We start from the raw sequence: 72,089 nt of genomic DNA, 5'->3' as shown, positions 1-72,089 counted from the left end.
AACTAATGAAATAAGTTTTTTTTATTATATCACTTGTAAACTGATTATATATAAAATTGAAATTTTATTTAACTAAATTTTTTTGCAAAAAATTTAGTAAAAGAAATTTTGTAAAAGAAATTTAAAAGACAAACCTAATTTTACATAAAGATATAAAATTAGGTTTGTCTGTTAATTTTTTGTCAGCCTTTTTTTTTGGTTTGTTGATATTACATAAATATAATCTCCAACATAAGATGCCAAGGTAATCCTTTCTACGTAAATCTCATATGACAATTTCATTCATTAAAAATTTATTATTTTACATACTGATTGTAAATTTCTTTAATTTTTTTATATTAATTCAAAGAACAAATATCAAAAAATAAAATTCCTTTTTTCTTTTTGTAGAGTATAGACCAATAGAAATGATTAAGACTATATTTTCAATATTGCAAACGACGACCTAAAAAGCGACGTTTGTCTAAACAACGTCTTTAGTTTTGACGTGCTTGAAAGGTTATACTAGTGTATTGTCAGTGTAATAATTTAAACAATAGTTTAAACTAACAATACAATAGTATATACTATATTGTATATTATTGAAAAATTTCTATCTTTTGATAAATAATGTTATTTTTATTTATCAAGAGGTTAAAAATGAAAAAATAAATAAATAAAAATTATTTTTAATGAAATAAAATCATAATTTCCTTTTCTTTTTTAAAGTTTTCATTTTAGACTCTTTTTAACTACATATATACTTATAACGTATGAAACGTACAAAAATTAGTTTATATATCTTTGGATTGATATACATTTTTTAAACTTCTTTTGTAATGAAATATATTTCTTTATTTGAGTTTGGCTGTTTTGTACGATTCTAAAGACACTTTTAAGTATTTCACATTTATTTCGATTCAATTTTTACACTCGAATATTTTTACATTTGAATATCTAAAAATTACCTTTTTTCTCTCCCTATGAAAAATTTATTACTTTAATACCAAATTAAAAAATAATAACAAAACTAACTTAATGAAAAATGACACGCGTGATAATTGGAGTGAAATAGTTTAAATAGCATGTAATTATCTATAAGAATACCAAAATGAGTCCAGTAAGTTTGCGAAAAACAAAATTTGCGTATTTTTTTTAAGCGATACAACGACAAAAGATTTTATAGATTTTAAGATCTTAAATTATTGCGAATTTGCTTAATTGATAAATGGTTTATACTTTTCAGACAGTATTTTTATCTTCTTTTAGAATCTGGTTTAAAAAAATATTTGGAATTAAACTTTTTGAATAGTATTGTTTTCAGTAAAACGATTTTTGTGGGGCATATCTGAATATATTATTACCATTTTGTGATGCTGTTTACAGTTTGATGATTTTTTTTTAATCTAAAATATAATTTTTCTTATTTAGAAAAATAATTTTAGTAGTAAATTCAAAGAAATTATTATTTTTATAACTTAATTTCGATTATTAATAGTGTTTAATGTAAACAATGATGGTTAGAAATTATATAAAAAATATAATCATCCAAAATGGCATGAAATGCAGTTTTAGCTGTGAGTAGTAAGGAACTTAGAACTAGAAAAGCTGCTGATACATATGGCATATTTAAGTTTGCCCTACATTGGCATATTGCTAATAAGCCAGCTCATCAAAAATGTTGCCAAATAGTTTCAGGATACTTTTTGTGTGATTTATGTAATCCATAATATTTTTTGCTTAATTTCAAATTTCGTATTAGTTATCAATTTAAAAATATATATGTTCGAGTAGAGCGGAGGTATTTTATAATAAGACACAAAGAAAAAAAAAAATTATTTTAGCTGTTATTATTTTTTTTTTGGTGTAGGGTGTAAGGGGGTATAGTTTCTATGGGTATGTTACTTTTTTGAAGATTTAATGTCTGAACATATTTAGACGATAGATAGCTATCATTTTTCATCATTTTTAAAGCTTTAAAATTGACGAGTAACTGCTGCTTTTTAACTGTCTCGGTTTGCCCCACCCACTTGAAAAATGTAAAATTTTGCTTGTCTAGAGTTTCGTTACTTTAACTGTTGTAACTTATTTTTAGAAATTTTTTTTTGTTTTTTCATTTTCTTATATCAATGAATTTTAGGAAATTTATAAAAAGCAGTGTTAACTATGATTAATTTATCCGCAACTAGCATTTGTTTCTAAACTGTCCCTATATGCCCCGTTCTACCCTGTGGTGTCAAAAGTTCTATTCTTGCTTCTCTTTTGTTTCTAATATATATAAACAACCTTCCAATTGTTTTTCTAAACAACTTGATGATATGATGCTATTATAAAGCACAAACTTATTCTACTCTTCAACAAGCAACAAGGATCTGTTTGAAAGTGTAAAAGAAAAACTTCAAAAACTAAATAAATGATTTGTGTGTGTGCGCGTATGTGCGTGCGTGCGTGTGTGTGTGTGTGTGTGTGTGTGTGTGTGTGTGTGTGTGTGTGTGTGATTATTATTGTGCTCCTAGAAGTCCTAACGATCTTTTCACAGATCATTAGAAAGTTTATGCCTCCTTCCTTGCCAATGTTACTTATTGGATTGGAGCTGGCGTTGAACCTTGAACCTCTTGGTTCTGAGCCAAAACCCTGCGCAACATACTAATTTTAACATAAACAAGTTATCATTAAACATAGAAACGAAAATAATACACATTGTTTTGTTTAAAGCAGCAGAAAAGTGCACTACCAACAATTTTACCTTTGTCAAAAATAGAAAATGAAACCATTAAAAGATCGTTAGAAACAAAGTTTTTCGGAGTTGCTATTGATAAAAATATTCCTTGATAAGCTCATCAAAATATATTAAACAATAAAATACCAAAAAAATAGGTCTACTTTATAAGGTAAGACCGATGTCATCTCAAAAAACTTAAAATTCATATATTTCTTTTTATACATTAACTCGTGTACGCGAACACAGCTTGGCAGCGAAAGATCCAGGGGTGGGGAGGGGATGGGGGTATGCACCCCCACCACTACAACCAAAAACTCCTGTTTTTATCATTGCAGCTACTCATAAATAAAAGTTAAAAGTTTCATATTGACGTCAAAAACCCGCTTTGAGATTAATTTACCATAAAGACAAATTTACGCATGCTGAACCCCTGTTCAAAGCAATGAATACTCAATAAGTATTGAGTACATTCATTGTACTCAATATTTATCCAATTAACTTATACCAAAGTATGTTATATACTAAATAAACAGTGTTTATGCTAAAATATAAAGTAGGTCAGGGACCGCATCATTTTCTAATTAACGTTTTTAAAAAAAAATTAATAAATATAACACAAAATAAATATAAAACTTTACTTTACAAACTTTACTACTTTTTTCAAAAAACTAAATTGCTGATAACAGGCTAAAAAAAAGAAAACAATACAAACAAAATTTAGATATAAGGTACTTGATGTCGAACGTATATTTATTCGCTTTATATATATCTATATGTATTAAATATATATAATAATTAAGCAAATAATAATCATTAAAAAAAGTTGGTATTTAAAGACGTTACCTATTTTTTTGCCATTAGAATCAAGGGAGTGTTTATAAGTGATCAATCGCTTGTAGATAATCGAAGACGTAAGCAAGGTGTTGTTGAGGACCATCCTTTGTTTATTATAGACACTGAGCAGCAATGCAAGCTAAAGAGACTCAGCTGGCTTAAAAGATGCAACAAAGGTATTTATTTAATTAACTTGATAGTTTAAATAATTAAAAAATATGACTCTTGTTTTGAACTTTGGTTGTCAATTACACTTAGAATTGTACCATTGGTAATCTTGTTGTTACTGTTAAACTTGTTTGTTTCAGTTTCCTGATTACCAATTTCAGTTTTGCCTGATTACCGCTCATGTTAGTGTTTTTAATAGAACGTATTCAATTTCAAAAAAAGATTAATGAAAAAGTTAACAAACACAACATACCATATATTATTATAAATATTAGGAGCAGTCTCATAGTCAAAACAGAGTCTACTTTTTTACATTGTACTAAGTCATTACAGACATTAAATGTCATTGGTCAAAATTTTTAATTCTGTAAATCATAATAAAATAAAAAAATCTGAGCAGTATGCAATAAAAAAAAAAGAAGCTTATTTTGTTTTAAAAGTTATTTGACCAATAGAATTATGACGTATTCGTATGCCGTAACTTATGTGGTTCCCTAAGGCTCTATTTTATGATTGTTGTTGTTTCTAGTATACATTAATGATTTAAATTCAGCAATAAACTTAATAACTTATATTCTTTTTGCAGATGTCTCTTTTTTATTCCCAAAGGGATATTAAAACTCTTTTTAAATTAACTAACAATCAATTGAGTAAAAATAATGAGTTGTTTTAAGTAAACAAATTTTCACTAAATGCAGATAAAACCCAACTTATCCTATTTCATTAAATAAGTAATTTGGAAAATATTTTCATTAAATTTTCAGACCTAATAAACAATAACATTTATATTAAAAGAGAAACGTCAGTAAACTTTTTAGGTGTATTCTTATTTTAACATTTACGTCGAAGTGTACATAAATAATATTGAAAGTTTTATATAAAAAAATATTGGAATGGTATGTGACACTAAAGGGGCGGATGCAGCGTTTTTTGATGTTTGATTCAGCTAAGTTCCAGTCTCCAAATATTTGTATGTCTATACTTATATTAAATAAGGATGTTTTTCAAAAGTTTGCTATGATTGGAGCCTGGGAACAAAAAAGCCCCATAATTTTTTGCCACACCTGACCTAAACGTAAGAGCAAATAGTTGATAAAACATTTTTTTTACTATTCTTAACCAAGTTTATATTTATCGGTAAATTTTTAATTTTGAAAAATAATCTCTTAGCGTTCAACAATTATGGCTTTATAAAATTTGTAACCCTCTTGTTTCTCAACTTGTGTCTCAAATTGAGGGGGTTCAAACTTTTTATGGTCAAGATTATTGTATAAATTTTAAAATTTATTGATGATTCTAAATTTTAAAATTTATCGGTGAATGTAAAATCTCAAACATTAAAAAATTTATGGATAATGCTATCAGGAGCTGAATGGCAAATTTTTATTTTAATATGCACGAAAATCAGTTAACGAACTGAACTATGATTTGAAATAAATAAATGAGGATTTGTGCAGACTGTCTTGTGGAATACTGCACAAGATATTGACAAAAAAATATATATCTAGAAATTGAACATCTACATCTATTAGCCTGCACTAAACCATTTTTAAACAAGAAATCTCTAAAAAGTTTGTATTTCTCTTTTATTCTTATTGTAATATTGCATGTAAATCATATAAAGTAAAAAATCATATATAAAAGGTTGTACAGTAAACAAAACTCGCGCATAGTATTTTTTGGAGCTGATGGAACTGTGCTTTCTAATACCTATAATTTCTTTCGAATCACACGTTTAAATATAAATATTTAAATGTGTTACTTTGAAGGGGAAAATTTTCAAGTAAAAGTTTTTTCTATTCACTCTAAACTTCAACACACATTCGCCTTAAACTTCTTATGTTTTATTAGTTTATAGTTTTTATTTATTGACAATTCAAGCGTTGCAATGTGCTGCAACGTTATTGTGATGCTGTTGCAATGTGGTACCCATTAAAAATAAAAAATAAAACACTTTTTACAAACTCTGTGGAAATTTTTTTTTTGAGCTGGTTTTATTTGTAAATAGACAGTTTAAACAAATTTAATAAATAAAATTAGTAAAAATTTCTCAATTTTTAGTTGCAACTGCAAAATATGTAAGTATTTGTAGCAAATATTAGTTGCTTCTTCATGTATTAACACTTATCTGAAAAAATGATATGATATGTACGATATTTATAAACCATGACTTTATGAAAATGGGGCTTCATAATAAAACAAAGTTATGTCGTCTACCTGCTCTAGCCACTTATTTTATTGACATTGATTCTATAGAGTTTTAAAAACTTTATTTTTTCAAACTGGCGCAAACTAAAAGCTTCACAAATTAAGGTAACAATTATCGGGCCAAATTGCTGTCCTCATTGATACGAACGTTGATAGCTAGTCACGACCCAATTTCTCATTTTTTATATTTAGAATATATTTGTATTTAGAATATTAAAGAATAAACTATTTTTCTTAAAAAAGAACGATAAATAAAATTTTTGTGTTGTCAGAAAATTTAAAAACAGAACATTTTTACGCTTTCCAAACACGATACCGGAACACCTAAAATACCATACCAGAACACCGAAAACACCTTAGCTCTAAACACCATACCAGAAAAAAACACAAGTATGCTAATCACTTTTCTTCGGTTTTTTGTTTTAAATCAAAATTAAAATCGAAAATAGTAATGTAAATGTTATAAATATTATAACCATATATGGTCCACATCTAATCTATCCCGATAATCGCGTGTGGCTAATACGTGTGGCACAAATATATTGTGTCTAATACATTTTTTTTTCTATTTTGGTTTAATTTATTTCAATTTAACTTTTATTTATTTTGATTAAAGTTGAGAATTTTACTATTGACGTCGCAATACAAAAGTTGCTAAATGTATAAGTTTGCTAATTTTTACTGAAATTTAAAGCTTCTTTTGATATTCTAAAATAAATTTTAAGAGTATTTTAATTTTAAAGAATTTCTAGGTACCTTATTTATATTTATTGCATGAAATTTTCCGTCCATGAAAGTTCATTTAAGAAGAAAATTTGATGTGAGCCACTTGTGTCATTAAATGATAGGCACAGTCAACTGGTGTAATTGTGGATCATACATAGCTAAAGTAACTATACCTTATAGGTGGTACCCCAAATGGTCCGCATGGGCATAAATACCATAAATGTAAACAGCCTACATCTACCCCATACCATAAATCAAGTGTGCCTATCATATAATGAATGGATCAAATTTTTGTGTCACGCAATGCTGCACATCTTGAACATTGTCAGGGAGAGCAATCCATTTTGTAACAATGTGTTTGTTGAAGAGGTTATTTTGGACAAAAAATTAATTTTTTGTTTGATGTGTACATGTGCGATAATCATATAACGGAGGAGTGCTAGGTAGGCTACTGTTTAGCGCACCTAATTTTTTTAGTTATAAAGCTTTAGCTTGTATGAGACTTTTGTGCATAACAATGAACTTGTTCTAATGCATTGTTATCTTTCTGGAGACGAGGTTCTATGCGGTAATGACAAATCGGAAATAGGGGCGTACATAAGTGATGTAAAACTTTTTCCATAGCATTTCATCTTTGCTTAAAAAGGTATGCTTTAGTATATCTCAACTTTGAAAACTCTAATGAGATATTGGGTTTTGAATTCAAGATCATTAGAAGTGTGGATGATAAGCTCTTTTTTTTAGAAGCTTAATTCTTTTTGCATTGCCTTATCAATTGTGCTGGGTCAAAGAGAAAGTGTTGTTGAAGGTGGGTTGTTGTTTAAAGTGCATGACTTGATATTTAGTTCTACTATCCAAATTTGAGTCCACTTTATAATGATGTCCAATTATACTTGGGCTTTATCTTTCTGGCTAATACCTGTGCTGAGAACTTTGGTATTTTCAGTGTACATTTTGCAAAAGCTTTTGTTACTGTAATAAGCTTTGTGAAATTTTACTCATGACTTGTTCCCATTTGAACAACGTGTCACCAGGTATGACGCTCTGTTAAGAAAGACTTTAATCTAATTTAAAAGATTAATTCTAATACCATACATCACTAGTTTATGGACTTGTCTTATATGCGGGACCTTATCGAAGGCTTCAGTGAATTCGAAGAAAAATGTATAGACTGAGAGTTTTAGAGTTTTATGAGATATGATTTTTTATTTACGAAACCACTTTGACATTCTGAGAGGAGTTTTTTCGTTATTTTATCATTAACTATTTTCTATATTATCTTGCAAGGGACAGATGTAATTGAGATTGATCTGTAGTCTGTTTTAGAGCCGCTCGTTAAGATAGGGGTGAATTTTTTAAGAGCCTTGATTTTGGCAAATGTTACTCCTCTCACAGAGTTCAAGGTTCAGCGTTAAGCTCAAATCTGGGAAGATATCGTATGCTTTTTTAGTCGAATAGACAGATTTGAACTGTTTGTTAAGGATTTCGGCAAAGGAGGTTCTACCAATATTGATTTGATCAGAAGGTGATCGAATCAATATAATTTGGTTTGTTATTTTGCATTTTCTATTTATGTAGGCAAAAAGATGTTTGGGGTTTGTCATTGCAAAGGTTATGTTCGAAAAACTTAATTGGGTTGCGTGTATTTTTTTTTCTGAATAGGTTTTGGAAAAATAGAGTATATTCTGATATGAGTAGTTATTTTCTATTTTATATGTAGATTAATAAACCAGAGATTCTTTTTGCTTTTGAATAGGATGAAAATTTAACTAATTAATTGTATTGAAGACGAATTTGGTGTTATTAATGTGCAGGGAATTTATAGAGACGTTTGATAGTTAATTTTTGAAGTGTTGTGTGCAATGAATTTGTGATGCTTAGAGGAGGTTTGTGCACAATTTCTCTGGTTCGGTCCGGTGATCGGTGATAAAAGTTTAGTGGCTACAAAATTGAGTGTATGATTTAATAGATCATTTTTTCGGGTGAATGAAGGGATCAAAGACATATTGATGTAGATGTAAACTAATCACATCAATAAAATTTTGAATGTTTATAAAATATTTATTTAACATTCTTTAAATATTTATCAAAAATTACATTTATTATAAAAATTTATCAAGCCTTTATCTTATCAATAAATCATCATTAAACATATTTGTTGTTTATCTATTAAAAAGTTCAATGCTTTGTTTGATTTTGCAATATATAAATGCTTTTAAGTATTAAAATTGTAAGAGCAACCGAGATTGCATTTATTAATCAAGCTGACATTTTTTTTTTAGTTGTATTCACAATAAGGGATAAGCCTACTTAACAATATTGTGTTAAGTTGGCTTACCCCTTAATTTAAATACCTCTAAATTAATAACTGTATAGGTATAGAGATCCAAGTTGCGCCTAACAATTTATCATGCGTGTTAATTTCGTCAATTTTTAATGGAACTTGGCCCGTGCAAGACTAAAATTAATGTTAAGACTTGGATTCTAATAAACCTAAAAAAGAGTTTTTTTAAGTATTTAAAAGTTGAATGTTCTATAAATTAAAAAAAGAAAAATTTTCCTTCGGAATCACTTCATAGTTTTGTGTCGGTTTCAAAATTTTTTGATGTTACGATGTGTTTTTACAATACATTAGAAAAAAAACATTGCATCATAGTTGCGGTCAGATTTGTTTTTGTTCAATTATAAACCATAAAAATTGTGCCAAAATGTTATTGTCTGAAATTACTATAGTTTTTAATTTTTTAGCTAGATTGCTACTTTTATATACGTTCATCTTTTTTTATAGAATCAAAAGTTGAATTCAATTTCCAAACGAGAGAGTTAAGTGCAACAGAATCGACTAACTTGCTGCAAAGGAACTCTGAAAACCTTGATGAGCGAGTAAAAGAAAATAAAATAACTTCTAGCAGAACTATATCAAGTCCTATTTTGCCTCGCTTTTTTAAAACTTTTATAAAAGAACTTGAGGCATTAGAAGAATATAATACATTGAATAAAGACCCTTTAATAAAGATTAAAAATAGTTTATTAAGCAACCAAATAACAGACCAAAGTAGTTGTACACCTTTAATGATTGGATTAGAGTTTAACAAAGCCAATGATACTGATTTATTACAATATCCACAACTAAAAAGTAACAGTGGTATGAATACTGCAAACTTAAATGTTCCAATAAAATTTGCTTATAAAAGATGTTTATTAAACAATAGTGAAATTCCCAAAATAAACTCTACACTATCACCAGATTTATCATTACGTATAATTATACGAAAAAGCTATACAAACAGCCCTAAGTTACCAAACGAAAGACAATCCGTTCCATTAAACTTTATACCTGGAGTTAAAGACGCTAAAAATTTAAAAAAAATTAGAAAGACAAAATTACTCCGTAACTCCTTAAACTTTGTTGAACACGTGACGTTTTGCTTTCAAGGTATAAGCTTTCAAATTAATAAAGACGAGTCAAAAACATTTAAAGCGCTGGCACATGCTGCTTGCATGGGACTAGCTATCCCAGCACCTTCGACTCATGCTTGTAACCAATGATTCATTTGTAAAGAGGTTTAACTTAAAAAATAACTTTTACTTTATATTACTTTAATTAAATTTATAATAAATATTTATATAATAAAATAAACCTTAAAATTTAATCTCTGTTGACGATGAATAGTTTTTTATAAAAAGTTATATCTACAACTGAAAATTAAAAAGTAAATGAACTAAAAGCATTAAATAATTTTTATTTAATGTTTTACCTAAGTGGTTAAAAATTTAACTTTAAAAAGTATTTAAAGCGGGGGAAGAAATGAATTTTGGCTAGTTTTTTATTATTATATATTTTTATTATTTATTATTATATTATTTTTTGGTATAAATAGACATAGAACGCATTTAGTTTTTTATTTTAAAGTTTTATTTACTTCGTATCATTTTTTGATTACATTCATAAAAAAACATTTTATGAATAACTTATTTTCATCTGTTAAGGTGTAAGACCCCTCAAAAACCATTAAAATATCAAAAAAAATTTTTTGTGTAATTCTGAACACGAATTTGAAAATCATTTCTTCAAGTAAGATTTAGTTCTTGAGATATAAATCTATTCCTTCGACTGGGTAAATTTGATCTGCCTTGCAACACGCATTAATCAGAATTGATTTTTTTTTTTTTTTAATTTAATAAACTTTTTTTAGCAATGGTGTAGAGTCAAACAAAGTAAAACTCAAAGTAAAAAATCCAGAAAATTTCATTTGAATAGAACATTAAAACTTTGAATAGAACATTAAAACTTTGCCAATCGATTCAACTCTATCAGTTGCTCCTGTTATTAGTTATAAAAATGACCATATTTCTTGTAAAACTTTAAATTTATCGATATCCTCAATAAAAATTGAGACAACTCAGCATAATAAAAATAAAACTGTTGGTTATTGAACTGTTGGTATTGAAATTTTGTCTGGTGTAATTAATGAACTATGTTGTAAAAAATGTTTACAATCAAAATTAAATTTTTTAGAATGTTTCTTCAAAAAAAAAAAGAATTCAACTCAATGTTTAATATTTGCTGCTCTAACTGCAAAGAAAAAACTGAATTTTATACTTCAAAGACATATTCTGGAAAAAAATTTTGAATATAAATAATAGAACAGTTTATTAAATGCGTCATGTGGTCAAGTTATTTCAGGATTAGAAAAGTCTTTAATGAACATTCCTAAACTTATGATTAAAAATGATTACAACAAAATAAATAAATCTGTCTCTGAGTGTGCTAAAATTGTCGCAAAAGTAACAATAATTAATGCTGTTAAAGAAATTTGTCAATCTTCTTCAAATATTGTTGACACTGCATTATCAGCTGATGGTAGCTGGCAACATAGTGGGTTTTCTTCATTAAATGGAGTTGTTACAGCAATATCAATAGACACAGGTAAAATTCTTGATTACGAGTCAATGAGTCAGTCATGCAAAGCACGTAGTCTAAAATTAAAGCTTAAAGAAAATAATCCTTTTGCATTTGAAGCTTGAAAGTCATCACATGTTTGTAAATAAAATTATCGTGGCTCTGCTTCTGGCGTGATAGTAATTGGTGCACAAAGAATATTTGGTTGTTCTATTTCACAAAGTAAACTAAGGTATCTTAACTATTATGGTGATGTGGCGGTTGTAAAAGCTTATTCTTTATTCCTGGTATATATAATCTTCAAGGCTGTTCATCCATAAACAAAAAGCGTTTAATTTTCATTGAGTATTAAAATCGACCAACATCTAAAAAGCGACAACAAGTTATTCATGGATGCAAAAAAAAAAAAGATGACTCAGAGAATGACCAAGAAGGTTATCTATATGATTCTGGTTCTTGTTCTTATAAATAACAGATTATAAATCGAGTATTTGACATTTTTATTTGGTAAAATTGTTAATGTAATATTTAAATGCTTTTTACTCAAGTTGTCAATCAACCTCCCGGTCATCCTATCTCATTAATCCTATTTCAGATTTACAAATTTTCACTAAATGTTTAATGCATTTAGTTTTACAATTGGAACTAAAAGTTTTACAATACTGTTAGGAGTTTTTGATTTATTGAAGATTTAAATCACAAAAATGCATTTTTTTAAATACGCCATTTTGAAAAACTCAGCATGGCTTAAATACTTTGTTTTTTTAGAACAATTTTAGTTCAGTTTGTAGATTACTATGTTGTTAATCATATGCAAAAAATCATATTCTATATGCTTTCGGTTACTGAGATAGAATGGCCAGGGTGGCCTAAACATTTTTGGATGTCTGCCATTTTACTTGGTAACCATGGCAACTAATAAATTTATTCTGAGTTATTTAAAATCCTGTTATACAGTTGTTTCTCAGAATATATTTGGTTTTTTGTTAAAAAGATTTTTTCAATAAATAATTTTTTGAGAGGTCTTATACCTTAAATATGTGAAAATAAAACATTTTTTTCTAACATTTTACTTATGTTGCTTTTCCATAAATAGTTTTTTCCATATTATTTTGTCTGGAGTTAAACCTCATGAGGTTATACATGACAACTCCAGAATGGAATTGCGCAAAGCTTTACACAGTATTCAAGTATTATGAATATTTTGTCAAGCTTATGTATATTAAGCGTGACACAATATTAATAATAAACTTGACGCAATATAATCTTGTTGATTATTCTTATCCGGTTGACGATACTTTTTTTTGGAAAACAATTGTAAACTCGCAGAAGGAAATCTCGTAGAGGAAACTCGCAGAAGACTACGAAAAGTCTTCTCATCGAGAACCTTTAAAATATAAAATAAACTAAAAATTAAAAAAGTACATTTGTAATAAATTGTGGCTGGATAGCTCAGTTGGTTAGAGCGTCAAACAAAAAAATTTTGTAGATACGTGTTCAAATCGCAGGATTTGAACAGGATACTGCCAACTCAGCGCTTGAGTAATACTTCTGTAGGCAAAAAAGTTGGTCAATAACGGACGCCACTTTGGATTAGTCTTAATGACTATTTGTAGCTGTTCCTAAGCTAACCCAACAATATCTTCGGATATAACATTGTATAGAAAAATATTGCATGAAAACTTAAAATAAATAAAACACAGATTAGCATTTTAAAACATCCTTCCTTGAGGCATTTTGTCTTTAACATGTGGTAACATAACATTCTTAAGTATACAAAAATAAGTATAAAGTACATACTTTTGTCCATTTTGCCAAAAATCAAATGGATAGGACCGATACAATCTCTATTCAAGTTAGCCCAGTTCATAACGTTTCAACCTCTGTGCTTTACTGTTGGTAGCTGATATTTAGGATCGTTTTTATGGCCTTTGTGTCGACGGACTTATCTAATATTATCAGATCCAAATGACATAAACTTAAATTCATTACTAAAAAGTACTTTCCCTCACTGTTTTCTTGCCCAATTCAAATGTTCATTAGCAAATCTTAAGCGTGCTTTTCAATTCTTTATATAAATAAACATTTTCTTTGTAGGACGTCTTCCAAATAGATTTGCAGACCTCAAAAAACGTTTGATTGTGTCAACACCACATTTTACATTAAAAAGTTCTTTAAATTCAGCATTTACCAAGACAGCATTTTGCGTGGAACATTTTTCAGGGCTCGAGGATGGATATTTCAGCAGGACAATGACACAAAGCACACTTCAACCCTTGTGAAAAACTTTTTCAAAACCAAAGAAATTCAATTAATCGAATAGTCTTAGCAAAGTCCTGACCTTAACTCTATTGAATGTCTATGTAAGCTCATTGATCGATAAATTTCAGGTCGAAAACCAACAAGTAAACGTGATTTATTGAATACTCTGAAACAAGAATGGGGAAAAATCAAAATTATTGTGATTATGAAGCTGGTGGACTCAATGCCTTGTCACTCTCAAGCAGTAATCAATGCTAAGGGCTTCCCAACGCAGTACTAAAGCAATTTACTCTAAAATAAAGCATTTTCAATTTTAAAAATGTTTAAAAAAAAAATCTTATTCAAGTTTTTTTTTTCTGTCCAGATACTTTTGCACGCGCGTATTCTAATTAAATGAACTTTTAAGATTAGATTGCTTAGATTTAATAAAAATTTATTTGTTTTTAGATTTGTAATCAACTTTTTGAAATTTCAGTGAAAATTTGCAAGTAATTGGACTTTTCATTCAAAAGTTATCTCAAGTCAGGCTCTTGTCCGGTTACTTTTGCACGCTACTGTAAGGTGTTTTGTTAAAAAGCAAGTGGCTAGTACAATTGAAACTAAGCATTATCCATAGGTTTTACAGCTAAAATTAATTGGTATGAGTGGCAAGATTAACAAAAGTTCGTTTGTCAATGCAATGAAATACAATGGGTATTGTATAAAAAACCTCAAGATAAACATCGCATCAATTTTATTTATCAAAGTAGGCTTCTTTCTGGAAAATATCTGACACATGTTGAAGTAGAAAATGGTACAGTAAACAGTATCGCTTCAGCAACACTAAATGTTTTTACTGAATATTATACTATTGAATGCAATTATATAATAAGCAATTGCTCTTGATAATACAAGTTTCAACAATGGTTTAGTTGTTCGATTAGAAAAGATTTTTAAACGTAACATTCGTATAGTGGGTTACTTACTTCATTATGGTGAGTTACCTCTTCGTCAGGTTATATCGGAAATAAAAAAAATTAATGATCCTAAAAACTTTTAAGGCTCTGCTAGCAAACAAGTTTGAAATTTTCATGTATGAACAACCTTTTATTAATTCAAAAATTGTGTTTAAAAATCTTCAGGGTCACTTCTGCAAAGGCGTGAAATAAAAATTCTAGTTTCCAAACTAAGCTAAATTAAATCAAAATCAGAACTCGCTGCAAACACTCTCAAATAAAAAAAAATCTTGCAAAAAAAAAAAAACGGTTAATAATTTTTTTGAGAAAACAGACAAATAGTCGAAAACTTTGAAGTGATTTCCCAAAATTACCATAAGTCCAAATTGGCTAATTTTTTCGGAACCGTAATTGTATATCTACATCACGTAAATCTTAAAGTGAGCCAATGTGTTCGGAAAAAAAACTTGTTTAGACAGTGGCCTAATATATAGTTATTAACTATATATTTTATTTATTTATTTATTTATTTATTCTTTAATTTAAATTGTTCTTATTATTATTTATCTTTCACATTTAATACATATCGATAAAAGTGTTTTTGTTAATTATGAGTTCTTTTAGTTTTTTCTTCAGGGCAATAAAATTATCCAATATAGTAAGTTCTATACTTTGAGGTATTATTTTGTTGTTTAAGTAAAGGCCACGGTATAGAGTTAAAAGTCTCAAGAATTTCGGTTTTTTTTTATGGACAAATCGAAGTTACCTGTTCCTTGTGTGATATATCTGGTGGCGTTGATTCGAAAAAAGTTATAAATGAAATAAGTTGGGACAAGTCCGAGCTTATATTTGAGCATAAATGAAGTATATTGGTAGATGTTAATTTGATAGATATTTAGGCATTTAACGCATTCAAGTTTTTAAATAAAAGATCAGCATAAGTGCATTTGTTTTTATTATAAATCAGTCTTGACGCGTGTTTCTGATATCTATATAGAGTCTGATGTATATATAGAGTGTGGCCGTGGCGCAGTGGTTAGAGCGCTTGCTTTATAAGCAGGAGATCCAGTCTCGAAATGAGCTCTGGACATATTTTCGGGTCACGGTAAGGAAGGAGGCGTGAATTTCCTGGTTAAATACACTTCCGTTGTGCTCTGAGACAACACCGTTAGGTCTTCTTGGGGCATCTAAAAAAAAAAAAAAAATAATAGAGAACTTAGTTTAGATTTATTTGTCCTTCCCCAGGCAATATTAGCATATGTTAGATCACTTTGTTTATAAGGAAATTTTGAGATTCTCTCTAAACGGTTTCGGTTCTTTTGTTGCTTATATTATCACTTTTTATGGTAGCATGCTTGGTATATTATTTTCTGCTGGTTGGAATGAAAAGAGATGTATTTTGTGTTTTATGCATTTAAAGATAATTTATTTAATTTAAACCAGATGTTTAGATTTTTAAGGTCATCATTCACAGATTCAAAGAGGTCTTTAATTGATGCTGATTAATAAAACAAATTTGCGTCATCAGCAAACATTATTGCATCGAGTTTTTTTAGGGATTGTGGAATATCGTTAATATGAATTAAAAATAAAAGAGGACCAAAAATGGAACCTTGGAGAACTCCATATTTAAATTCCACTAGAAATTTGAACAATGAGAGAACAATGAAAAATAGAGCAATGTTTCACCAGTTTTAAAAATTGGTATAACTTTATCTATATTTATTTTATCTGGTACAGTTCCTATTTTAATTGATGATTTGAATATTTCGAATATAGGTTTATGTATCTCCGAAAAGACATTAACAACAATATTTCTGAAAATGTCATCTATACCTAGAGACTTTTTTATTTTAGGAGAGTTTATTTCATTTTCGAGTTCATCAATTTTTAGTTCTTTAATATTAGTTTGTTGTTGACACTAGTTAGATAAGTTTCAAATGAGTTGTTCGGACAACGGATTTTTGAAGCCAGATTTGGGCTTATGTTAACAAAAAACGGTTATAATTTTCTGAAATTACATAATTGTTGTCATAGTTTTTATGATCTTTGACAATTTGAACAGGTAAACTATTTAGTTTGCAGTTTTTAATCCCAATTATTTTTTTCATAATATCCTAAAAATTTTTTTCATATCACCATATGAGTTATCCTTTTATTTGAGTAATAGTTTTTTTAAAATTTTTTTAAACAATTTTTTATACTGTTTGTAAACATTTAGGTTCGCCTCATTTCTATTTTTTAAGTATTTAATAAAAAAAAAATTTTTTGATGATTTTTTCTTTATCAAATACTTAAAAAATATTTGAAATTTTGAAATAGATGAAATTTTTTTGTGACAGTAGAAATCAATTGACTGTAAGTTTTTGTATTATAATGTTTTTTATTTATGTCTAATTTTTCAACTAGTGTCAGTTCTCCCTTAAAAAGCAAGAACAGTGCAAGTGGAAAATCGGTCTTTTAATGAAAAATGGGAGGAAGATTACTTCATGATTCCAAGCAAGGATAAAATGTTTTGCTTGTTGTGTGACCTCACAATTGCTACTTTGAAGAATGCTACTGCAAAGAGACATTATGAAAACATTCATAAGGATCATAAGTATGCAAAATTAGAGGGAGAAGCTCGAAAAAATGCATTAGCAAAACTGAAGTCTCAAAAGAGCAAACAACAGCAGACATTTTCAATTGTTCAAGAACATGGAAATAGAGCAACTGAAGCAACATATAAAATTGCTCTCATTCTTGTCAAAGGAGGAAAATCATATAGTGATATTGAAACCTTGAAGGCTTGCCTCATTGAAGCAGTGTCATGTATGGATCCAGATAAAGTGGATAAATATAAGCAGCTTCTGCTTTCTCGGCGAACAATTACGGACCGTCAACATGAGCTTGCTACAAATAGTTCTGAGCAATTAATCTCAATATGTCAAATGGAGGACGCATATTATTCATTTAGATGAGTCCACTGATGTGACTGATTCTACTCAACTTCTGTTATTTATTCGGGTTATAACTGCAGACTTCAAAAGTTATGAAGAGTTGTTTGCTTTAGCAACACTAAAAAGAAAAACACGAGGCTGTGATATATTTGCAGCTTTCAAAGAAAAAATTTGTCAGGCTCAACTTCAGTTGAAAAATCTAGTCAGCATTTGTTCTGATGGAGCTCCTTCTATGCGTGGAAAAAATGAAGGGTTCATTGCTTTCTTGAAAAAAGAATTGCCTGATCCAGATTGTCTGATTACATTTCATTGTATTCTCCATCAGCAAAGTCTGATTAACACATTAAAGTTATAGAGATTGTAAATTATATACAGGAAAATTCTTCACGCCATCGACAGTTTCGAAACCTTCTGCAATCTGATGAAGAAACATATTCTGTGGATCTTCCTTACTATTCCAAAGTTCGTTGGCTGTCACAAGGGTTAGTACTGCAAAAATTGCTTGAGCTTTGAAAATAAATTGAGGAGTTTTTAACAAGTCAAAAGGATATCTGTGAGCTTTCTAATCCAGAATTTTGTAGAGATACTTCATTCCTCAGCGATCTGATGGCAAAGCATAACATGCTGAATAGTTCATTGCAAGGTAAAACTAAGTCAATCTATGAAATGTGGCAACAGGTTCAGGCATTCAAGAAAAAACTTGTTTTTCTCAAAGATGTTATTTCCAAGTCAAATTTATCAACAAAACATTTTGAACAAAAAAATGAGAAAAGGTTGGAAAATAATGATATATCAAGATATGAAACAGTCCCGGATTCTTTGATTGCAGAATTTAATGACAGGTTTGAAGACTTTGAAGAACATAATGAAATACTGAAACTAGCTTTTCAGTCTCATCTTGTTGAAACTTCAACAGCTCCAGAATATTTACAGATGGAATTGATTAAGCTTTCTGAGGACAGTATCCTAAAATCTCTCTTTGACAACAAGTGAACCCACGTTTTCACACATGACATTTATCAAGTTTAAGGCCACAGTTGACCGATGAGCATCTGGAAGACCAACTGAAGCTTAAAACTACGAAGATAGAGCCAAATATTCAAGTTCTGGTTCAAAAGAAACAGAATCAGAAAAGCCATTGATAACTTTTGTGATACATGATACATTAAGAAATATTGTGATACACGCGTTAAGAAATATTGTGATACAAGATGCTTTAAGAAATATAACATTAGTACGAGTGCTATACACCAAATTTGCATATTTATTAGTGCGGCCCCCAAACATTTTTTTAAGGGTCATGCAGCCCCAAAGCTCAGAAAGGTTCCCCACCCCTGATCTAGATCGTTTGAAGACTGAGGGTTTCGGAAGTCCTTAATTAAAAATTATATGCTTTAAGTATAGTCTACAGAAAGGTGAAATAGCTTTCCATTTTAAATTAGGTGACATTGTTTGCCACGTCACCTTTTTACTCTCGCCATTTTATCTTTGCCGTGAAATTTTTTCGTACCGTAAATTTTGAGCGACAAATTGTGAAATGAGTGAAGACTGCTCCATGACATTACTAGTATAATGCTTGAGAGTATTTTAAAAAACTGCTGTCTTGCTCAACAAGCTTTAGGGGTGAAAATATAAACTATCCAAGTTGCGTTAATTAAGGTTTTATTTGTCCCATCGTAAAGCTATTTACAAGCACAAAATAAAATACTTTTTACTGACTTAAAAATGAAGTTAATCATCAATTTAATTGCTTAGATTTTTACAGATATGTTTGCTCCTGAACAATCATTGATTATAATGTTCTTTTGTTTTTCAAATTTGTCTGAGAGCATATGCCGATTAAAAAATGACTTATGAAAATTTATCTTTGTTTTGAATATTATAAAATGATTTATGAAAGCTCGTTTATCTTCTCTACTTTAAATGTCATAAACAAGTGCAAGTGAAATAAAACAAATACTTTAAAACTAATGATTAAAATACAAATTTAGTTTAACAAAGCTTAAAATAAAAACGCGTAGACAAAATAGTTGTATATACAAATATGGAGTTTCACTACATGCCATTTATTAAATAAAATTTATACAGCCGAACGTTCAGTGAACAAGCAGAAAGATATATTAGTTCCAAATGAGCAACTTACTTATATACAATTAAAACACCAACAAAAAAATTTTTTTTTGAATGTATAAGTTATTTTTTACTTTTTAATTGTTCTGTAGTTCGTTTCATTTCGCCAAGTGCCCAAAATATATTGTCCATAAAACGTTTGCTATCAGTAAGCGCACACGAAACTTTAGAAGATACGTGGAAATAAATTGTCTTTTCATCAGGAATCATATATGAAACTCCGTATCCAGAGTCAGAAACAGGACCAAAACCACCACCAGGACTTTGCTAATTTTAAAATACTACAATCAATCCTTGTTTCAATTTTTATTTAATATTCAGTATATAAAAAAAATACTTACATTTTCACGTGTTTCAGGAATACTCATATCAATGCCCTTATTCATTTGTTGCTGAGGTTGCTGACTAGTGGATAAAGTCCAAGGCAACTGTAATGCAGATTTTAAGAAAGAACTTTCCTGCAAAAAAGCAACGGAGCATACAGTCATTTTTAATAACAAATGAGGACAAAAAAAAACAGCAATAAAATTAACTTACATATCCTTGACCTCTGCAAACAATGTAAAGAGCGAACAAGTGACGATCAAAACCCTTACCACTCATGCAATCTCGATAAAGTGTCTAAATATATTTTATAACATTTTAAATTTAAAAGTTTATATTGTAAATAAAACACTAGTATATGTTATTGTTAAGTTTTACAAGTTGGATTTAAATGCAAACTTTGCGGTTATGTGTAAAATTTTAAAGAACATAAATATATTATTAATTCAAATATCACACCTGTCCAAAATTGATAGAAACTACTTTGAAGCCCTCCAGAAAAACCCTTTGGAGGATGATTTTGGTATTATTCCTAATCACAAAAATGTAAAATTTAAAATCATCTGTAACCGTCCGTGGAAGAAAATTTGATTTGAAGAATTTCTCTGTTTTAAGATAATTTCAAACAATGGTTTAATATCTCATTTGCATTTTTGCACCATTTTAGGATAAAATAGCAATCAAATACTAAAATAAATACTCAAATAACAATTTTTTTTACAATAATTTTAGCTTTCCTGGAATTTAAAATATTTAAAAGTCAACAAAACTTTTTTCGGGAAATAGCAAATTCTCTGATACTTTACCTTTAGAATTAGACCTTTATTGAGCAAAATTTTGTTAAAAGTCTCAGAAAAATGCCAAACTCAAAGAAAACTCATGAAGACTGTAGAAAAACAGTTTGTATCTTTTGCTTGAGAAAATGTACAAGAGAGTTGAACAATCAATTGATCAATACAATTGAAACTGTGCTCCAAATGAAACTTGACATATCAGACTCTAGAGTTCCAAAAGAGATTTGTGACACATGCAGGATTGCTCTTGGAAAAAAGAAAAATGGTGAGAATGTTTCATATTCTCTTATGTTTCAATTTGAAACTATAAAAGTCAGACCTTCAACTTGGGAACAGGACTGTGACTGCCTGATTTGTCAAATAGGACATTTGAAGTCTTATGAAAAACACCCACCGGAGACTTCCTTTGAACATTCGCAGTCTTCTTCAAACCAAAAAAGTTGTTCAGAGTGCTTGTCAATTCTTGGAAAAGGAAAATCACATAACTGCTCTGACTTCTCATTTCGTGAAAACATGAGAAAACTAGCAATGAGGGATTCTCTTGTCAGTGAGCAAATTGCAGCTTCAGTTGTTACTGTCAAAAAAGCATCTCCACATGGAACTGTCAAACTTGCACAAAGCAGAGGTGGCCGCCCTTTGTGTCTCACAAAAGGTACATAAATTTATGCTAAAATTACTATTGTGTTATGTGCAAGCTTTAAGACTAAGCATTCTTATCCTTAGTTTACTATTTTAAGAAATCACAGACACGTTATCAAAAAGCCCCTTGTAAAAAGAGATATGTTTGTTAGTTATCTCTTATAATAAAATAAAAGATTAGTTAGTGTTTAATGTACCCTTAAATTTGAGATGTTTGAATAAGTACAAAATTTATTTTGTTGCATGATAAAGTACACCAAACTTAACTTACAGCTGAATTTAGTTGAATCAAACATATCAAATAATTATCCAGGTATAGTGTAGTGTCAAATCAGTAAATGCATATTTTCTTACACATTTAGACTAGCACCTAGCCAAAGATCAAAATTTGTTAATTAGATAGTCAAATGCTTTTTACTACATATGTTTGTTTATCCATCATAATATCATCATACTTTAAGTGTCGACTTTACTTGTAGCAAACAAATACAACTATATATAAATGTTTTCAACTTTATTTTAGGACCATCAAGTGCCAAAAAACTTTTTGGAGACACCCCACTACTGACAGCAGAAGATCTGGTGAATGTCCAAGTCAACACTGGTTTGTCCAATTCCTCAATGAATAAATTGGTGTCTACCATAAACCAAGTCACCAAAAGTCACGTTGTGGAATCCAACTTTAAAACAAAGTTTATTGAGATTGGAAAGAAGCTGTCTGCTCATTTCACTCAAACTGACATTGAAGTCACAGAGAAGGAAGCAATTGGTTGTACACTGCAAAAACCTAGGAGAACTTCTGAATGATGTCCTGCTTCAAAGACAAGTCTATACACAGCACATTGTGAAGCTTGGTCTAGATGGTGGTGGTGGCTTCTTTAAGGCCAGTCTGGGCATTCAAGAGATGAAGCAAGTGTTAGAGTCTAAGTTTTGCAAGAAAACCTTGACATCACAAGTATCCACAAGAAAGTGGAGTGAAGCGTCAACTTCTTGTTGCTGTAGCAGAAGAAGTTCCAGAAAACTACAACAATGTAAGAAAAATTTTGAATTTTATTTATCCTGAGGGTGCCCATTTTCTCATCTCATATGATTTGAAGTTAGCCAACATTATCTGTGGTTTGCAGTCCCATTCAAGCTCTCACCCATGCACTTGGTGTGAAGTTGACTCAAAGGATTTGTCTGCATGTGGAAGTCCTCGAACATTTGGTTCATTGAGAAAATGCTTCAAAGCATTCCAGGACAATGGTCAGGACAAAAGAGCCAAAGATTTTAAGAACGTTGTCCATGAGCCTCTTTTAAGCTTGCCTGATAATGTCCTAGTCTTGGACTTCATTCCACCAATGGAACTCCATCTCTTACTTGGAGTAGTCAACCATCTGTTCAGAGCATTGAATTAAGAGTGGTTGAAAGCTGATGAGTGGCCCAAGGCTCTTCACATCAAGCCTCAGCCTTTCCATGGTGGTCAGTTTGCAGGAAATGAGTATAGAAAACTCCTCAATAATGTAGATATCCTTCAAAGGCTTGCAGAAGAAGACTGTGCGTTCAACATTTTTGGCATTGTTGATGCACTGAGAAAATTTGATGCAGTGGTGTCTGCCTGCTTTGGAATGACCCTGGAACCTGACTATTATGAAAAACTATCATCATTCCAAGCCTCCTATCTGGCTCTTGACAGAGTAAGTGTTACTCCAAAAGTCCATGCAGTGTTTTACCACATCAAACACTTCATAGAAAAGAATCAAGACTCTCTTGAAAAATATAGTGAGCAGGCCACTATATTTTTCAGCAGTCTCATTGGAGCAGATACAAGAGGCCAGTAGACCATCCAGAATATGGAAAGTGGCTGAAAACTTGTCTCGTGGACTACAACAGCAAGAATATCTAAATTGGGAGTAAAAACTATTTTTTTATCCTGCCAGTAAACTAAGATTTTTTTTTTTTTAGGAATGAGTAATTAAAACTTTCTTCCTTCTTAGAACACACAGAGTACTTCTTTTTATTCCTATCAATATTATGGACATGATTGTGGTTTCATGTTAGGTTTAGAATGCTTTGCAATGTAGAATTTAAAAACTAATATTTACTAAAGAATACATCACTTTATGAAAATGTCACAAAGTTTTTTTGCTCTTTACCTTTTGTTTTAATCTAGTTATGTACACATATAATAATATTTATGTTTAAATATAAACTTTCAAATTTGAATGCTCTAGAAAATCAAAATAAACAGAATGCTCTTATTTTCTCTCTATTGTGTAGGATGTAATTTTCAAATCAAATTTTCTTCCAAGGACGGTTACAGATGATTTCAAATTTTATATTTTTGTGATCAGGAATATTACAAAAATCATTCCTCAAAAGGGTTTTTCTGGAGGGCTTCAAAGTAGTTTCTACCAATTTTGGACAGGTGTGATATAGCTATATTAATATACTTATATTTTCTATATTATTAAAGATAAATACATTAACTTAAAAAAAGGGATAGATAAGGATAAAAGAAATAACATCTACATCATGAAGCAGGATTTAATAATAGATAGACAAGGATAAAAGAAATAACATCATGAAGGATTTAATCTTTAAGATGATTGCTTAAAAATAGCTAGTAAACTAGCCGTTTAGAAAAATAAAATTCAAACAAATTGAATTCAGACCTGAGTTGAAAGAGCCCTACACATGAAAATTATTTAAGCTAAAATTTACCGGAAAAATAAAGATACTCTCGAGCCCCTAATAAAAGGAGAGGGGGGGGGCGTTTAATAATTTTTGGAAAATTTTCCCACCCACCACAAACTTATTAAGACCCCTTTATTAAATTTTATTTTTTATAAAAAATAAAAAAAAAAAAAAAAAAAAATCAGTGAAAGTCAGCCTTAAAAATTAGAAAATAATTATAACTTAAAAACAGTAGTGTACTATTAAAAATTACAGCAAGATGGTAAAAAACATAAAGAAAATAACAGCTGTGCAAGATGATGAAAAAAAAGGAGAAAGTTTTACCAAAAATGACTAAGAAACAAAGGTTTCTGCACCTGCCCGAATTCAAGAGGTTACACAAAAAAACACAATTGCTATGACACCAACCCATGGACCATCGCAAAGAAAAAAACCTCAGTTGAACTTCAGATAGTTGTAAAAAGTGAAAAAGAGAATCTGATGACTAAAATATGTTTTGATGAAAGACAAATATATGAAAATAATGGTTGTAGAAAAGTTTATAGTGTCTTAAAAATGAAAAAAATATAAAAACCGTAAATCAAAAAACAGAACAGTTGTTGGCCAAAAACCTAGTTGTTAGCCATCCCTGTAAAGTTCCTTTTTGTTTCTATGAAAGTCATTTAAATTCTTGTGTGGTCATTTTAGAAATTTTGGAATTCTCTACTTTATGACATAGCCAAACCTTGCAATTTGAATTTTCACACTAGTACCGTTCCATATTTTGACTTGCTGAAGCTTCGCCATGAAACTTTTCAGCACTTTTTACAATTAAATTGGTTTGCATCCAATATTTTTGGTGAACTTGTTGCTTGGTTTATTTGCTGTTTGCCATTAGAGCTAAGCTTACATTGTTTTATAGCTTGTTTTGCTGCTTTTTTGCTTTCCGTATTTTTCAACCTTTCAAGTATTTCAGGTTTGTTGAGACAGTCCCTTTCAATTCATGGCACATCAACATTTTTTCTTTTTTTTGAGTCAACGTTTTGGATACAAAATGACATGGAGTGTTTTTGTTGATACCTACTATGTTCTCTTTGCAGTTGTTGAAATACTCTGCTACTATTTCTTGCATGCAAGAAGAGGCTCTCAGTGATAAAATATTGCCAATAGCTTTGATGCTCAACCTATGACTCCACCAGTTTATGAAAAGGTTATACCAATCTCTTCCTGGTGTACCATTAGGAAACAAATGAGATTGACTTTGGTGTTGCAAATAGTCAGTAACTAGTGTGATGACGTTATTGTAAGTTCTACACCCAAAGCCCCAATCAGACAATTTGATGAGCGTATCTACCAAAACTGATTCAAGTTGTTTTGACAATCTTCTGCTTGAACCACTGCAAATTGTTTCACCTATACCATGGACACGCCTGTGAAAAGTTGCTACTGGTAGGCTGAATGATTTAGCAGATTTGTTAAGTGAAAATTCACCGCTTTGTACTTTAACCACTGCAAGCCCAACTTGCTCTTCGATATATAGTTTTTCTTTTTTCTTTGCATGCAAGTTGTTTCGAGGCATATTTTATACTAAAATAAATTTAACAATAATCCATTTGAAATTTATGCACAAAATTTATAGAGATAGCTTGGTCACTTAAGATTTAATTAATTAATAAAAACCGAATTTAACAAGAGCGTAACTAGCATATTTCATTCATTCATTAGAATCATTTAATAAAAGCATTCAGTAAAAGTCATTCATTTAAATTCAGAAAAATTTCATTGAAAAAAATTTTTTCAATACAAAAAATTTATAGCTGGAGATTTATTGGTCACTTGAGATTTAATAAAAAAAAGCCGCATTTAAGAAGTGAGCTATTGCTTCACTTATTATTAGTGTATTTCATTTAACTCCACAACTCTCCTTTTCTGTTTTTTACTCATAACTTTTTTTCCTGAATAGCAAATTTAATTTTGAAAAAAGATTCTTGATCAGTGTAAAAAGTTATACCAAAAAACTTTTTAAATTCATGATATCAAATTTAGCTTCCGAGAGTTTTTTTTTTTTTGAAAGTTCATTTTTCAAAATAATAAGAAAATCTTATTACGCATACAAAAACTTAAAAATTTATAACAATTTTTTTTTCATTAACAATAAAATTTGATATCATCTTACTCAGAAAAGTATTCTCTACAACATGATTTAAAAATACTTGCAAAAAGATCATCCAATAATTAATTAAGAGCAAAAGAATAAACATTGTTATAAATATTTCATTCTACCCGCTTTTTCATTTTACCCTGTTTTACTCTATACTTTATATCCATCTTGATAAATATATATATTTTTTGTAAAAATTTTGAAAACTTTTTCTTAGATTTAAATACCTGATGAATGTCTGCAGCTTTTCTCATAAGCATAACTTTCTCTTCTGCAGTTGCACTTGTGTTATTCATACTCCTACAAACATAAAAGTATATTTCATTAACAAGCTGCTCTCTCCTGCTAATCCTCCTCCTGCTGATCCTTTTTTCTGCTGCTCCTCCCTCCTGCTGCTTCTCTCCATTTTAGTTTTGAAATAAATTAATTTTTTGGTAAGTAATTTTTTAGTTTCTTAGTTAAGAAGGTTTTCTGCCTCCTTGCAGTCTAAAACTTATTTATTAGTAAGCAAATATATAAGTGTAATGCTGGTCCTATATGGCAGCCAAGATTTAGTTGAGGCTTATTTCTGTTTATTTTCACATTTTACTAACAAAAATTCAGTAAGAAGTATTTAAACTTTAACCATAGAAGAAAAATCCTTTTGATTTTTCTATCCACTTTTGAAATATTTGAATGTTACAAAATGTTACAAAAATATAAACTTAAAATTTTCTATATAATATAAGCCCCAAATAAAAAATCATACAGCTGCAAATTTTTTAAGGGTAATTTATTTCCTATATATTTAGATGCTCTGACGTGAAAATGCGTTTACAAAATTGTAAAAACAATCACAATTCAGTTTAAATATTGTTTCCAGATATTAAATCATTAGCTAAACGAGTTAATATACTGATGTTTTATTCAAGAGAAAAAACAATTTATTTAAAGAAAAATTCAAAAATATAGCAAAAATATTTTTTGTACTAAAAAGTAGAAAATAAACTTTTTAATTTAAATTTAATAGTTCAGTAAACTAAAGATTGACAGGTCTGCACAAGGTTTATACAGAAACATAACTGTCAATCTTTAGTTTACTGAACTATTAAATTTAAATTAAAAAGTTTATTTTCTACTTTTTAGTACAAAAAAGATTATATTTTTTAGCAAATGTTTTTGCAATATTTTATTTTCTACTTTTTAATCTTTACAGAGAGTTACGATATTTATCAATGCATAGATAAAGATGTATTTATATAGTAGAACAAACTATTTGATAAAAAAAATTTCAAACCCACAAGCAATATAAGCCTATTTTAAATATAAAAAGATTTGTTAAAGAATAAAGATTACTTATAAAAACAAACCCGCAAGCAATGTAGTAGCTAATTTCTATATAAAAGGTTAGATTTTAATGCCACCAAGAAAGACAATAAAAGTTGAGAAAAAGTTCATATCAAGTGAAAGAAAAGATTATAAAAAAAATAGAAAAACTATTAAAAGCTTTTCACTGTTGAAGCAAGAAGTTTTTCTTTAAACTTTTTGTTGATTTTTGTAAAATAACAAAAGGACATCTAAAAAATGCAAATTTATAGTTTTAAAAGCAAAAAAAAAAAAATTCTTATTTAAAAAAATATATTATAGTATTGATATAATATAATATTATAGTATTGAAGATAAAATGGTTAAATAAATTTTTTTATCTTATTTACATAAGTACATGCAACTTTCAGAGAAATTGGCTAAATAAATATCTTAAAATTTATCCCTTAAAACCCTTGTATCGTATATAAATAATATAAAAGGAATATTTGAAATAGACAGCAGGTTATTAAAAAAAAATTAAAATATAGTTTTTGTTTAAAGAAAAAATTGACTAATGGTCTTTTTTTGCTAAAAAAGCTAAAACTCTTAAAGCCACAAACAAATTTTTGTATTTTTTATCCAACTTATAATGTTTGATGAATCCATGCAATGAATAAACTTTACAAATTACACTTATATTTAAACTTGTTACACCAAACAAAGTTTGAGTTTAAATTTATGTCAATAAGTGTTTTTAAAAACTTACGTAGTTTTTAAAAAATTATATAGTTATAAATACTTAAGTTTTAAAATAACTGCATCTACATTAACAGCACACTCTGATTGATAAATTGAAAAAGCCATTCCTTTGTTTAAATCAAGTTTGTCAACAACTTTTGATAGTTATAAACTTGTATCTTTTCTATTAGCGTTTTCTAAAATGCAAGAAAATCTAATTTACAAGCAATTGACCTATCTTGAGAAAATTAAAATTTTCAATATCAATCAATTCTGGTTTCGGTTCAAAAAAGCAAGCTTGTGGTCCCCAACCTAGTTTATGGTCACTAATTAACTTAATAATATTTCTTTAAATATGGAAAGAGGTGAAATAACTGGAGCTGTGTTAACAAAGTTAACAAAAGCTTCAGCACAATCAGCTATATGTATATATATATATATATATATATATATATATATATATATATATATATATATATATATATATATATATATATATATATATATATATATATATATATATATATATATATAAACAAACTAATAAAACTAAAATACACTCACAGTACAAAATCTTTGCATTCTTGAGTAAATGAACGTACTGTTTCTGTTCGCCCGTGTAAAAATAAGCGAGTCATTGATGATTCATAGGTCAATGCAAACTTACCAATAGAATCTTTATAATAAGCAAGTTGCAAAGCCATCTGCACAAAAGCATCAGGACTCATCTATCAAAAAAAGTCTCATTAAAAAGATATTAAAAACATCTTAAAGAGTATCAAATACATTTTAAAAAAGATAAACACATCTTAAAGAAGATATTTAACACATCATAAAAAAGATATCAAACAAAAAATTTTCTTATATTTCTCTAAATTCCTCATATATTTACTGAATAAATGATATTATAAAAAATATTACAAAAGTATAATTCAAATAATTACATTGGTAGTTTTAATGTATCCCTTGCCAAATGCTGTGTGCGCTTTAACACACAAAGACAAATCAGAATTTTTCTAAAATAAAAAATATTTTCAAATATTATAAAAAAAACATTTGGATTTTTATTTAATAAACATTTCTAATATTTAAAAAAAATTTAAATGGCAGAATATATTTTTTGAAATAATATTTTGATGCAAAAGTTGTATATGAATAAATAATAATAAAAAATAAATGCAAAATTAATACCTTTAAACAGAATGAAAAAGCATCATTAATATTTTTCTCCAACTCATTGTTAATATCCCAATATAGATGCATAGGTGTGATAAGTGCCTTTGAATTAGGAGTGAGGTCAGATTCTGCAGAAGCAAATGGCTTGCAGTAACCTTGGTCATTATACATTCTGTGCAAGTACCTTATTTAAGCAAAAGTTTAAATGACTATAGAAACCATTAAAACAACATAAGTTGTCAACAAATATAAGTCATACATTAAAATGCTTCTTTAAAAAATATTATTTAGGAGTTACACGAGCTAATTGCAGTTGGATATTTTAATGTATGTACATTAGGCATTTATTATAATAATCAAAACTTAAAACAAATTTTGAACCAATATTTGAATTAAAAAACAACATGATTTATTAAACCTTCAATTGTAGTTCTAAACTTTTCCTCCAGTATAATATCAAAACTGGAAAATAAAATTTAAAAATTGAAACAAGAAAGCAAATACAACATCACCTACTCATTTGTTAGGCAGTACTCCATACAATGCCCAATGACAGGGGCATCTGCCCATGAATGCTCACAGTTCATACCCATTCGACCATCTTTAAAAACAACAACTGTCATAGATTTATCAAACCATAACGAAGCACCATCACCATGAAGCAAATGTTTGCCTCTTTCAGTTATATCTTGACAAATATGATTGTCTAAAACAACCTAAACATTAAATGCATATAAATATATAAATACATACCAAAAAAAAATCTATAGTTGTAATTAAGTAGCTTAATACAGTATAAATTTACAGAGAAAAATGCTTCACTCCTCAGCAAAGATTCTACAGCGGAGTTTCAGTGAACCTATGTAAGCATTTTGAGCGGTTTGCTGTAGTTTTGCTTATCTGTTATGTAGTGGACCATTAGCGGTACTTCGGTTACTTAGTTGTCCTTAGTGGACCATTAGTGGTTGGCATTAAAAGAGGTATTAAACAATATGATTGGACCAGAATAAAATTGCTGAATAAAATTTGGTCAACATCTTTTGAGATAAAAGTTATTACAATATTTAAGAATGATTTTGGCAAATCCTTTACAATTTTAGAATTTGTAAAAACTAAAAATATTTCTTGCTTAAGGTCTAATTCTGAAGAAGGTAAACACAAACTAGACAAGTAGTAATAATTTCAACAAATTTATGCAAATATCAAATAGTTGTAAAGTAAAAAAATAAAAAAATTCTAGCAGCTCTTCTGCTAATTTAAATTTACTAACCCATAAAGTCATCGGGAGAGGAGTTTATTAAAAAAAAAAGGAACAAAAATACTAGAATGCATTAAACAAGTAAAAAAGAAAAAATTTAATCATTAAAGTAATGCATCTTAATTAGATAAATCCATTATCATACTTTAAATATACCATAAAGTTAACACATCAAAACTTACAACAAAAAGTGCTTCTTCAATGGCTCGCAATGAATCACTGTTTATGCCTGTAGAAAAATGATCTCTGCGAATTCGTGCCCAATTGTTTCTCTCAGTTCCAGTAAGTGCTGGAATACGAAGTTCTGCCGGACATGATGCTATATAATAATAAATTTTGTTTTTAAACATTTTTTTTCAAATAGTACAATTATTTTATTTAAAAATTGTTTTATAATGATAGAAATAATTTTGAGTTAATAAATAAAATGTTTCAAAAAAGTAGCTTGGTGCATAATCAAGAATTTTATTTATGTATACATATATAAAAAAAAGAGGAAGAAAAAGAAAAAAATTTCTGCAATTAGTTAGCAAAACTGGTTCATGGAAAAAACTTTCAATCTATAAGATTTTACTTTTTTGATTAAAACATTCCATTGTTTTAATTGTTTTGATCAAAAATTTCAAATTTTAGTTGAAATATTTTGGCCCATTAACTTTATAAAAACTGTAAAATCTTAAATTTATTTTTATCAACAGTAGATTAGAAAAAATATGTCGAATGTCCTACAAATTCATTTTTAACTAACATTAAACCCATTTTTTTTTTAATATTAAAAAAAAAATTCACTCAAAAATGAATATAAGGGTCTTTACTTTTAAATTACCTAAAGGCCCCCAGGGTACCACTTTAGATTTTCTTCAAGTTTAGACTACCCGCAGATTTTATAAAAAAAAACACAGCCCTGAAAATTTCAGCTTGATTGACCAATCCATTTAAATTATGATTGAATCAATATTGACCAAAACCAGAAAAATTTGAGTATCTGGTTAGAGATTTTTTAGATTTTTAAGATTTAAAACTATTTTTAATGAGAATCTGTTGTGATACTGTCTATGATACCAAATTTGAGAATCTTTTGTGATACTGTCAATAATACCTATTTGAGAATCTTTAGTGATACTATTACAATACCCATTTGCTAAATAATGTTAACTTAATAAAAAAAAGATCTTTCAAATTTTCAACTTTGTAAATACATTACATGATTTTACGATGATGGATGGTACATATGTTTGAGATTTGTAATGAAAATCAAGATATTAATGAAAAATTAATATATAGAAAAAAAATTAATTTAAAAGGGACTAATGATGTATGATCAAGTCAGTGTTAGGTTCCATTTGACAAAGTAATATGTCAAATAAGTGCTTCATCCATTAGGGTAGAAGTGCCAAGTTTTCACCAAACCATGAGATTTGGTGAAATCTTGCTAATAATAATTATGACAGTATTGCGAGTTATGTAAATCAGAGTTTTAACAAATTAGTGTACTTGTGTTTTGTATTTCTTATCTATTTATTTAACTTTTTATTGTAAAATCTTTCAGCTCATTGTTTTACATTTTATTTTCACTTTTTTGCAATAAAATATAATTTAAGTATATTTATAAGACCCCATCTTGAATTTGCGATACAAGCATGGTGCCCATACCTTGTGATATTATTGTACTTAAAAAAGTTCATCATTCAGAAAAGGGTTAAAGCGATAAAAAAAAAGGAGTTAATGCAATCAAAAACCTTACAATTATATACAACGTTAATTTTTTGGTATGTAATCGGTAAGCTATAGTGTTGCACAAGAAAAATTTATTACAAGCCTTTAGCTCAATTATTGTTATCCATTATTATCTATTTAACAAAACAAAAAAGATTAAATTAAAAAGTGTTCTCGAACAAAAGAATTAAAAGCTACAGGTTTTGACTACAGATAAACTCATATTTTAATAAAAACTATTTGCCAAACTTACAAAAACTAACTCCTTATGAGATTATTGTAATTTAAAAGGAGAGATAAAAGATGGTTAGAGGAGAATAGAGCAATAGCGATCACTTATTCCATCACCGAGTAACACCACATAAAAAATTTAATTGAAAAAGAAAGAATATCTAGGGTTTGTTACTATTATTTATCTTGCCTGTTAACTATACAACAGATTTTAATTGCCAAGTTCCACAATCAATCTATTTTTTAGAAAAAAATGACATTCTTTGTCAAGATCATGCCTAATATATGTTTATACAAAAATCCTTTCCTGTAGCTTTTAACTTCTATAAAGACCTTTAAAAATTTACCATTTTTAGAACATTCACTTTAGATATTGTACTTTGGACTACCTACTTTTAGATATACTTTGGAGTTTTTACTTTAAATATTGTACTTTGGACTAATAACTTTTAGATATTAAGTAAAAAGCATATTTATTCAACATTTAAAAAGCATATTTATTCTACATCTAAAAATAACCTGTTTGTTTTTCAGCATCTTTTAAAATCCAATCATATTGAGATTGTAGATCAAGAATACTCAACTTTTTTCCATGTGCATCAACAGCATAAAGTTTATAAAAGTGACCTTTAGCTAACACAACAATATGCTAAAAAGCAAGAATTTTCTATCTGTACTTTAATTCATTTTAGATACTTAAAGTTTACATTTTCTCAAATACAATATTTTCAGAGTATGACAGCTGATCAACAAAGTTAAGTATAAAAAAACTTACCTCAGAACCTGGATAATGTTGAAGTTTATCTTGGTCTTGCTTGGGTATCCTGATTTAAAAAAAAAGGGGGGCTTTTGAGAAAAGAAGTGTTTAATGACATTCGTATGTAATTTAAAGATATATATATATATATATATATATATATATATATATATATATATATATATATATATATTTATATATATATATATATATATATATATATATATATATATATATATACATATATATATATATATATTTGAATATATTATTTCTATAGCGTAGACAAAAAACAGTTAAAATCATTCAAAACATAAAATATATCTATATCTTGTGAAGTAATGTTTTAATTTACTCAAACCACAATTTACTTATTATCTTACTGTGTAATTAAATACCAGAAGTGAATGTTATATCTTGCCAAAACTGAAAGTTAAAAATTATGGCCAAAAAAACTATATTGCATTTAAAGTATTTTTAAAAATTGCATTTTAAAAACAATTTAATGATATAATTATAAATGATTTCATATATTTTATGAAGAATTATTTTAAATATTTTTAAATAATTGTATGTGAATATTTATAGAACTAAAAAACAATAATACAATGTAAACCCAATTAATTTATGATTAATTATAAGATATTTTATTGTTAACTACCTTTAGATAATGCTGTTCAATAAAACTTATTAAAGAGTAAACGTTCCATAAACTATTGCAAAAATAAAAAGTTTTTTACAATACTTTGAAAGTTAAATGTTTGATTCAAACAACTGCAAAGAGAAAAACCTTTACGAAAAACATGCTTTAAACATTCTAACTTGATAAATGTAAAATATAATTAAATACTTTCATGAGAAAATTTTAACAAACATTTAAAAAAGAAATTTTTTTCAAATAAAAAGTTCAAGCTAATGTCCGTATTACAGTTAGCGAAGTTTGCTACGAGTTTAGGAGTTGTTTAAAAAACAAAACGAAATAATTATCTTGAATTTGATAATAATAAAATAAACAGATAATGCCAACTTTATTTAAAAAAACAAAACATTAATTTAGCAGTCTTTTACAGGAAGACATGCGATCGCATGTCTTCCTGTAAAAGACTGCTAAATTAATGTTTTGATGATTTGACCGCTTTTGACATATTCTCAAAATTTAAAAATGTGCTACAAAAACTTACCTAAACTTATCTAAAAAAAACTTTAAAAAAGGCAAAAAAATTTTAACAAAAAAGGAAATAAAAAAAATAGTTAACTAAAGCAAAAACACAAATATGTATGTATATATGTAAAAAAAAAAAAAAAAAAAAAAAAATATATATATATATATATATATATATATATATATATATATATATATGTATATTAGGGCTGTTCATGTGAACACAGGAAAAAAAAATTTTTCTCGGATTTGAATGCATAGTTGTTTATTTTGTGCCATTTGACATAGTAATTGACTGTGGAAAAAATCTTTCCAATCAGATAATGTTTAGGGGGTGCTCAATGACCATAAAGTTTTACGAAAAACGTCAAAAACGTGTAAAAAGTTCCAAAGTTCCAAAAATTTCTAGAACCTAGTTAGTTAGATTTTTTCCACTGAAATATTGTCTGATTGCGTGCTATATAGATTAATTAAAGTGCAGCAGATTAACTGTCATCAGGGCACCAGACTAAAAAATGTCTGCTAGTGTTTAAAACAACTGTGTTTATATCATTTTGTTAAAATTTGTATTCATAATTTTAATACTATTATTTAACTCAATTTAGAATTTGTTCAAACAGAATAAAAAGGTTTACAAGTATAAATATTATTTTTATTTGGAATTTCAGATTGACAACAAATGTATTAATATTTTGATAGTACCTAACCTTAGTAACCTATTACAGAAAACTAGCATGGTAGTCTGGTAGTGTATTGTTTGTTATTAAGTGGAGATAATAATAATTTCTAATTTGAAAATATTTATTTAATTTCTTTAGTAATAGTTATTATAATATATTGCTGCAGCTGCATAAACCAACAACTGAATGATAAGTTTGTATAATATGGTATTGAGTTTTGATTTTCTCATAATATTTCAGTTATCATTGAAATGGCAGCATCATCTCGTGTTGCTATCTCTACACGACTTCAAACCAAAATCTTTTTAATTGGACAACCAGAGCCAAATCTTCCAGATAAAGTTCTTCCCTTAACATCTGATGTTTTAAAAACATTTTTTTATCATCTTAATTCAACCAAAAAGTCAGTGCCTGAAAGTCTTAAAACAACTGTTGATGAACTGATTATTATTTGGAATAAAGCCCGTATTCCGACAGCATTTCATCCGAATGTAGTCTTAAAGTTGAAAACTTTAGTCGAGGAATTTAAATTAATAAAAAAAAAAAAATCCAGATTGTCAGATTCTCAGAAATCGAGAGAGAAATCATTTACAGACACCATTGGCCTACTTTTTGACATTGCCCACAAGGATGCTGAAACCATGATCAGAATTGAAGAAGATAAAGAATTTTTATTGGATCAGAGATGTCAGAGAAAAATGGTGATGTTTGGAGAGGACAAAGAACTTTCAAAATTAGAAGAAAGAAATGAAGCAAGGAAACAAGCAGAGAGAGAATGAAAGCTAAAAGAAGAGCAAAGACAATCTGGTGCGAGTGCAATAGTTCCTGTTATTGAACCTTTACATGACGAAAGTTATAGTGATGACAACGATAACGATGCTGTTGATAATGACAAAATGGTTGATAGAGATTTTGAGATAGAAATCCCTGTTTATTACAAACAACAAGTCAGTAAAGCAAGTTCTTCAGGGTCAGCTGAATCAAGTTTAGCAAGTACTCCAAATTGACAATGATATAATGATATCTTAGATACAATTCTTGACTCGCCTGATGTTTCATCAACATTAGACAGAATTAATCTATCTGACACAAAATTTACTATACTAGCAGCAGCAATTGCAAGGGCTGGTGGACAGAACCTCGATGATGGATCATTGTCACGTTCTACAGTCCGTAGAAAACGAACCTATCATCGATCAAATATTGAAGCCACTGTTCGAACTGAATTCTGCGATTTGGACAAACCACCATTAATCGTCCACTGGGATGGCAAACTGATGATAGATCGTACAAATTCTGCAGCCCCTAAAGCAATTGTTGACCGGCTATCTGTAGGTGTGACAGGTCACAATGTTGACAAAATACTTGGAATAGCAAAACTATCAGCTGGAACTGGAGAAGCCCAAGCAAAAGCAGTTATTCATCTGCTTAATTTCTGGGACATAATTGGTGATGTTATTGGAATGAGTTTTGATACTACAGCCTCTAACACTGGCTCCAAAAATGGTGCATGTGTAGTTCTAGAGAAACATATAGGTAGAAATTTGTTATATTTCGCTTGCAGACACCATGTTCATAAGATCATAGTAGCAGGAGTGTTTGGATCACTATTTGGACCATCATCTGGTCCCAACATACCTCTTTTCCAGAGATTTCAGCAATATTGGCCCAAAGTTAATCAAGGAAATTTTAAACCTCTGGATGACATTCGAATGAAAATACCCCTGGTGCAAGAACTACAAAATGAAGTGATTGCATTCCTCAAAGAAAACCTGCATGTTAAAATGCCAAGGGATGACTACAAAGAAATCATGGATCTCTGTCTGTTAATACTTGGAAAACTGCCTGATCAAGAAGAGAAAAATTATCATTTCAAGATCCCTGGTGCTTATCACATGGCTCGCTGGATGGCCAAGGTTATTTATTGTTTTAAGATTTATTTATTTCGTGAAGAGTTCAAGTTGATCACAAAAGAGGAAAAAAATCTCTGTGAATTTTGCTTATTTGCTAGTCTGGTTTATGTAAAATCTTGGATATCATGCACAAATGCCAGCGATGCTCCAGTTAATGACTTGTTTCTGTTTCAGCAACTTAAGCAGTTTGCATTTGTGAATAAAACGATTTCCGAAGCAGCAGTCAAGAACTTTCAAAACCATTTGTGGTACCTTTCACCAGAATTGGTCCCACTAGCTTTGTTTTCAAACAAACTTCAAACGGAAGAGAAGCGAAAAATGATTTCCAACATGAAATTTCACGGTGAGAACTGGTCTGAAAGGTTGATCAAATTAAAGAACATTGAAAGTCTAGAGAAGAAAACTTGGACATGCTGGTGACATCAGTTTCAGCAAGTGCGTTGCGGTCAATGAAGGTTGATATTGATTTTCTGTTCAACAACGATCCAGCTACCTGGAATGATTCCCCAGAATACCAAGAAGGAAAAAATTTAGTATATTCATTGAAAGTAGTAAATGATGCTGCCGAACGATCTGTGGCTTTAATGTCGATGTTTAATGAATCAATTACAAGGAATGAATCTGAAATGCAGAGGTTAATTCAGGTGGTTGAGGATCACAGAAAGCGAGTGCCAGATGCCAGAAAGTGTACTCTGAAGAGTTATAGTCCTCGCTAGCATTAACATTGCACGAACTATAACATTACGATAATTAAATGTTAATTGCTCATATGTTTTTTTGTTTATAATTCGTATTTTAATCAATGACAAAGAGTCAAAAATCCTAGTGTTTTATTTTGGAAAAATTCTGATATAACAAAAACCGCAGAACTTTAGTCGTATTGCAGTATTTTATTTCATTAATTTCTCTGCTAATAAACCAGTCTAAAGTGGATGTGGATTGTAATTTGTATTCAGAATTTAATATTTAGAGATAATTAAAACTGATCAAATCTGAAAAATCTAATTAACCGGGTTTTAGAAATTTGTGGAACTTTGTTACTTTTTCCATGTTTTTCACATTTTTCGTAAAACTTTATGGTCATTGAGCACCCCCTAAACATTATCTGATTGGAAAGATTTTTTGCACAGTTAATTACTATGTCAAATGGCACAAAATAAACAACTATGCAATCAAATCTGAAAAAAAAATTTTTTTTGGACAGCCCTAATGTATATATATATATGTATATATGTATATATATATATATATATATATATATATATATATATATATATATATATATATATGTATAAAAAAATAAATAGAGCACAATAAATAAGTGGATAGAATAGAATATGGGCATTTTTTCACCCAAAAATTTGCTTATGTACAAAAGTATACAAAAGTGTATGTGCTGAGTTCATCCAGCATAAAAGACAATACAAATATTATTTTTAACTGTTGCTTAATTTTGATTAATGACTTGTAATTGATATTGAAAATATCTTTTTTTCTCATTGGTAGCTTTTTGAAGATACTTTATGTAGATCCAATATAGTATATAATGACTTGCAAATGAATATACAAATATTGTATTATTTTAACTGTTTATTTTTTTTTAGTTTCTATTTTGTCATGCTAAAATGGCTCCAGTTCGAGAATTAAGCTTTGAACAGAGAGTTCGCATTGTTTTACTTGATGAAGAAGGTGTTTTAGAAAGAAAAATTGCTGAAAGAATGAAAATATCAAAGACTGGAGTTCACAATACAATCAAGCGTTTCAAGGAAACTGGTCAATATTGTGACTTACAATGACCTGGACAGCCTAGAAAGATAGATGAACATGGTGATCGTCGTATTACAAGATTATCTATGCCAAGCAGAAAATTAACAGCTCCACAAATAATGAGAGAATACAATGAAAATGCTGAAAAACTTGTTTGTGTCTGGACAATAAGAAACCATTTGATGAAAGCTGGACCTAGAGAGCATGTAGCTGCCAAAAAACCATTGCTAAGGAAAGCAAACAAGGTGAAACAACTACAATGGGCTCACAAACATGCCAACTGGACAATAAGTCACTGGAAAACAGTAGTATGGAGCAATGAGTCCAAGTTTGAATTATTTGGCAACAAGAGAAGAATATTTGTATGCCGGCACCAGAATGAACATTACATTCCGCAGTGCATTGTGCCTACTGTTAAGCATGGAGGAGGTTCAATAATGGTATGGGGTTGCAGGTCACAAAATAGGAGATTTGATCAGAGTTCGTGGAATTATGAAAAAGGAGCAATACAGAGAAATTTTGGAGAATCGTGCCATTCCATCTGCTCATCAAATGGTGGTTCGACGCCAGCCTGTTTTTATGCAAGATAATGAACCAAACACAAATCTAAACTTTGTACAAACTATCTGAATCAACTAGTACAAGAAAAAACAATTACTTTAATGGACTGGCCTGTGCAGTCACCAGACCTCAATCCCATTGAGCTTCTTTGGGATGAAATAGACCGGTATGTGAAGAAATTCCAAGTAAAATGTGAGGAACATTTATGGGAGTTACTGCAAAAGGCTTGGAAAGCTGTAACCATGGAAATTTTAAACAAATTAATCTTTCGTATGCCAGTATGTGTGTTTTCAATTTGTTAGAAATATTTGTGAAGAAAACTAAATAAAGTATTTTTCATGAACTAATTTGTAGTTTCTTTATTCACTGAGATCGAAAAAAACATAAACGAAAATATAATAGGTTTAATTAATTTTTAATAGAATTACTGTTTTCTCATCACTGGTCTCAAATTAATTGCCAGTAGTGTGTGTGTATATATATATATATATATATATATATATATATATATATATATATATATATATATATATATATATATATATATATATATGCGGTAGTGGTGTAGTGGTAAAGCGCTCGCTTCATAGGCGAGAGGTTCCGAGTTCGATCCCCACCATGTCCCTGGTAGTACCGAGCTCAAGTTATTTCTCCGCACAGCGGCCTTGTTCCTTAAGGTTCGTATTTCGGAGTTATAGAGTTGAGAGAGGGTTATAACCACTATTAAGTAGCCTGCTCATCTGTAGTGGCCTTCTCGGCCTTGAGGAGGTGAATAAAAAAATATATATATATATATAAGATTAATAGAAAAGATTCAGAAGCCATTTAAGTGAAGTTATTACTTTTATAAAACTATGTAATAACAAAATGCAATTAAAAAAAAAGTTTTGTTATATCTTTATATTGTTTAAAGCATACTTTATGTTATTTTACTATAAAATCTTCATAAATTATCTGCATTTTTGCCTTTTTCAAATTTGTTTTTTAACTGATCTGTTTTCAACATAACCAACTTATTGATATTAAGTTTTAAGTAGCTCTAAAAAAAATTCCGAAAATTAGATCAATTTTTAAGAACTCATCCAACTTAAACTAACATTATTTTTGTTAAATTTAACAAAAGTTAACCTATCAAAAACTACTTAAGTTTCCCAATATATTAAAGAGATTCCTGTTAGGCTGATTTATCATTATCTATAAAGACATAAGATTTCAGATTGATATTTTTAGGATTATGTTTTTAAACTCTCTGCTAAAAAATACATCACCTTTATAGTCTCCTGGATTTAAGAAGGCATAAAAGCAATTATATCAGTTTCAAGTATATCGTTATACCTGACAAATATGTCATAGTATCATTAACAAGTCTAACATTCCATCTCTCATACATGGTTCTGATCTTAATACCTCTCCCAAGAAGAAGGCAGAAATATTTGCGAAAGGCATTTCCTCTAATTCATCCCTTGAATTTTAATAACCACATTCTTTCTTACAACCTATAAAAACAGGTCCATTTTTATCTGTTGTAGTCACCCAAATCACTCTGGATTCTGTTGCTAAAGTTATTTCTGATTTAAACTCTACATCTTCTGGTCTTGATAAAACTCCTGCCACAGAATTACTGATGTTTTCACCAGAATTCTCTTTAATACTCTATAAACTATCACGTAACCAAAAAAGTTCGTGCGGTTTTTCCGTATATAATAAAAACACACAAAACGACAAAAGTAAGTACATTTATTTATCAAAATAGTCACCATTAGCATCTAAAACCTTTTCCCAACGTAAAACAAGCTTATTTATTCCACTTCTAAAAAATTCTCAGTCCTTTGAGTCTATAAAAGCTTTCAACTCCATTTCAACCGCGTCCTGGTCTCGGAACTGCTGTCCTTTTAAATGATTTCCCAGGGAAAGGAAAAAAAGGAAATCAGTAGGGGAGAGGTCTGGCGAGTATGGTGGATGAGGCAAACTCTCCCAACCAAGGCTTTGGAGCTTGTCCTGAGTCACGCGAGCAGTGTGCGGTCTCGCGTTGTCGTGGAGAAGCAGAACTCCTCTCCTGTGCACCAGTGCAGGCTGCTTTACAAGCAACAGGTCGTGAACTCATTGCAGCTGTGCTGAGTAGACCAGTCCAGTAATGGTTTGGCCTGTTGGGAGCAGCTCGTAATGCACCACACCAGCTGTAGTCCACCAAATGCAGAGCAAAACCTTCCGCTCGTGGAGATTGGGCTTGGGTGTCTTTGGGATGGGGTCATCAGGGGACAACCAATGGTAGCAACGCTTGGTATTGTTGTACACAATCCATTTTTCGTCGCATGTCAATAAACGATCAAGAAAAGGCTCAATATTGTGGCGTGATAAGAGTGATGTGCAGATCGTAAGCCGTTGCTTCTTGTTGTCGATCGACAATTTGTGCGGAACCCACCGACTCAGCTTCCACGCTTTCCCAATCGCATGCAGATGCAGGCGGATGGTTTCAACACTCACAGCAAACCTCACTGCAAGTTCTTGCCAAGTTTGGCTGGAGTCAGACTCGACAGCGTCCTTCAGTTCATCCTCATCAACCAACAATGGGCGTCCAGAACGCGGCAGGTCTTCGATGGACTCATCTCCCGAAGAGAATCACTGAAACCACTTCTGTGCTGTGCGTTCACTTACTGTACCTTCTCCAAATGCTGTGCAGATATTTTTGGCCGCTTGTGTTGCATTCCTTCCAAGTTTGAACTCGTAAAGTAAGCAAGATCGAATAATCGTTGGTTGGGTTGCCATCCTTTCTTTACACAAAACCTTTCCTGTAAGCTCGTTACAAGCCTACACTATATATGCAGCAACTGCGCGTGACACACGCGTTCTATTACGCAACAAAGCTACTTGCCTTGAGCGATGTGGGTGTTGTAAAAAATGCTTAAAACAATTCAATTACCAAAAACCGCACGAACTTTTTTGGTTACCTAATAATTAACAAGATCTTAACTGAATCTTGTTTTCCTGCCTTCTGGAAAGAAGCATCTGAGGTTTCAATTTCCTATATTGAAGAATGGATTATATTTGTAATTCCTATATTGATGAATAGTTACACTCTTATAATAATGATGACAATTTTTACTTGATAATTTTGATTAATTTAATAATTTTTAATTTTAAACTTATTTTAAATTAAATTATTTTTTAAATTCAAATTTATTGATTGATATTTTAACTTATTTTATATTTTCTTCACAAAAATTGCAAAAATTAAACATTTTTTATGTATTAGAAATTAATAGATTTCGTGGGTTCTGCATATTAAAACTACTGTCTTACCTGGTTGTGCCAAACATTCTCAGATATTGAATCATACATAGAGGTATAGTATTCCGAATAGCGAGTGGCTCAAGTTTTTCTGTTTCAATTAGTCGCTTAAAGTCTAATAACAAACAAGTAAAACCAGCTGCACGAGCTGTCTGTATCCGAGTGGGAATCCAACCTCCTTGATCAAGGCAGTAATAATTACTGTTTATTGCAATAGGATCACGCCCCATTAAATAAACATATTTTTCCCTTAAAAAAAATTACTTTCATACAAAAATATAATATAAATATATCAAATATAATATAAACATTTATAAAGGTGTGTATATAAATGCATGTGCATTTATATACACACCTTTATTTTATATGTACATATATATATTTTATATGTACATATATATGAACATATATATGTACATATATATGTGCATATATATGAACATATAAAATATATATATTCATGTTAACAGGTTAATGGCAGAAAGGGCATCCAATTGTAAAAGAACTCTTTCAAGTCTTCCAAAATGTCAAATTTAAATTAAAAATTATTCTTGTTCAACTTCTTTATTTATCAACTTTATGTGTTTATTAATTATCAACTTTATGTGTTTTATCTCTGCTATGTCTGGAATTGATATGGAATGCATGCATTGAGCATGGGTTGATTTTGCTCAAATGCATAATTTTACACTTTAAATATTTATTGCAAGCTAAATATTTGTTTATTCAGTGATTTTATTCAGTTTGAAAATTTAATTACTTTTTACTATACAAAATGTTTAAACTATAAAAAGTTTTTAAAACTTGACTTTTAAAAATTAACTTACCACCAATCAGTGCAAAAATTTGGTGCCCACCAAGATTTTAACTGCAGAATCCATTGTAGTTTAGGACCAATTGTTGACAAAAATTCCTAAATTTTAATAAGATTTAAAAGATTATTTATAATAAAGAATACATTATTTCTTTATCATTATTTATATGACAAAATTTCACTTTTTTCAAAAAAAAAGTCAAAAAGAATCTACTTCATACATACTAAATTTAAACAAACAATAGATTGATTTTAAATCAAAATAAATGATCAGACCTAAATAACTTGTTGAGTTCAAAACAGTTAAAAACAAAAAATGAAAATGGTACTAGACTACCAATAACAATAACAGACAACTCAAGTAAGATTTTAGTAATATATATATATATATATATATATATATATATATATATATATATATATATATATATATATATATATATATATATATATATATATACACACACACATATATATATATATATATATACACACACACACACATATATATATATATATATATATACACACACATATATATATATATTCCCTTATATTTATACATCAGGGTGTTAGCCAGCCTAATGGCGCCGTGTATAACGCGGTTTCCCAATTGGTTTAAAATTCCCAAAGGTTTTTAAGATAACGGTTAAAAAAAAAATTTAATCAGTCTCAGATTTAAATTGTTGTGCTAGACAAGTAAAAAACGCAATTAGTACGCGCGACAAGGAAATTAATTAAGTTAATCAATTAAGAATTAAGATCAATTTTTTAATGTGAAAAAAAAAGTGTTGTCATTAACAAGGAAGATCATTCATTCAAAAGTTGAAAAAAAAATGTTTTAATTTTTAATTGACGTCAGTTATTCTCCAGTTAAAATTGTTCAATATGTTTAATAAATTATTTTATTAATTTATTTTTGTTATTCAAAAACTCTTTATTTACATTCTTGCTTTTTATCTTAATTTAGGAAAGTTACAAATAAAATTTGCATATTAATAAATATTATAATATAAAATAAGTTAATAACGTTTTTATATTAAAAGATTTATTAATAATTTCGGTAAAATAAATTAGCTGGTAAAGTAAACCGAAAATAACAACAACAAAAAATCAAAAATAAAACTTGCAATGAAACGTATTGTATATGTTATATTTGCGTAAAACATAAAAGAAGATAATTAAATAACATTATAATATTATTAATTATTAACCAATGTTTACAATAATTACAATAATTAATTTTTTTTAATTTACAAATTCAAAATTTACGTAGATATTTAATGCATATTTGTAAATTGAAAAAAATTGATCTGCCCCTTAAATGTCTTTGTTACTTACTCGGTGTAGTTAAGGCAATTTTAAAATACTATAACGTCTGTATGATATTTTGTTGACTACTACATATTTCCGTTAAATGATCAGGTCTGTGAATCATGAAAAGACGGAAAAAATAAAATGATAAATTTTGCAGTATCATAAAATATAAATGTTTGAAGAGAAAAAACCCAGACCGTAGATTTTTTTTTTTTTTAAATCTTCTTAAAATCCTAATTCGCTTGTCCAAATTTGTATAAGATTTTAAATAAATACAATTTTTAGGTAAAATGAATATCATAGATTAAAAACTTTTAACGTTTATTGGCGCTTTTTCTTGATTGCAAGTTCTTTTTTGGTCGGAATTCTTGTATTTTTTGTAAAAATTGATAGAAATATTGTATTTTGACAACTATATAAAGCTAATTCTTTGTATTCACAATTAGGGGTAGTAAAAAGGATTAAAAAATTATATAAAAAAGAGAAAAATTCTTCAAATATTAAAAAAACTTGAAGCGAAAAAAAATATAACATCTAAAGCTTTTGTTTGGACATAATACGCCTATAAAATCATGCCAATTTCAAATAAATAAATTCGAATAATTTGTAAATCGCCTTAACTACACCGAGTATTTAAATAAAAGTAGCATTATATTTGACGGAAATTAGCGAGCCAACTAATTTTTCAATAAAAGGTTATTTAAATTTTGGAAACTTTAATTTAACTTTCATTTTTAAATGTAGCAATAGCTTTTAAGCTATTGATTTAAATAAGTTTTTTACTATTTGAATTTATCTTATGATAAAAATTGTAATATAAAATATGATGAACAATAATACGATTACCTACGTAAGAAAGTTAAAAATTTTTTTTAACTATTTTAAATTTTTAGTTTTAAAATACTAAGTATTTTAAATCTGAAATATTCGAAATCTTTCCATATAATTAGGGTTGTCAAACGTCTGGGTTTTACAAAAATTACAATTTTATGGATTTTACAAACCTGTAATAATTTTTTTTTTAGTGTTTTCCTTCGTAAAAGCCGTAAAATTCTGGCATTCCTAAGTAAAATGTAAAGTTTTTTTTATCGACTGTCGTTAAAAAGTTGTTTTAGCAAGTTAAAAATGTACAAGAGGATCTTGGAAATCATCAAAAATGTTTTGTTAAAAATTAAATACTATTAAGCATTTTTTTTACATTTATAATTTAAAATGAAAATAAAAATAAAGGAAGACAATATATGTAACTAATCATTTAAACCTTTTAAAACTGTATTTAAAAGCGATTTACGCAATTAAAATAAATCAAAGTTTCAATAAATAAATTTATTAATTTATTCATTAGAACTGCAAACAATTGTCTTTTGTTCTAGTTTTCTCTCAACAATATTAAACAAAGGAGAGAAGCAATTTAAAAATGAAAACTGACGAAAATTGCTCAAAATGAAACAAGTTAAATAATTATAGTTAAACATTTATAAAATATAAAAATATTCCTAAATATAAGAATAGAAAATAGAAAATTTTTATTGAAACTTAATTGTATCTAAAAAATTGCATCTACTTTTTTAAATGTCAGAATGTAATGACCATTTTTTTTTTAGCTGCACCTAAATTCCCAATTTCGCTAAAACGCTGTATGAATTTTTTTTCTGGCTAACACCCTGTACATATATATATATATATATATATATATATATATATATATATATATATATATATATATATATATATATATATATATATATATATATATATATATATATATACACGCTGAGGAAAAGTGTACTTTTAATAGGTTTTGAAAGAATTTCACTTAAGTTTAAAGCCATATGTCTGCTTTTTAAATATATATTGTTTTTTTTAGTTTTTTTTATCCTATCATTTACATTAAAAATAAGTTTCATATTGAACTGATGTTAATTTTATTTTTATTTTTTCAACAATTTCTTATTTAGATTTATTTCATAATAATGATTAAATAGCTCTAACAGTATTTTATTATTTTTTAATAAAATAAAAATATAGTCTGCATGTAGAAAGGAGAAATCGAAACCTTACCCTGTGTATGTAAAAAATCTTATATGTATTCATTAATGATGCAATATGCAAATTTTCTACTTTTCAGGTTAGATATATAATAACTAGATATATATAATTAATAAATAAAAATGGTACTGAATGATGCCAAGAAAGGAAGAATTATTGAGATGTCATCATTTGGAATGACTCATAGAGATATTTCAAGCAAGATTAGATGTGGAAAAAGCATCATTACAGATTTTTTGAAGAAGTAAAATGACAGCGGAAAAACAACCTGTCAATCTGGATCAGGAAGAAAGAAAAAACTACAACGGAGAAGATAAATCATTGTTTAAGCTGCCCTTAAGAATCACCACATTTCTACAGATGAGATAAAATTAGAAACTAGTATTACCAACATCTCAAGAAAATCTATAATTTTTTGTTTATATGAGTAGAAAAATTTAGATTCTCAGTGGGCTATCAAGAAGCCGTTTCTATCGAAAGTTAGCATTGCTCATAGGCTTCAATGGTGTAGGATTTTGTGAGGAAACTATTTTGTTAAATATCAAATATTTTGTTTTTCTTACAAAATAATCATGATAAACAATATATTGGCTTAACCAAAGGCAAATTTAAAAAAATGTTATGCCAACCACAAACAATCTTTTAAACATAAAAATTACACAAAAAAGACTATGCCTTCAAAATATATTTTAAAATAAATATAAAATATATTAATTTTAATAATAATTAAATTGATCTGATTTAATAATAATTAAATTGATCTATTCTAAAAACTGTGTCTGCCTATAATAATATTTCTAAAAAATGTATGCTACGTTTGCCAGAAAAATTTGAAATTATTATCCATATGGATCAAAAAAATTTACTATTCAAAAAATCTGAATTAATTTCTAAATGCAGGCATAAAAATGAATACATTTAAAAAAATTACAAAAACAAATGACCAAATGGAAATTATCCTCATTATAAAGAATTCTTTTTCACAACTAATTTTTTAATTTAATGTAGTTAATGTAACTTCCCGGTTGCAAAATAACTACAGTTATTATATAATTAATTATAACAATTCTTGTGAAACATTTTTTCTATAAATTGAATTTTTTGATAATTAGACATTTTTCTTGATTGACTAAAGAAGGAAAAACGGCATGTTGAAGAAAAAATTGTTGATAGGGGATAGAGTAGGAAGATGTGAATAGATTAGGAAGACCTCATAAACTTTGGGTGGTAATCTTCCTAGTGGTGGTATCATAACAAAAGAATTCAGTTATGACCAGCAAAACATACCAGAAAGGACATCTTGATGTAAGAAGTTGCTTTAGCTTTTTCATAATGTTATATTTAAATATGAAAACAGTATAGAAACCTTTTCCAAACAAAACAAGTGTGAAACCATGGTTGTTAAACATTTATACACTTATTTCTTTGCTTACTTATTGAAAATGATCAGCTATAGTTTTCTATTATAATAATTTTGTAATTAATATCTGCATACTTATCAGGTAGTTAATCTCAAAAAGAGATAAACTACCTGGTTTTTAATACATCAAAATTACTCATCTAAGAAATTTGTGCATATCTTCTCCGAAACATAACTTTTTTTTTTCAACATGACATCAAAGAAAAAATAAAACAATCATTGAACATTTCTAGAATGTATAAGAAGGCATAGTGAAAAAACATTCAAAAAATAAAACCCAATTAGCACTTTGTCTAATGGACAAGTGGAATAATATTGAGCTTTCTTTAAAAAGCTAGTTGATTTAGTTCTAGTATATTGAATGGTTATATGAAGATAAAAAAAAATGCAACTCAATATTTTTTGAAAGAAAATTTATGAAATATATACATATATATACATATATGAAAGAAAATCTATGAAATATAAATCTATGAAATATAGCGACATTAATTAAGCACTATGATGTATAGAATAATACTAATAACAAACTTTTATAGATGATCAAATAGTAAGCCAGTATATCAATTTAAGTAATAAATCTCTTTAATGTTAGGTAATAAATCTATTTAATGTGTGGATATTACTTATCGAATCTCATCAATTGTTTGATGTACTAAAGCTACCACCTACCTCTATTTTACACCTACCTCTATTTCAGTAAATTTGTTTTTACACAAAACTGAATATGCAGTAATTGAAACATTTTAGTTTCATAAACTACTCTAATAAAAAACTCATTAGTTATCATTATTGTTTATCATAAAATGACTCACATTTGCATCTTCTTTCATCTTTTTGTAGACTGCCTCATCCAAAACAGGTTTAACAGATGTTAAAAGTTTGTTTACAGTACTTTTAAGAGGAGGAACACTCATTCTTGGGAGACTATTTTGATAAGCATATAAGCGAGGAGATCTTCCACTTACTATGCGCACTAAGATACTCCAAATTAAAACAACGATGCTTTGAGATCGAGGTGGTTGATCTACAAATTTGAAAACATGTTTAAACGACTATTTTAACTACTTCTCTGATGGAGATACAAATTGATTTTTAATTTTGTAATATAATTACTTATATTAGGAATGAGTACTACACAATTAGAACCTATATCTAATACAATGAATATTTGTGTAACATTCTTTAAAAACATGTTTAAACATTATAACTTATGAAAAAAGGTTCTATAAATCATTAATCAGTTATTAATTGATTAATGATTTATAGAACCTTTAAATACTATTTAACAAGTTATTACTGGGATATCAATAAAAAATAATTAGATTTCTTACTCAAACAATAATAACAATAACTGGAACAATAATAACAATAACAAATAGTTTAGTCTAAAGTTAAAGACACAGGCTTAAAATCATTTTAATTCAACAATGTATATGGTTTTAAAACCACAAAAGTAAGTTATATTGCTCTGAGGATTTTATAGGATCATGTGCTTAAAAAACTTAATAAGCCTCAAGATTCAGAGTTTGGCATGTCTAGATCGAGTTTAAAAAACCCAATTTTTTAACAATGATATACTTAATGACAAAAAACAAACTGTAAACAGATATGTCTAGTGTTTTAGATAATGCATATTGATGAAGCATGACCTAGAATAGCTGAAGAATAAGCAATCTTAGAAAAATGCATTAAATACCTTATATAGTACATGATTAGCTGATTAAGTATGATTTAAGTTATTATTTTAGTTAAAACTATTATTATTATTATTATTATTATTATTATTATTATTATTATTATTATTATTATTATTATTATTATTATTAGTAGTAGTAGTAGTAGTAGTAGTAGTAGTAGTAGTAGTAGTAACCACTAGTTTTTAGAAACTATGTATATAATACATACCTCTAAGCTTCGTATATGGTACATACCTCTAAATTATGTATATAATACATAGCTCTAAATTGGCACTGCAAACAGCGCAACAGTGTAAAAACAAAATATAGAGCAACATAACGTAGTTTCATTTTTATATTGCAACTTTAACATTTCCAATAAAATTAAGACTATTTAATGTAAAGTTTTTTGTTTTTTTTAATTTACAAATTTGAAAATTTGTAAATAAAACCATTGTAACCTGGACCGGACCGTGAATCCTCTGAGCAACGTAATTTAAAAATACATTTATCATTTTAAAATCATATACATTGTTAAACTAAAATGATTTTAAGCCGGTTCAAAAATTTGCTTTGTTATCTATATTCATTATTGTTTGTATAAAAATTGGAGGGCACAGCACAACTAAGCAGTTTGCAATCAAGTTGTGAGATAATTATGTTATTAAATACTGTATAACTCATAATAAATAGTCCGAAATTATAATACTAATTGAAAATAAAATCTCACCTAATGATTAAATTCCAAAATAAAACATGCTTGAATGCAAAAGTAATTTTAACTTGTTTATTTTATATAATTCACTTTCTTTTTTTTTTTCCAAACTGAGACACTTTTTAGTTTCAATAAAGTGATTTTATAATTTGTTTTTTATTTTTATATTTTACAGTAATCACATATTCAGTTTACATATTTTGTTTATAAATCTGCATTTAAACTCAATTATTTTTTTGTCTTTTTTTTTTGTCTTTGTGTTCAACTAATTATTGTATCTAGTGAGAGACTGTGCAAGTGCTGCAGCATTGGGAAAATGCCTCTCCTATTACCAGCATGCTTGCAATGTGTACTTGCTGAAAAAATATCAATTTTGCTTATTAAATCTTAACCTGCAATAACAACTCACAAATATTTTTCCTCAAAAATTCTAGTCTGTAATAACAGATTTCAATATTGCACACTCATTTTGCAGCAGTTTACTGATTACAGGCATATCTTTAATTTATATGTTTAGTTGACCATCATTGTATTTATAATCAACTAATTATTGCAAAATTGACCACTTTCAAGTCTGTTTACAATTGTTATTAGAACTGCTGCATTGAACAATCCGATTATAAGAATTTTTTTTTAAATAAAATAAAAACAGTGCACAACATGATGTAACATCATAACTCTGATTCGTTAAATAAGAATTCTGCAGAAATTAAATGTGCCATAAAAAGTAAGCATTATGTTATATACAAAAGAAAAAAAAAAACTTCATACTCTTATTCATAGCAATATAATACTAAGGCTTTGTTCTGAATCCAAATAAAAGACTATTTGAAAAGTAAAATGTGCTTAAATTGTAAGAAATACACACACACACCAAAAATTTATAATTATTTGGAGTATGGTAACAAATAACAAATTTTAAACATTTTTTACTTACATAACCACCCTTTGTAGGACAACAATAATCTTAGAAGATACTGCCTCGTATAAAGAATTACAATAAAGTAAACAATTGATGATAAGAGAGAAATCATGAAAGCTCTAAAATAATAATTGTAACTGTCATCAAGATGAATATAATTGCCAAACTGCCAAAAATAACTTGTAACCATATTTAGCTTTGGATGGTCTATAGTTATAGCAACAAAGACAATCACTAATGCAGCTAATAAGTTATCCCAAGATGTAGGCCAAAGCCCATTGTAGATTTGACGCCTAAATATAGAAAATTAAACAACTTTATAAATTTAATTAAAACCTATATTATCGTGTATGCAACATTTGCTGTAGCAACAACAAAGAGTTTACTTAGTTCGAAATGCACACAACAGCAAGTCCTGGTACACACTTTTGGCTACTCTAGATTCTTGTTCAACTTTGCTAGTACCTTCAGCTCGATATCGAACTTGAGGTTCACTTGCAGCAGCTCTTGCTTCAGCCATGGCTAACAGATATCAATTAGGTATTGATAAAACACTAAATATACAATTTTAAATATAAACAGTTTATATATATATATATATATATATATATATATATATATATATATATATATATATATATATATATATATATATATATATATATATCAACCCTCAGAATTAGAAAAAAATGAGGCCGGCAATAAACTGCTGACCTCAAACTGTTAGAGATCAGCATTAAGTTGGCAAAAAAATTTTACACAAAGGGGTTACCATAAAACATAGAAATGAAGTTGGCATTTTTTTGCAGACATTAAACACTTTATGAATCTGATTCTGAGGGTTGATATATATATATATATATATATATATATATATATATATATATATATATATATATATATATATATATATATATATATATATATATATATATATACTTATATTGTAGTCAAAAGAGACTTTTATGGTAAAAAAAAGTATCTTTTAACAACATTTAAGCGACCTCAACAATTAAGCTACATTTTAATGCCATCTAAAAGTTAAAACAATTAAAATAATGCGGAAGTACATTAAGTTTTATCATTTTTTTAAAAACCGCAACAAAAATGACTAAAAAGTTTTTTAGTCCTTCTTTGCGGCAGCAGGCTATAAGATGATTGATGTATGTACTGAAGCCAGTAAAGATTCTTTCATGTATTAAAATTCACCACTAATGAGAAAACAATAAATAAACAATATATAACTACTTTAAGCTGGTTAACTGCAGATTTATCGGGAAAAGTTCATTAGATCAAAATAACATTAGATAATTATCAGATATATTTTATATATATAATATACTAACAAATAACTTAATTTTCTACTTTTAGTTATAGTTTTCTAAATTTAATTTCATTCGAATATCAGTAAGTCTACATTGAAAAAAAATTTTTTGCTAGTATATTTAAAAAAGAAAAGCATATGCTTGTTTAACTTAAATAAATAAAAAATATCATGTTATATATAAAAAAGATAACTTTTTACAAAATTTATTATTAATTAGTAATTAAATTTATAAATGAGTAACAAATGATTAAGTAAACAACTACTTAATACCCAAAATTTGAATTTCCTTGAAAGTAAGATAAAATATAAAAAAGGTAGAGAAAATATACTAATTGTGCACCTGAACAAAAATGTCGATCTTTAGTTCTTTTAGAAACTCATTTATTGAGAGATTAATTTAAAAAGTTAAACCAATCTTTTGAAATAAAAAAAAAAACTTGAACACTTGAACAGAAAGGCACTTTATAGACTTTACAGAGGTTTCTATCTCAACGTCAGTTGAGTTTTTAATGGACTTTGGACCCTTTGCCGAGATTGTTTAGATTTTGAAGAACTAAACAATAGGTCATTTTTTTATTTTTGACGTTTGATTTTTTGACATAATCTTTGACATAATTCCGTTTTATAAAATGCGGATTAAGATTTTTAATTATGCTAAATAAAAAATTTGATTGTTACATTTGTTTTTATATCGGGGACTTTAACCTTTTAACAGGAATAACCTTTTTGTAATTAAAAAAAAAATTATAAAAGCAATTGTGTTTATCAAAGTATTTATTATCTTTAAGTTTATGTCATCATATTAGAACATTATATTATTATATGTATTAAGATTACATTACATATATATATATATATATATATATATATATATATATATATATATATATATATATATATATATATATATATATATATATATATATATATATATATATATATATATATATATATATATATATATTTATTTATAACCAGAATATTGGAAATCTTTATCAAACTTGCTTGTGCCGTATAATATAATGGGTATGCGATACGACGTAAATAACGCAAAGATGTTATTAATTAGCGAAAGCATTATGACGTGTGCAACGTTTTTATAAATATTTATTTTAAATAATATTTAAAGCAGATACTATACGTTATATTCTTCGATATATTTATTCAGTTCTTAGTATCCTTACCGAAAATATTGAACTTTTTTTTCACCAATTACGAAATGTTTTGGTAATTCCAACGCCCATTACACGGCTTAAATCTAAAAGCAGTGATCTTGCTGAATATAAGCCTCACAACTTTTGTCATTAGTAATTTTTCACTAAGATAGTTAGCTTTCTAAATTGTTTACCACACGATACAAGTTATCTTTTTTTTTTTTTTCTTGATGATCCTTTTATTTCCGGTAGGAAATCGGCTACCAACTACCAAGTGATATTTATAACGAGAAAGACAGCAGATTTGTCGCGAGGACCACCAGCTAGAAAAGCTAGCAATTAGCAAAACCTTGCATTATACTTTTATATTACTTATTCATCTTTTATGTTATATGATATATTATTGCTTTACTAGCTTACTATCGTCTTAGACGGCTTTGTTAACAACCTTGACAACGCGCATGGTTATAATATAACACCAGATTCCTTTATATACCACCCAAACTTATTATTTTTTGCTTGTGGTTACATCCTTTTTAAAAAAAAAACTTATTTAGGACTCCCCAATCGGACGCAAATGTATGATTTCAACGACCCCCCTCTCTGCGTACGGACGCATTAATTATTGCAAAATCAATCCCCTCCCCAACGCATAAATTTTCAAAACGTTAAAAACAAAAAACTTACAGTTAATGTGACATATTTATGCTACATAACATGATATTAAAATTCTATGGTTTTTAAAAAAAAATGAAATTAAGGTTTTGGAGAGGTAGGGAACAAGAGACTTGTCGTTATGTAATAGTTGGCTGCAACAATATAATAAAGATAAAATCTCTGCTAAAAGCTGCGGTGCGTATACATAACGTAGTTAATAGATCTATCACCCTCGCAATATGTTATGGGAATAGTTAGAAACAATCGATTATGCTAATTAAACATTTGGAAATATAACAATAATATTGGTGTCAACAATCTAATTTAAAACATGCAGTTGAATCAATGTGTTGTCACTTTCGTTTTCATGAGAAAAAAACCCTTTAGGTTCCAACTTTAATAATAATACAAATTGTTCTATTTTAAAAATGAAACTATCTTCTAAATCTTTTGAGTACATTTCTACAATTATTTTATGGCATAACTTTTAATTCCATGATACTAGTAAGTTAACAGCTTTGAGAGAAATTCAAACAACTATTTTATGTGGCTGTAGCCACCATTTCTTTTAGTTAGTTGTATACAATCAATTATCAAAAGTAACATATTGCTTTCTGTATGCAAATTAAATTTCATTGCTTGTAATAATATCATATTCTTCCATTATTTTGTAAAACTTTTTCAAAAAAGACGCTAAAAATTATAATGCGCATAGAATTTTAGTAACTTGTGGCACCTCTGATCTATAACAAGGCGTTAAACGTCCATCTATACGTCCTTAATCGTAGTAATATCAGTAGCTATAATGCTGCGATATTTAGATACGACATGTCGTTATCGTCGTAATAAAATCGAAATTTTACCAGTTTAATTATTATATATTATTATATATTAGATCCACTACTAAAAATATTTTTTTTGGACAAAAAGACAAAATAAAACAGAAAAAAAAAATTGGGTTTCGTCTCTCTGCTAAAAAATGTGCTTCTTATTTTACCTTTTAAAAACAGCCAATGACAACTTTTATTCCTGCTTCTAGATTAAAGCCTCAATCTATTATGTAGTTTTTTCCATTTTGATTCCATCTTTTTTCAATGACAGAATTTTTTATTCCTGCTTCTAGATTAAAGCCTCAATCTACTATGTAGTTTTTTCCATCTTGATTCCATCTTTTTCCTGTGATTGTTCAATTTTCAATGTCTTCCGTTTCTCCGTTTCAAAATGTTTCTTTTTTGAAATTGAAAATATTTTAATTTGAAGTAGAACTCTTTAATACTTTGTCAGAAAGTCCTTTGAATTAATTACTGCTTGACATGAAGAGGCATTGAGTCCACAAGCTTGATATACATATCAATGTTAAATATTCCCATTCTCGTGTCAAATTTCAAATAAATCTTGTTTACATGTTGGATTTGAACATGAAATATGATGATCGAGGTGTTCTCATAGATGTTTAATAGGATTAAGGTCAGGACTTTACAAAGGCTATTCTATAAGTAGAATTTTTTTGGTTTTGAAAAAGTCTTTCACTAGAATTTTTTTTTTTTTTTTTTTAAACATCTTCGCTTCCAACAAGGCTGCAAGCAGCCACTAATTAGAAGATCCGCCCCTGATATGGCAACAGTATTCCATACAAGTCCGGATTTGAGATTTATAGAGATAGAGAATAGAATCCAGAGTAAGAAAGTGGCGAGCTCGATAAAGAGATGCAACCTTAGCAGATGCTAATTTTGCAACCGATTTGATATATGGTTTCCAAGAAAGATTGGAAGTAAGAGTTAATCCTAGAAGATGAAGAGTTGGTGACTCATCGAGTACATCACCGTTCATAAATATAGGAAGATCTAAATTATTGCGATAACCATTGGCTGAAAAAAATTGAGTTTTATCTGAATTAAAGTTCACATTAATCTGAAATCACAGCCACTGTGAGCCCCATGCTGTAGCAGAAGTGAGATCCTTTTCAAGCTCAAATGCCCCCCCCCCCCCCAAGCAATCAGAGGGTGTTGGTTTCTTATCACAACAAGAATAAATGGTAGTATCATCAGCAAACAATGCCACCTTAGATGTGAGAATATCTGGAAGATCGTTAATGTAAATTAAAAAGAGTATAGGGCCCAGGATAAAACCTTGAGGAACCCCTGAAGTTACAGAATAAGAAGAAAAGTGTTGTCCATTGAGGACAACTTTTATGCTACGATTGGAAAGGAAGGATTCAATGATCTTAAAGATGTTACACCATACCGGATACACCATAAGAAGAAAGCTTATGGAGAAGACCAGCATGCCAAACTTTATCAAACGCTTTTGAAATGTCAAGAGCGATGGCCTTAACCTCTCCACCTTCATCTAATGCACGATAAAACCTGTCAGTTATTACTGTTAGCAAATCAGCTGTAGAACGAGAAGATCGAAATCCATATTGATGGTCAGAAAGTAAGTTATTAGATTCAAGATGAGAAATTAAGTGTTTGTTAATTAAAGATTCAAAAACTTTGCTTATGATAGGAAGAAGGCTTATGGGACGGTAGTTAGACGAATCAGATCGCTCCCCAGAATTTTTGAAGATAGGGATAACAGATGCGGCTTTCCAGCAGGCTGGAAAACAAGACTCTGATAAGCACTTGTTGAATAGTTTTGAGAGTATAGACGACAGCTCCGGAGAACACTTCTGCAAGACAATAACAGGTATGTTGTCTGGGTCACAAGCTGTAGAAGAGTCTAGGCAGGAAATCACTTTAGATACAGATGCTGGAGTGATATGAATGTCAAGCAATGGATCAACCTGTTTGTTGGCAATATCAGGTAGAACGCAATTAGTGGAATCAAGAGATGATATTGATGAAAAGTTTTTAGCAAACAGTTCGGCTTTGTCTTTAGGTGAGGTGACAAAGTCTGAACCATACAAGAGAGGTGGAATTATAGATTTGCCCTTATTATTGATATTATTAAAGATTCTCTAGAAGTCACGAGAGCCTAATTTTTGAGATGAGATACGAGATTTCATGACCTGAGAATAGCGGGTTTTGGCGTTAGACAAAACCTTTTTACAGTTGTTTCTAGCAGTAATAAACAGACGTCTGTTTTCTGGAGAATTGTTTTGCTGATAAATATGGAAGTAACGGTTTCGATTGGCAATCGCAACAACACAGTGTGAGGAAAACCATGGAGGAGAGTGAGGCTTGACCTGGAATCATCGAGAGGGAATAAAAGATTCCATGCCAGCCTGAATCCACGAAGTTATGTAAGAAGCACATTTGTCGACAGGAAGTTGAAAGATTTCTACCCAAGGGCCATCACGAAGAAAATCACGGAAAGAATCCCAGTCAGCTTTACTGTAGCTGTAAGAGGTTTGATAATAGGGGTATTCAGGTGATGAAGAAGAATGAGATATTAGTTTTAAAGAGATCAAACTGTGATCAGAAGCACCTAAGGGTGAATGTGGAGAAACTGAGCACTGACTAGGATCAGAAACAAGACATAAGTCGAGTAGAGAAGGTAAATGATTAGGGTTGTCTGGAAAGCGAGTAGGAAAGTTGACTATTTGAGCTAGGGATTGAGAAAGGCAAAAGGTGTGGGGTTTAATGCCTGCAGAGTCACTGACACTAGAGCCAAGCCATTCAGAGTGGTGAGCATTAAAGTCACCAACAACAACTATATTAGCTGATGAATAAAGAGAGAGGGCTTGGTCAATATGATCAGAAATAACATCAAAAAGAGTGCAGTCTTGAGATGAAGGAGAGCGATATAGAACAAAGAGAAAGGCAATAGAGTGAAGTGGTGCTAAACGAAAGCACATGAAAGAATAGTCTGTGGATTCAAATCTAGTTTCACGACAAATAGGTGAATTCTTACGAATGTAAATGCCCAGGCCAAGCATGTGACTATTGGAGTCTTTACGAATTAGAGGAAGATAACCATCAACACTAAGATCACAAGATGAGACAGCCGAACTCAAATTGGTCTCACAAAGAGCAAGTAGGTCTGGTGAACTTTGCAAGAGATAAGACTCAACAGAAGAAAAGTTACTTCGAAGACCACGAATATTAGTGAATGATAGGTTTAGAGAACTTGGTGATGATGATGGTTTTTTGTGTTTTATAGTTTTTGGTACTTTATTCATTTTTAAATTAGATTGAAGAACTTGACTCAAAGCATAGATAATACTCAGAACACCGTTTAATAGCCCAAGCAATTGCCTCATTTTTTAAATCGGAGTTACATGTTACCAGTAGCAGGATAACCTGATCTGACATATAAGTCTGACATATATATAGCAGGATAACCTGATCTGACATATAAGTCTGACATCTAAGATCTGACATATAGGTCATATATAGCAGGATAACCTGGAGCCCCAAGGCAGGGGGTGTTTTAAATCGGAGTTACATGTTACCAGTAGCAGGATAACCTGATCTGACATATAAGTCTGACATATAAGTAGCAGGATAACCTGATCTGACATATTAAATTAATTAAAGTGTGCTTTGAATGACTGACTTGCCGAAATATCCATCCTCGATGTATTTTGTCTTTAACATAGGGAAAGCATTGTGAGAACATCCTTAAAGATATCTCTGTACATGTTTTTTTCAATAATGCCATCAATCAAGTTAGGATTAGGGTAAGGGTTATTTACGTCTAACCCTAAACCTAACTGTAACCAAAGAACTGTCAAAGAAATGTCAAAAACTAGACAATTCGATACCAAGACGTATCAAATTAGTACTTAAAAACAAAGGACATTTAACTAAATATTAGTTTATAGATTTTTGGACTTATTTAGACTCTGTGTATGAATAAAATTGTTGTTTTTTTTTATATATTTGATATATTTTTTAAGCCGGGCAAAGTATTTTGGTCACGACTGTATCCTTTTTTTTTTTTTTTTTTTTTTTTTCTTTCTCTGTTTTAATATAATATAAGATTTTACAATATAAAATCGTAATATAAAATTTCAATAAATAAAATAAGTAAAACAGATAGGGGCTCAAAGAAGATGAGGATGACAGTACGTTATCGCAATCTTTTCATAGAGCCCCTATAACAAGATTTCAAAAAAATATCGTAATATGTTACAATATGCGTAATAAAATTTCAATAAAATATCGTAATAAATCGTGTAATTCGCAAATAAAATTGATAAGCAACCAACAAAAGTAGAAATAAAACAAAAACAGATTTATGAAAAATTATTCAAAGTATCATTAACCAAAAACGTTTCTTATATTTTAAAAATTTCTTTTTTTGTTAAAAACTTGAATGAACTTAACGAATTTACCGTACCTTTGAATCCTTTTTGAAAAGTATTCCATACTTTTGGACCTCGATATAGAATGCTGTACTCTGAACATTTGTTTATTATCCGAGGCAGTTTATATGTGTTGGACATTATCGCTCTAAGATTATAGCTATCATTTTTATTTATTTTAAACTTGTTATTAAAGCTTATTGGAGAGATATTCTGTATGTATCCTGTAACCTCCAAAGTGGGAAGGTTATTTATTATTATTTTTTGTTTATCAGGATTTTTACGGAATGGTCAGAAAGCAAGTTGACAAAAATAATTTTTATTGAAATTTTGAATAATATATTTAAATTAGTCTAAGTTTATATTTGTGATATTTTGTTATTATAAAGGGTGTTAGAATTTGAATTTTTAATAAAACACAGTATTTTTTTTGAAAGAAGTAGGTATTTTTATTGAATATAAAAGTAGACACATGGCAATTAATAATGGAAAAAAAAATGTCAGATAAGTGACCACCTCTTGCAGCTCTACAGGTCTTCAATCCTTTAATGAAATTTCAAACAAATGATGACATAATTTTGGTTCAGCTTGAGTAGTTTGCTCGATTATATTTTCTTTCATATGTTGAATGGTTTGAGGATTGTAAGCGTTAACTTTGCTTTTCATAAAACCCCATAAAAATAAATATAATGGTGTTAGACCACATGATCTTGGTGGCCAGGTAACAGTTCCTCTTCAAGAAATTATTCGATCCCCAAATTTCTCTTTTTAAAGATGGATTGCTTCTGTTGCTGTATGACATGTTGATCGTCCTGTTAAAACCACATATTTTACTCATCAATATGCTCCAATTCGTCAAACAAAAAGTTACTAATCATTCTTCGATAACGAGCACCATTCACAGTAACAGTGTGTCCAGTTTTATTTTCAAAGAAACATGGACAAATCAATCCACTAGACCAAAAACACACCAAACGGTTTTTTTTGTGGATGCAGTTGTTTTTCCAATATTACTCGTGGATTTTCTTCACACCGGATTCGACAGTTTTGTTTGTTTACATATCCACCAATTTCAAAATAAGCATCATCTCTAAAGATCATTTTGTTAAAAAATGATCATTTTCTTCCTTTGCTGCAAGAGCCCAATTAGGAAGTAATGCATGATTAGTAGACAATCATTGTTGTGTTAACTGTATTTTGTTAGCTTTTTAAGTGAAGATTCTTATGCAAAACATTTAATAAAGTGGTTTTTTATGCTAATAGCTGTGAACGATGACAAATTGAAGTGTTTGGCTCTTCACAAACACTTTCACTGACAGCAGCAATATTTTCTAGGAAACAATCACTACGACTGTAAATTTTATTTTTTTGATCTTGAATTAAACCAGTTTTCTCAAATTTCTTCACAATATTTCGAATGGTGGAATAATGAAGGCGCGTTGTTCGATCGTATTTCTCCATCTTTACTAACCGCAATGTTTATACTTGACAGCTGTCAATAAACAGAAACCATTTTAGTGCGAAAAATACAAGTTAACTAAAATTTAAACACCCTGTACATTTTTAAAAATAATTTTTGCGCAAATTTTTTTAAATTAGAACCGATTTTATAGCTAGATATTTATTCTAAAGTCAAAGAAAAGAGAGTTAACGCCTCACCTGAGACAAATAATTTATAATTCTTGGTCCGGGACCATTCTTTCTCTACCATAAAACGAAAGAAAACACCTTATCAAGGTTGATCATTTGTGTCTGAGGCATAAAATAGACCATTTATTTTAGCACGAAAGCTGAAAGAAGTTTTAAATTTACTAATTCGTCCCCTCAGTATTATCTTGTTCTATTTACAAATGTAATAAATAAAATTTTCTATCTAATATATAAAATAAACACAAAAAGTACATATATATAAATAAATATAATGTTCTACCTAATATAATTTGTTATATTATACTACATAGAACATTGTATTTATTTATATATAATTTTTTTTTTTTGTATTTCAGTTATATATTAGATAGAACATTTTATTTATTACATTTGTAGATAGAAAAAGATAATACTAAGGGGAAGAATTGGTGATACCCAAATCAAATCTAGATTATATGAAGCTAAACTATGTAGCTGTGTAACTAGGTAGCCGTGTGACAAGGAAAAAACCATTTGTTTCAAAGATTAATGCCGCTAAACTTTTGAAGTTCACCAGAGAACTCGACAATTTTGGGAAAGTATCCTTTTGTTGGAATAAAGTAAATTTGAACTAAAAACTCAAAATGTTGCTAAATGGTGTTGAGAAGGCCACGAGAAGCGCATAAAAGTACTGTAGTATAACTTACAGTAAACATGGCAGAGGTTCTGTACGGTTTCAAGCTGTTTTTTTTAACGGTATTGATAACTTACAAGTTATTATTGATTAACATGGTATTGAACTCCTCAATACCATGTCAATGTTATAAAATATAGTTTGTCAGATTCAGTTGATCAAATATGGCTAATAGACAACTACATCTTTCAATAGGAAAACGACCCCAAACATACTGTCAAAATTACAAAGAAATATTTTGTAGAAAATCAAATTAATTTGTTACTAAGACAAGCTCATATTCCAGGCTTTAACCCCATAGAACATCTTTGGGACAAATTGAGTTACCCCAAAACAATAGAGGTTCTAAAACTCAACTCAAATAAGCTTTGTAGTGGTAATGTCTCTGCTCAGGAAGCATCAAATAAAGCTCTGCAGCGGAAAATTTTTGTATGCCTTTAAAAATCAATGAAAATTTATTGATAGTATGCAAAAAAGACTGCTAAAGGTCATTAAATCAAGAGGCTTTCAAAACCGTTATTAATCTTTTATTTATAATTACGAAACCATTAGTTTTCTATAATTTTTTCTTGTTGCTAACTTACCTTCCTTTCGTGTTATTAAAAACCTATATGTACTTTAAGTTTTAAAAATGCATAATATAAATTCAGAAAAATAACATCCCTAGTTTATTTTACTTTCGAATTACTAAAGATAAGGGTTGTCAACTTACTTCTCGGTGCGACTGTATGTATGTATGTATGTATGTATGTATGTATGTATGTATGTATGTATGTATGTATGTATGTATGTATGTATGTATGTATGTATGTATGTATGTATGTATGTATGTATGTATGTATGTATGTATGTATGTATGTATGTATGTATGTATGTATGTATGTATGTATGTATGTATGTATGTATGTATGTATGTATGTATGTATGTATGTATGCATGTATGTATGTATGTAGTGGCTTTATTAATAAAGCTATATATTTGAATAATAAGTCATAGCATTTTGATTGTTTAAAGGAGGCAGCCAATCTTTAATATGAACTTCTATTTTTAATTGTCTGTTGATTGCAGTGGCTGGTTTATTTTAAATCAAATAAAAGTCATCTTATTTACAACTCATTCACTGTTCTCTATAATAAGCAACTTGCTGACTAAAATAGTTTGTTAAATGATTTGATGTCCAATCCAGACGGTATTGCACATTAGTACTATGGCCGCAATAAAAATACGACACCTAAGTAAAACATTTTGTGCAATCTATTTTTACCCAGAAACTAGTTTTTTGGTTTTAAAAAGCAGTAATACTTCTTTAAATAATTCATATCTTTCAAGTTCTGTTTATATTTTTAAACTTTTTTTTGTACTTAAATTTTCAATTAAATCGAATTGTTTTTGAGCTTACATATCACACCTGTCCAAAATTGGTAGAAACTACTTTGAAGCTCTCCAGAAAAACCCTTTGGAGGGATGATTTTGGTATTATTCCTGATCACAAAAATGTAAAATTTAAAATCATCTGTAACCGTCCGTGGAAGAAAATTTGATTTGAAGAATTTCTCTGTTTTAAGATAATTTCAAACAATGGTTTAATATCTCATTTGCATTTTTGCACCATTTTAGGATAAAATAGCAATCAAATACTTAAATAAATACTCAAATAACAATTTTTTTTGCAATAATTTTAGCTTTCCTGGAATTTAAAATATTTAAAAAACAACAAAACTTTTTTCGCGAAATAGCAAATTCTCTGATACTTTACCTTTAGAATTAGACCTTTATTGAGCAAAATTTTGTTAAAAGTCTCAGAAAAATGCCAAACTCAAAGAAAACTCATGAAGACTGTAGAAAAACAGTTTGTATCTTTTGCTTGAGAAAATGTACAAGAGAGTTGAACAATCAATTGATCAATACAACTGAAACTGTGCTCCAAATGAAACTTGACATATCAGACCCTAGAGTTCCAGAAGGGATTTGCGACACACGCAGGATCGCTCTTGGAAAGAAGAAAAATGGTGAGAATGTTTCACTTTCTCTTATGTTTCAATTTGAAACTATAAAAGTCAGACCTTCAACTCGGGAACAGGACTGTGACTGCCTGATTTGTCAAATAGGACATTTGAAGTCTTATGAAAAACACCCACTGGAGACTTCCTCTGAACATTCCCAGTCTTCTTCAAACCAAAAAAGATGTTCATAGTGCTTGTCAATTCTTGGAAAAGGAATATCACATAACTGCTCTGACTTCTCATTTCGTGAAAACATGAGAAAACTAGCAATGAGGGATTCTCTTGTCGGTGAGCAAATTGCAGCTTCAATTGTTACTGTCAAAGAAGCATCTCCACATGGAACTGTCAAACTTGCAGAAAGCAGAGGTAGCCGCCCTTTGTGTCTTACAAAAGGTACATAAATTTATGCTAAAATTACTATTGTGTTATGCGCAAGCTTTAAGACTAAGCATTCTTATCCTTAGTTTACTATTTTAAGAAATCACAGACACGTTATCAAAAAGCCCGTTGTAAAAAGAGGTATGTTTGTTAGTTATCTCTTATAATAAAATAAAAGATTAGTTAGTGTTTAATGTACCCTTAAATTTGAGATGTTTGAATAAGTACAAAATTTATTTTGTTGCATGATAAAGTACACCAAACTTAACTTACAGCTGAATTTAGTTGAATCAAACATATCAAATAATTATCCAGGTTTAGTGTAGTGTCAAATCAGTAAATGCATACTTTCTTACACATTTAGACTAGCACCTAGCCAAAGATCAAAATTTGTTAATTAGATAGTCAAATGCTTTTTACTACATATGTTTGTTTATCCATCATAATATCATCATACTTTAAGTGTCGACTTTACTTGTAGCAAACAAATACAACTATATATAAATGTTTTCAACTTTATTTTAGGACCATCAAGTGCCAAAAAACTTTTTGGAGACACCCCACTACTGACAGCAGAAGATCTGGTGAATGTCCAAGTCAACACTGGTTTGTTCAATTCTTCAATGAATAAATTGGTGTCTACCATAAACCAAGTCACCAAAAGTCACGTTGTGGAATCCAACTTTAAAACAAAGTTTATTGAGATTGGAAAGAAGCTGTCTGCTCATTTCACTCAAACTGACATTGAAGTCACAGAGAAGGAAGCAATTGGTTGTACACTGCAAAAACCTAGGAGAACTTCTGAATGATGTCCTGCTTCAAAGACAAGTCTATACACAGCACATTGTGAAGCTTGGTCTAGATGGTGGTGGTGGCTTCTTTAAGGCCAGTCTGGGCATTCAAGAGATGAAGCAAGTGTTAGAGTCTAAGTTTTGCAAGAAAACCTTGACATCACAAGTATCCACAAGAAAGTGGAGTGAAGCGTCAACTTCTTGTTGCTGTAGCAGAAGAAGTTCCAGAAAACTACAACAATGTAAGAAAAATTTTGAATTTTATTTATCCTGAGGGTGCCCATTTTCTCATCTCATATGATTTGAAGTTAGCCAACATTATCTGTGGTTTGCAGTCCCATTCAAGCTCTCACCCATGCACTTGGTGTGAAGTTGACTCAAAGGATTTGTCTGCATGTGGAAGTCCTCGAACATTTGGTTCATTGAGAAAATGCTTCAAAGCATTCCAGGACAATGGTCAGGACAAAAGAGCCAAAGATTTTAAGAACGTTGTCCATGAGCCTCTTTTAAGCTTGCCTGATAATGTCCTAGTCTTGGACTTCATTCCACCAATGGAACTCCATCTCTTACTTGGAGTAGTCAACCATCTGTTCAGAGCATTGAATTAAGAGTGGTTGAAAGCTGATGAGTGGCCCAAGGCTCTTCACATCAAGCCTCAGCCTTTCCATGGTGGTCAGTTTGCAGGAAATGAGTATAGAAAACTCCTCAATAATGTAGATATCCTTCAAAGGCTTGCAGAAGAAGACTGTGCGTTCAACATTTTTGGCATTGTTGATGCACTGAGAAAATTTGATGCAGTGGTGTCTGCCTGCTTTGGAATGACCCTGGAACCTGACTATTATGAAAAACTCATCATTCCAAGCCTCCTATCTGGCTCTTGACAGAGTAAGTGTTACTCCAAAAGTCCATGCAGTGTTTTACCACATCAAACACTTCATAGAAAAGAATCAAGACTCTCTTGAAAAATATAGTGAGCAGGCCACTATATTTTTCAGCAGTCTCATTGGAGCAGATACAAGAGGCCAGTAGACCATCCAGAATATGGAAAGTGGCTGCAAACTTGTCTCGTGGACTACAACAGCAAGAATATCTAAATTGGGAGTAAAAACTATTTTTTTATCCTGCCAGTAAACTAAGATTATTTTTTTTTTAGGAATGAGTAATTAAAACTTCCTTCCTTCTTAGAACACACAGAGTACTTCTTTTTATTCCTATCAATATTATGGACATGATTGTGGTTTCATGTTAGGTTTAGAATGCTTTGCAATGTAGAATTTAAAAACTAATATTTACTAAAGAATACATCACTTTATGAAAATGTCACAAAGTTTTTTTGCTCTTTACCTTTTGTTTTAATCTAGTTATGTACACATATAATAATATTTATGTTTAAATATAAACTTTCAAATTTGAATGCTCTAGAAAATCAAAATAAACAGAATGCTCTTATTTTCTCTCTATTGTGTAGGATGTAATTTTCAAATCAAATTTTCTTCCAAGGACGGTTACAGATGATTTCAAATTTTACATTTTTGTGATCAGGAATATTACAAAAATCATTCCTCAAAAGGGTTTTTCTGGAGGGCTTCAAAGTAGTTTCTACCAATTTTGGACAGGTGTGATATATGTGCCTATACACTGCTCCCAGATAGAGGGTTTAGGTTGAAGGTGAAAGTACCTGGGATTTTTTGGCAGAAATATCAGAAAGACATACTCAAATAACCGTAGCTAAAAATTAAAATGGTACCCACTTCTAAATTGAAATTTTATGTTGTTTTTTTTGTTTGCTTTTTTGTTGGTAACTAATATGTACCGAAACTTTGTTGTTTTTGGCACTACGGATAGCCTAATAAATTTCAAAATATAATGAGAATACATTTATTCTTTGGAATTATATATTTTATGAATATTTACATACATGTAAACATATATATTTAAAATGTGTGTGTAAAGTATTTCATGTATTTTAGCAGAAAAAAATCTGGTATCAAAGGTATAGTCTGTTTTGGATGTTGCAACAAGAACAAACAATGTATACTCCTACAAAATCCAGCTAAAATTGGTTTAAAAAATCTAGTAACGAAGCATATAGATAAAGGTTTTTGTGTTAAAGTGAACTCTTTTCCTACTGGAATGTGCCGGAAGTACAAGACTGCAATATATAAGAAAGATATTATATTTTTTTATCTATTTTTATATTTATAATTTTTTGTCTTTTTTGTCATTTTAAATCTGTCACTTTGTAAAAATAGTTTTAGTTTCTTAAATGCAAGATATATAATTTTTTTTTACAGAAAAGGAAAAATGTTAAAAGTGCAGAAATGTCCTGACAAAGAGGAAGAGTTAATATCTCAATGCTTGGCAGAATACAAGTGGTGTCTGAATTATGTCAATGTCCAATCTGTAGTCTGGCAAGGGACACTAGAAATAACATAGAGATGTAATAAGGGAGTACATTGACCCATGTTTTCTCAAGAAAAAAAAAGTATTCCAAATTCAAGTTCTTATACTAATGTCTCAAAGTGTAGAGAGTGTTTTCAATATAAAGAAAAACGTATTAGACACCCCTACAATAGGAAATTAACTGCTAAAGACTTAGAAAAAATCATTATGTCAAAAGATCTTAAATCGTCTCAACAGGAAACATTAAAAATTCTAAAAACAATTATTGCGGATGAAAAACAGGGTAATGTTAAACTGTCATCATGTAGAACATCATTACATGTACACCTTAGAGAGAGTATCTCTCCAAAAAAGATCAATTTAGACACAGTATTTAGTATTAAAAAAGTACATAATCTGCCTAAATGTGTTATTAAAAGTATGTTGACTAAAATAAGAAAAGATGTTGGTCAATCAGGATTGGTGTGAATATAAAGTCCCATTCACTAAATTAAGTTTACTGCATTCAGCAGTTGGCATTTCAGCAAGGTGCTAACTATACAGGGGTTCAAAAGATGTAGTATAATATACTACATCTTTTGTGGAAGATGTAGTATAATATACTACATATTATGTGGAAGATATACCGATGCTTGTTGATGAAATATGCAAAGAGATATTGTTCTCCAAAAATTTTCTCCAAGAATTCAATCAATTAAGAGGATTGATATCGACGACGGCGAAGGATCAAATAAAGTTTTTATAAGCTTTTTTCAATCAGAAAAATTTGAGGATCAATTAAGGAACCAAAAGGGCTCGGGTGTAAACAAAGTTATTTTATAGGCAATTATCTGACATGTTAAAGAAAGCAGCTACAATATCGCTCAAATTGTCCGTCTTCTCAAACTGTTTTGTTATTTAGTTGCCCCAAGAAGACCTAGTGGTCTTGTCACAGAGCACCATGGAAGTGCATTTAACCAGGAAGTTCACGCCTCCTTCCTTACCGTGACGCGAAAATATGTTCTAAGCTCGTTTCGAAAATGGATCTTCTGCTTATAAAGCAAGCGCTCTAACCACTGCGCCACGGCCGCACAATAATAAGGGGATAACCTAAATCCCCTGCTTATAAAGCAAGCGCTCTAACCACTGTGCCACGGCCGCACATAATAAAGGGAGGTGGGAGGGTGCTAAAAATATATTAATTGCTTCAATTATACTAATTTTAATTGCTTCAATATTTTTTTAAACCTTTAGGGTAAAATGTTGTTAATTGGTAATACAACTGTTAACATATAACTGTTATTATTTAATAATAATATTAACTTTGCAGTGTTTTTTTGTTGATTTGGCGTCATTTGCTACTATCAAGATTAAACATTTTGAAATAATAGACTTAAAGGTTGATATGGGCAGGGGGTGGAGAGCTGTAATACCAAGGCCCTCTACATTTTTGAAAGAAAAGGGGCTGAAGCACCCTAAGCTCCGCCTGTTCCGCCAGCCCAACATTTATACATTATCATTATAATTTTGAATTGTAAGATTACTTTTGCTTCATAGGGTCTATTTAAGCTATCTACAGCACAAAAGACAACAAGGCTAGACGGTAAAAATATTAGCATTATTAAAAATTAAAAAAATCAATTTAGGAGCGGCTCCGATTTTAATTTTCGCTTAACGATAATCTACTAAACCCAACTGATAATTGTGTTAAGAAAAAATCTAGGTACATTCACACTCAGGCTAAACCCTTTATATGGGAGCACTGTATAGTACTTTTTTAAATTGTTGCTTTACGTATATAATTTCTTTAACTTTAGTTTTGAGATTATAATTTTCTTGTCTTAACATATTGTTCTCGCCATATTGTTCATATGACTATAACAGCGTATCAAGATTAAGTCAATTGTTTAATAGAAGCAAAGATGTATAATATACTAGCTGGGGGAAGATTCGGTCTCCCTCAAGGAGGTATATTATATGTTATAAAAATTGTCATTTTTCGAAGAACCGTCTTTGAAGTAACATAATTTTCAATGAACAGCATTAATAATTTCTAACTAGCGATCCTCGCTATCTTTATCATTACGAATAAGACTCGCTAGCTAGTTTCCAACCAGATACTATCAAGGTATTATATAATACTTTGATAGTACCGATTTAAACAACCTATAGCTCAAGTACATGTTAAACTGCACGTGTCAGTGTCAATTACAACGCAACAAATAATTGTTTTCTGAGAATTATATTTTTCAAACATGTGATTTTCACAGTAACATGTGATTCCAAAAAATCTGGACAAACTTCCCGCCATTTTTTCTCTGCGTAAATTTATCAATTTTGATTGGCTCGCACGCCATTTTGTAGAGAATTAAATTCTCTACAAAACTCATTAATTTTATACTGAGCAACAAATTTGAAATGATGAAAAAAGTTACTTCGAAACAAGATGACGTAAGAAAGCGAGTGTACGAGTTTATAGAAATTAACTTATAACTTTCCAAAAACGCAATTGTAAAACATTTTATGATGGAAAGTATTCCAAGATCTACGCTCTACAATATTCTAAAACGAAAAGACAACAACATTTTACCCGAACGACAAGTTGGAAACGGTAGGAAAGTAGTTAAGATGACAAAAAAGAAGATCAAACAATTGGAAAAAAAAATCGACCATCAACATGGAATCAGTCAACGTTCTCTTGCTAAAAAATTCAATGTCAATCAATCATACATATGCAAAATGATAAAGCAGAAGACAATCATTCATTATCATAAAAAGATTAAGGCTCCAAAAAGAACTCCTGAACAACAATCTCTTGTTCGTCCAAAGTGCTCTAAATTGGTTGAAATTTTTCGAAAAAAACAGGTGATCATTGACGATGAATCATATTTTGGATTAAGTTAAATTAAATGTTAAATTAAAAAGAAAATTAAAATTTGAAAAAAAAATTATTGGTTTGGGTTGCAATTTCTCCAAAGGGATTGTCAAAGCATTATGTTGCACCTTCCGGTCAAGCTGTCAATGAAAATGTGTACATAGACAAGTGTTTGAGATCATGTTTGCTCCCATTTATAGAGACTGTTCATAAAGATGATGAAATAGTTTTTTGGCCTGACCTTGCATCATCTCACTACTCAAAAAAAGTTCAAGAATTTTTGAGGTCCAAAAATGTCGAATATGTGCCCAGAAGTCAAAATATTGCAAACGTACCAGAATTGCGACCTTTTGAAGATTTTTGGAATGAAATCAAGAGAGCAGTATATGCTAATTGTTGGCAAGCTAAAAATTTGATCCAACTGAGGAATCGTATCAACTACTGCTTCAAACATGTCGACATTGAGCGCGTACATTGACTTGGTAGGAGAGTTTTACAAGAGTTGATACAGTTCGCAGACAATGAATGGAAAATTTGTAATTTTTTGTAATATTACTCTATGAACATATGAATATATATCTATGAACATTGCTCTTTTTGAACCATCGTTCAAAACTTAAAAAAAAAGTCATCTTTCTAAAAATAATATATAATAACATGTGATTTTTTGGAATCACATGTTATTACAGAGATAACATACTATGACAAACTCACGGAACAATAAGCTTTTTCTTATCCCAGAATATGCTAAAATAACCTTGAATCAATTTAGTTTTTTGAAAATAAAAAAAAAAAAAAAATGTAAATGAAATATTACACACCATAGATCTCACAGAAACTATTTTTAAGATTTTAAGTTTTTTTTAATTGTAATATTCAAATACACCAGATTACTGATGAATTTGATATAAATTAACTAAAATAAACATTGCCTCATATATTATATAGAAACAAAAAGTTCGGATTTAATTTAGATAAATAAATTTTTTTTTCCATTTTATTCACCAAGTAGCCCACAGTGCAATTGGAGCAATAAATTTAAGATTAAATAAGTGGCAGAATTTAAGCAACTTACTTTTACCTCATCCTTCACTACAACACCATTTTTTGCCGTTTAT

At 29.2% G+C, this 72,089-nt stretch overlaps 2 protein-coding genes across 2 annotated transcripts in view; one reads left to right on the top strand and one right to left on the bottom strand.

Moving 5' to 3' along the window:
* The window catches only part of LOC100213018 (uncharacterized), a 13,576-nt gene extending 3,299 nt beyond the window's left edge, over positions 1-10,277 (top strand). The window contains exons 2-3 of the mRNA XM_065805657.1: positions 3,563-3,711; positions 9,426-10,277. Of these exons, the coding sequence (XP_065661729.1) occupies positions 3,563-3,711; positions 9,426-10,186 (910 nt within the window). The 3' untranslated portion in view covers positions 10,187-10,277. The remainder of the gene's footprint in view (positions 1-3,562; positions 3,712-9,425) is intronic.
* Positions 10,278-19,619: 9,342 nt separating this feature from the next.
* Positions 19,620-53,838, bottom strand: LOC100206022 (carnitine O-palmitoyltransferase 1, liver isoform). The gene is made up of 17 exons (XM_065805656.1): positions 53,497-53,838; positions 52,216-52,383; positions 51,845-52,122; positions 49,329-49,540; positions 43,741-43,826; positions 42,926-43,162; positions 33,561-33,609; positions 33,305-33,434; positions 31,021-31,157; positions 30,097-30,296; positions 29,596-29,764; positions 29,349-29,420; positions 28,969-29,132; positions 26,607-26,679; positions 20,344-20,427; positions 20,148-20,264; positions 19,620-20,073 (listed from the first exon to the last, which is right to left on the bottom strand). Exons 2-17 carry the CDS (start codon positions 52,347-52,349, stop codon positions 19,870-19,872), a joined length of 2,346 nt encoding a protein of 781 aa, XP_065661728.1. The 5' UTR covers positions 52,350-52,383; positions 53,497-53,838; the 3' UTR covers positions 19,620-19,869.
* Positions 53,839-72,089: the final 18,251 nt, after the last annotated feature.

This window comes from Hydra vulgaris, chromosome 09 (genome assembly GCF_038396675.1).
Source record: "Hydra vulgaris chromosome 09, alternate assembly HydraT2T_AEP".
NCBI lineage: Eukaryota > Metazoa > Cnidaria > Hydrozoa > Anthoathecata > Hydridae > Hydra > Hydra vulgaris.
The sequence above is the reverse complement of the archived record's forward strand: the minus strand, read 5'-3'. Positions and strand labels throughout refer to the sequence as shown.

Bases quoted from the DNA above. Each gene is read 5' to 3' on its own strand.
- LOC100206022 (XM_065805656.1), bottom strand. From the start codon at position 52,349: ATGGCTGAAGCAAGAGCTGCTGCAAGTGAACCTCAAGTTCGATATCGA. The intron at 52,123-52,215 runs GTAAACTCTTTG...TTCTATATTTAG, and splicing joins TTGTGTGCATTTCGAACTAA to GCGTCAAATCTACAATGGGC. The intron at 43,163-43,740 runs GTAAGTTAATTT...ATTTTTTTTAAG, and splicing joins AATTTTTGCACTGATTGGTG to GGAAAAATATGTTTATTTAA.